This window comes from Triticum urartu, chromosome 5A, assembly GCF_056163025.1.
Source record: "Triticum urartu cultivar PI428250 chromosome 5A, HENAU_Tu73, whole genome shotgun sequence".
Classification (NCBI taxonomy): domain Eukaryota; kingdom Viridiplantae; phylum Streptophyta; class Magnoliopsida; order Poales; family Poaceae; genus Triticum; species Triticum urartu.
Genome location: NC_141877.1, coordinates 681,139,814 through 681,211,902, shown reverse-complemented (window position 1 = coordinate 681,211,902; position 72,089 = coordinate 681,139,814). Strand labels below are relative to the sequence as shown.

The following is a 72,089-nucleotide window of genomic DNA, read 5'->3' as shown; positions in this document are numbered from 1 at the left end:
ATTTTTAAAACATGTAATTGGAGGTCGGACATCCCACAATATAAATTCGGAACCATGCACGGGGGTGCACGTGAACTTCTTGCAACAAATCTGAGTTTTTTATATTCTTCGAACTTCTATGTTATTTCAAATTGAACTTCACATTTTTATTTTTTAGTAAAGAATTCTTTTTGATTTTTATATATACTTCAAATCTGACTTTTTATCCAATTTTTTGAACTTCGTGGTTGATACTTTAATAATAACAGATGTTTGCGTTTCTTAAAAAGGTAAAATCCTAGATTTTTTAATAAACATCAAACCACTTTGTTATTTTAGTTTGAACTTCTAATTTATTAATAAACAAGAAATTTCTATTTTTAAACTTTTTTAGTTGCTCCTTTTATTTTAATTTGAACTTCTTCATTTTACTCTTTAGGAACGACAAAAATCTGAGTTTTTAAATTTTTGATTCATCACATTTTTCTCATTTTTTAGTTTACACTAATTTTACTCATTTTGTTATATCCGAACTCTGTTCTTTTTAATAGTTGGACTTCTCATTTATTTACATGAGCTGTACGTGTATGTTCAGAGTAGCAACTGTTGCAGAGATTACGTGTGAAGCGGGAGCAGAGTTGCTTGCGAAGCGAAACTAGGCCGTGAACCAAGCCCAAGTCTTGGCCATCTCTAGACAACAAGACTACGCCAACTTTCCTCAACTAGTTTCTAGACTAGCAAAACAGCCACACTAGCACGTATATCAAATACTTGCAGTGACAATTCCTTCACATTGAAATATTGAACAGTGAATAGTACTAGTAACAAAGAAAACATAGCTTCATATGCTCGTATTTACTCTGAACTCTGTTCCTTCACATTTTTGCTATATCTGAACTCTGTTCTTTTTAATAGTTGGACTTCTCATGTGATCCCCATGTGAACTAAAGAAAAAATGATGCATAATCACACACGCACACATATCTTGGTGGATCACCAACAACAATTGTGTTTCTCACGCCAAGCATTTATCCTCTGTAGGCGGAAATTGTTGTACACTTTAACACATATCTCTAAAACTGATGCATACCAAGTTATGAAAAAAGAAATTTTGCAAACATAGTTGACTAAATCAACGAAACACATCAACTAACACATTACACACTTGCAAAAAATAGAGCTAGATATGCTCGTATGCAGTACAGCACACACGAACAGTGCCATGTCTTCCTAGAGAGGAAACAACATCAACCTGCTACAACTTCATGCAGGATACATCACTGCATACTCAACATGGAATAGGTGGCCAGCCTTGAAACACAAGTGCTGTGCTGGATGCCCATGAGACAAATCGATGAGAGATGGCTGCCCGCGCGGACTGCCCACGAGCAGGGTTGAAGTAGGCCGGCGAAGGTCGTCGGAGCAGGTTACCAGCAAGGAGAGGTCCACCGCAAGGTGGCAAGGAAGTTCGCCGGACGGTCAGCGGCGATGGGGATCTCCGTGAGTTGTGTGCTGCACCACTGGGCGATGGACGGTGGCGTCGCCGCGGGGAGGGTCGTGGCCGCTGCAGGTCACGACCGCAAGTGGAGGAAGGTCGCGGCGGCAGGTGGAGGAAGGTCGCGCGGAGGCAGGATCCCGGCGGTTGCGACGCGGGTTGGTGGCTGTCGCGCGGCCGCAAGATCTCGACCAGGGGAGGTTGGTTGGCGGCGGTTGCAGCGGCGCCGCCAGATGGGTGGTGCGCGCGGCCGAAAGTTGGGGCGGGGGCGGGGCGCTGCGACGGCCGGCTCAGTGGGTGGGGCGCTGCGACGGCGGGTTCTGGGGGCGGGGCGGCGCGGTGGCCGGGGGCGGTGGTGGGGCGGCGTGCTGTTTGCTCGTGGCGGCGGTGCCCCGGGATGAGGCTGGCGGCGGGTACGCGGGAGGTGGCCGGCGGAGGGTCCACGGGAGGAGCCTGGCGTCGGGTTTGGGGGAGGTGGCCGGCGCTGCAGTTGGAGGTGGGGGCGGGCGGTGATTCACGGGGAGGTGCGGGTGGGAACGAGAGCTGGAGGACGTGGGGTGGGAGGTGGGACAGGGTAGTTTTTTTTTGGGCCGCGCCTGTTCGCTGGTTTATCGGGAGTTCAGCAGCATCTTCGTCGGCCCTGTATAGCACGATCGTGATCAAAATAACTATTCTGATCCCATGATCAAAATAGTGCTACTCTCTCTTTATATATATAATTTTTTGAAGCATCAAAAATGGGTTTTTTGTGAAGCAAGTGCAAATAATACTTTGTAAAATGACACCTCACACAAAGTATACCATATTAAATGCCGATTCGAAGTATTCATATTTTTTCTCATTTTCCCATATTAGACACCTCACACAAATGTGTTCTTATAGTATGTAAGTAGGATCTATGCAATAGTCACGACTGGTGTTGAAAGCGCCATACCTTTGCTATGAATAGTTTTGCCGACGATTAAGACCCCGTTTCAAAAAAACAAATAAAATGAAGAAAAATTCAAAAAAAAAGAAATGCAATCCCACATGAAGTTAACTTATGTATTGTAGTTTTCAGAAAAAAAATGATAAACATGGATTTTGACATATTTTCTAAAAACAAATCATAAAATGGACTATCATATATGAACATTATGGCTTTTAAACCAAATGACCATGGTCATGGCCATATACATGGAATAGTTCATAATAATGCGCCCATACTTGGCACAAAGGTGCATCTTTCCATGCCAAACAATAGTGAAAAAAAGGAGTTTCTAAGGTTTTGTTACATGAAATGTATTTTGTTGCCAATGAAAAACACTCAACAAAGACCCCTTTGTCGGCTTGTTCTATGCCGAGCGGGAGCACTTGATAAATCCTTTGCCGTGTGGTTTTCGACGTTTGCCGAGTGTCCTGGGCACTCTGCAAACTGCTCAAATCCAGTAGTGATTATCAAAATGTCTACTGAAAAATTCAGATTTTGTAAGGTGTGCTTCTAAACTATTGTAATCCATTCATACTTTTTGATTTGAGGGCCATGGTGATTTGTTATGTCCTAGGAGTTAAGATTAGTAAACGGACTAGAATCCCTTGTACTTGAAAAGGATCCAGCTGATAATATTTAAACACACCATCATCAATGCTTATCGTTCTATGAAATGGAAAACTTTTGATTGGTGAAATCTGTATATGTTAAGTTATATGCATGGTTGATACATCCTTGTTCCCTTTGTTTTTCATTGAACTTTGAATATGATGGAACTTCCGCTGATATAATACTCCAAAATAATATTGTTTTTCCGTATTATTCAAATTAAATGTACCATCAATAATTGGTGACGCCAAGCCTGCAACATTCTGTTAACCACATACCCATGTTCCAAAAGACTAAATATTTTATATTCCTGCTTGCGTTGCTATAGGGACTAGATACATAATATTTACTATGATTTATTAGTTGAACTATTACTCATGGTTCTATACGATGTCTCTTTTAAAGGAAGGAATTACCGGAGTTATTATTTCCCAAAATGTAATACTGTCGATCAATGGTTAAGATACGATTATAGGTCTTCCCTATGCAGTGATAATCAGGCAGGGTTTTGCATGTGTTTCCCCATGGTTGATTCAAGTCAAGGATTTTTCTGAATGGTATCATAATGGAATGAAAAATTGACTTGCCAATTTGTAATTCTTGGAGTGAGTAAGAAAAAAAAATCTATGGCACATAAAAAATAGGTATTTTATTATTCAGGAACCAGAAGATAAACATGACTGATGTCTGAACATTTCGCTTGCTAATGTTTGCAATAGGTACAAAATAGTGAAGGGCATAGGGTCAGCTCTTCATTACCTCCACCACGAGTGCAATCCATGCATCCTGCATAGAGATATCAAGCCTGGCAACATACTCTTGAATGAGTATTTCAACGCTAAGCTTGGGGACTTCGGGCTATCCATGATCGCCAGCAAAAACAGAGCGACAGTGGTCACAACCGCCGTGGGGTCAGTGGGATACATGGATCCACATCTCATGAAAGACGGGGCTGTGGAGTTCAGCCGTAAGTCGGACGTATACAGCTTCGGGATCGTCCTACTAAAGATTACATGTACACAAAAATCAAGGGAGGAAGTCTGGCAGATGCGCGGTGGCAGTGAGCAGCAAGTTCATGTGGATGGTGTTGTGGATGAAAGGTTACGCTTCTTTGACCGTACCGAGATGGAGCGTGTGGTTGTCCTTGGCCTCAAGTGTTCTCACTCAGCAGAGGCACAACGACCTTCCATGGAGGATGCAATGAAATTCCTCGAGGACGGCCAAGAGTTTCCTGCCACAACACAAGGAGACGGCAGCTATGGTGTGCCTTGCATTGTAAATGAGGAGGCACCTATGATGACACATGGTGATGTCTCTTCTTATTACCCTTGAGCTACATAATTCAGTGCATCTGTCATGTGAGGCCAAACGCGTAGGGGCCATGTTGCACCCTAGTTCTTGTCCGAGTCTAGAACTTGCTGAGTTCATCTAGAGTTAGAGTGGGAGTTCGGTTCCTAAGTCGGAAAGGTTTTGTCCCGAAGAAGGTTACCCTGCGGACAGGATCCAATTCCAACAATAGTCCAAGTCTGTTTCCTCAATTGTAATTGGCTATATATATATATATATATATATATATATATATATATATATATATATATAGCCACCCCCACGTGATCAATAAAACAGGCAGAAAAGCTAACCTCTTGCTCCTATGCCGCACACGGTTCTCTCAACCTTGTTGCTAGGGCCGGTTGCTGCCGCCACAGGTCGCCGAGACTACTGTCCTCGGGCAACGGTATCTCACTAGTTACGCCCCACGTCCCAGCTTCCAAATTATAGGGCACATGACGGCGTCATGGGTCGCAACTTGATTATATATGCATCATCGAGCGTGCATGCAAGTTCCATCGTCATACCATATATATACTCCTGCTAGCTGGACGATGGATTGCACATTCGGTTCTTAAGTTTACCACTATAGTAATTAATTAAGGCATTCATCGATATGATGTTGGTAATAGTTTTAAGGGTTTTAATTGTTAGATAATGAGCAACCGATCTTTACCGAGGGCCAAAGGCCATTACATTTACATGTGTGGTAAAGTGCATGAAACCCCTTATACAATGGGGATATACCGAGAAGAGACTATACACATCTAACACCCCCCCCCCCCCCCCTCAAACTCATGGTGGATCAACAACACTGAGTTTGGAGAGAAAAAAAGCCATGCTGCGCTTGAGTCTGTGGCTTCGTGAAGAAGTCAGCCAACTGTAACTCAGAGGGCACATAGTGAAGAGCGAGAGTCTGATCTTGCACAGCAGCACACACAAAGTGGGCATCCACACCGATGTGCTTGGTGAGCTCATGCTTCACTCGGTCACGCGCAATACTGATAGCACTGGTACTGTCTGACAGTAAGGGAGTCGAGGTAGTAGCAGACACACCAAAATCCTCAAGTAACCATTGTAACAAGATCACCTCAGCCGTCAACATAGCCATGGCTCGCAACTCAGCCTCTGTACTCGAGCGAGAAACTGCAGTCTGTTTCTTTGTCTTCCAAGCAATAAGAGAGCCACCAAGAAAGACACAATAAGCAGACATCAAGCGTCGATTAGAGGGATCACTAGCCCAGGTAGCATCAGAGTAGGCCTGGAGCTGAAGAGAGCTGGAGCGGGGAAAGAAAAGGCGCCAAGAGATCGTCCCACAAAGATACAGTAGAACACGGAGGAGATGATTATAGTGGACAGAGGTGGGGGCTGAAACAAACTAACTCAGGATGCGGATAGGATAGGAGATGTTAGGACGCGTAACAGCAAGATATACAAGGCTGCCAACAAGGTGACGATAGCGAGTGAGATTAGAAAGAGGTTCACCATCAGAGGCACGAAGCTGAACGTTGAGCTCCATAGGAGTCACAACTGTGCGCTCATCACCGAGAGCAGCGCGAGCAAGAAGATCCTGAATATATTTTTCTTATGAGATGTAGAAGCCATCAGAGGTCAAGGAGATCTCAATCCCAAGAAAATAGCGAAGTGGACCAAGATCAGTCATGAGGAACTGGTCACGAAGGCGAGCCTTAACAAAAGCAATGTAGTCAGAGTCATCACAAGTGATGATCATGTCATCAACATAGAGAAGGAGAACAGTCCGACCACGAGGAGACGTTTGAACAAACAATGCGGGATCATGATCACTGGGCAAGAAACCAACGGCAGTCATGACAAAGGCGAAGCGCTCGAACCAGGCGCGAGGGGCCTGTTTAAGACCATAGAGGGAGCGGCGAAGTCTACAGACCATATCATCAGGAGCATAGTACCCCGGTGGTGGCTGCATATAAACCTCCTCACGCAACTCGTCATTGAGAAAGTCGTTCTGAATATCAAGTTGGGAGATAGACCAATGACGAACAGAAGCCACAGCAAGAAGAGTGCGGACAGTGGTCATGTGGGCCACAGGAGCGAATGTCTCATCATAATCGCGTCCCTGCTCCTGCTGAAAACCACGGGCCACAAGACGCGCTTTGTAGCGCTCAAGAGAACCATCAGAGCGAGTCTTAATCTTGTAGACCCACTTGCAGGTGATGGGACGAACACCGGAAGGGGGGGAAGCCAGATCCCATGTGCCAGAGCGCTCAAGGGCAGCAAGCTCTTCGGCCATCGCAAGCTGCCATTCAAGCTGAGTCATGGCAGTCCGATACGAAGTGGGCTCAGCAATAACAGAGAGACCGTACCAATCAGGAGTAGCGATCAGGCAGGGGGCGAGGCCGAGTACGGAGGTTATGAACCGGGGGAGGAGTGAGGGGAGGTGCACCAGAGGTGGAAGGCGTGTCAAGAGAAGCATCCTCAGAACGAGGGAGACGAGTATAGTGGAGAGGAAACGGTGAGAGAGGGCGACGGATGGGAGATGATGGTGGAGAGGTGGAGGAGGAGGATGGGGAAGATGGTGTCAGTGGTGAATGAGAAGGAATGAGAGGGGCAGGAGGAAGAGGTGGAATATGAGGCACATAGCAAGGTGTATCGGAGAGAAGGAGAAAAGAGATATCATCCACAAAGAAGCTCGAGGAAGAAGGATGTGGGTAGTAAGAGCGAGACTCGTCAAAGGTTACATCACGCGAGATGCGCAAGAGACGACCAACAGGATCCCAACAGCGATAGCCCTTGTACTCATCACTGTAGCCAAGGAAAACACACTCAACCGACTGAGCAGTCAGTTTGGTGCGTTCTCGCGGGGCAAGAAGGACATAGCACACACATCCAAACATACGAAGGGCTGAATAGTCAGGAGAACGACCAATGAGACACTCCATAGGAATACCATCCTGCAGGGCAGTCGATGGCTGAATGTTGATAAGGTAGGTGGATGCAGAAACATCCTCAACCCAAAAGTGTAGGGGAAGGGAAGCGGCAATCATCAGCAAACGAGCCGTCTCAAGCAAATGACGATGCTTTCGTTCCGCAACACCATTCTGAGCATGAGCACCAGGACAAGTGAACTGGGGCAGAGTACCCTGTTCTGCGAGAAAACCACGCAACAGCTGGGAGATAAACTCTCCAGCGGAGTCAGCACGAAAGGTGCGAATAGGCATGGAAAACTGGGTGTGAACCATGTCAGCAAAACGTTTATATATAGAGAGAACCTCGCTACGAGATTTCATGAAGTAGAGCCAAGTGTAGCGAGAGAAATCATCAATAAAAAAAACATAGTAGCGATGGCCACCTTTCGAATCAAAGGGAGCAGGACCCCAGACATCGGAATGAAATAAGTCAAATGGACGCCGAGATACCGACTCACTGATAGGATAAGGTAACTGGGTCTGTTTGCCAAGTCTGCAACCATTACAATGTAAAGAAACATCTCCAGATACAGACCATAAGAGGTCCTGACGAACTAAAGAAGACAAGCTAGAGCCACAGATGTGACCAAGGCGATGAAGCCACTGCTGGAAGGACGCAGACGAAGAGGCAGTCAAAGCATGAGAGCTGGCAGAAGTGGTGGCAGCGGAAGGAACAAAAAGCTAGTCAACCTCCCAAAGGCCCTCTGACTCACGGCGCCGGGGCCAACACCAACCAAAGCCTTGGTGCGACGATCCTGAATGGAGCAAGAGTCGGTATCAAGAATGACACGACAACCGGAATTAGTAAGTTGGGCAGCGGAAAAAAGATTCATGGTAAGGCGAGCAACATGTGAAACACTAGGAACAGAAAAAGGAGTGGAAAGAATACCGCGACTAGCAACAGGAAGAGGTGTGCCATCAGCGGTAAGAACATTAACCGGCAAATCAAGAGGTCGGAGAGAAGACAACACGAGAAAATAAGAAGACATATGAAAGGAGGCTCCAGAATCCAGAACCCACGAAGATGTACCTGACTATGTAGATGCCTGCGGTGGTGGAGAAGTGGATGCAGTCACAGCAGTAGCAGAACCAGTCGACGAGGAGCCGGAGGAAGAAAGTGGACGCTTGAGGCGTACAATGTCCTGGTCAGTGAGTGACGGAGTCGAGGAAGACCCTGGAGTCCCACTGGAAGAGGAGTGCCTCTGGTCTCGCTTCTTCTGGTGACAATCAGACTCTGGGTGACCTGACCGGGAGCACTAACCACATAAGGTGTCACGGCGCGACGTACCCTTCTCAACATAAGGAGGGCGACTCACCCCCCTGAAGGAGTAGGCAGGAGCGGTGGAGCGGTGAGACGAGCAGATGACACAGGATCTCATGCGGCCAACACTGATGGAATCACAAGTAACCCAGCAGAGCAAAAGCGGGTATCCTTAGCACGAAGTTCAGCAAGCACCTCTGAGATAGGAACATGACCACGAGCAAGCAGGTGGGCACGTCGAGGCTCGAACTCAGAGCGAAGACGAGATAAGAACTCATGAACCCGCCGAAACTCCAAATCGAGCCACGTAGTCTGACAGCAGCGGCAAGTCCCACAAACAACTGTCCGAAGAGAGTCAAGCTGACGCCAGATGGTAGAGCACTGTGAATAGAACTCATCAACAGAGGAATCACCTTGCTGGAGTGCATGCTCCTGACGCACCACAGATAGGTAGAGAGAATCACCAGAGGGCTGATAGCGCTGACAGAGATAAGACCACATCGCTGCAACTGTGCCAAGTCCCATGGACTCCGAAGCAAACTGAGGGAGGGCACTCGCAGTGAGAACAATAGTAGCACGAGCATCATCATTGCACCACTGAGTGTAAGCAGACAGACCATCGCGGTACACATAGAGAGCATCTGAATAAGCTGATACCCACTGGTCATAAGCCTCGATGGCAACATCATCGAGAGCCTTGGCTGCATCCTGGTCAGCCTGAGAAGCATCAGCAGCAAGGACCGGCGGCACCGGTGGGATTGGGGCCACTGGCGCAACAGGGCATGGCGGACAGGGGACCTCGCCAGAAAGAACACCCCACAGAAGAAGGCCACGCATATGAATGCACATGAAGCCCACAAACGCAACATAGTTGGTGCCATCGGAGATCACGGAGCACCGAGGGACCGCGATGTAGCCCGAAGAGGACATGAGGAAGTCTCTCTGCTGCCTCTGTTTTTTTTGAGTCAACGAAGGAAGATATGAGTTGGATCGAGCAGAGCTGGCGTGAGGCAGAAACGCGCTCGATGCGGGGTCGGATCGACCGCAGCTAGCTTGATGCGGCGGCCAGCCAGAGAAGGACACGGCCCGGCGCGAGAAGAAGAGGGCTGGAGAAGCACCCCGACCTCAGCGGGATCTGGCGGAGGAGCACCCGATCTAGGAGTGGAGCGGCGCGGCAGGACCCGGATTGGAGCGGCGCGGCAGGAGGGACTGGAGCGGCGCGGCAGGGCCCGCTCAAGCGGGGAGCGGCGTGGCAGGGAGGCGCTCAAGCGGGGAACGGGAGCGGCACAGCCTACGCGCGGGCGGGGATGCGCCAGTCATGGAGACGGGCCGTACGGGGAAGGAGCAGCCGCGTCGACCTGTAAAGCAGCAGGGGATGCTACCTCTTGAGCACTGCGTTGGTTTTCCCTTGAAGAGGAAAGGGTGATGCAGCAAAGTAGCGTAAGTATTTCCCTCTGTTTTTGAGAACCAAGTTATCAATCCAGTAGGAGGCTACGCGCGAGTCCCTCGCACCTACACAAACAAATAAATCCTCGCAACCAACGCGATAAGGGGTTGACAATCCCTACACGGTCACTTACGAGAGTGAGATCTAATAGATATGATAGGATAAGAGTTAAATGCACTGGAGGTCCTAAAAGTTTCGTCGTTGTGTCACTTTAGTCCTATTTCTTTGAAAATGCACCTTTAGGTCCCAATTCTTTCCTAAGTGGTTCACCCGTGGTCGTTTTCTTCACTAGCGCTCGCTGACCTGCCCTCGTGGCGCGTTGACCCATGCCACGTCGACACAGGGCCCATCCGCTAGCCAAGAAATTTTGCAATAAGCCCCTCCTGATCTATTCCCCTCTTAGTGGAATCCCGTCTCCTCTTTCGGGGCTACTCTGGCGATACCGGAGGCGATCGGCGCCGGCGACGATTTCCTGCACGCGGTGGCGATTTCCTCCATGCGGCGATGACCGGAGGTGATCTTGAGGGCAATCTGAGCGGGTGCCCGTCAAGATGCCCCCTCTGCGATGGCCAGTGGGCGATCCTCCTCCATCTTACGGTAAGAACCCTAATCTTGTCGTTCCTCTGCTCCTGTAGTGCTTCTAATCTGCAAGGACTATGCCATAGTCATAGATTTACTTCGATTTGCACTGTCACATTTAGGATTCCGAAACCGCATGCTCTGAGTTGAGGTTAGGGTTAGAGTTTCAGTTCTAAATTCCAAAAGACCACTTCTTTTGTAATTTTTTCGCTGCAAGACATCAATTGAAATTTGACAAATTGTTTCCATTGTAATGATAGGACCAAATGAAGAAGTGTTTTCTATTGAAATCAATTATGGTGGGCTGTTTTGTGGATTTGGGTCAAACAAGTCTTATATTGATGGAAAAATTGAGTATTCTTATGGATGTGGCACTTGTAGAACACCCGTCCAGGGTTGGCAGTAGATTTCGAACGGAGCACAATGGTGTCACGGACATGGCAGCAAGGACAAGCCACGAGCGGCAACATACCAGACAAAGTTGGAGCTTGCACTGGCTGCGGCGGCGGTGCTCACGACGGCGCTACCATGCTCCTCTTCTTCAACTGCTTCCCCACCGAGGAGCTTGAAGTGCTGGCCATGGCTAGGGTTAGGGCACGGGAGAGACAGAGAGGTATTTGGGGAAGAAATAGAGCAAGGGACCGGGGAATGTGAAGAAGAGTGTTTCTAAGGGGTTTTCTGTAAAAAAAGTGCAGCCTCCGCAGCCCCTGTGTCGACGCGGCATGGGTCAACGCGCCACGAGGGCAGGTCAGCGAGCGCTAGTGAAGAAAAAGACCTCAAGTGAATCACTTATGAAAGAATTGTTACCTAAAGGTGCATTTTCAAAGAAATAGGACTAAAGTGACACAACGGCGAAACTTTTAGGACCTCCAGTGCATTTAACTCATAGGATAATATTTTTTGGTATTTTTATGATAAAGATGCAAAGTAAAATAGGAGCAACGGATATAACTAAGTGTTGGAAGATTAATATGATGGAAAATAGACCCGGGGGCCATAGGTTTCACTAGTGGCTTCTCTCAAGAGCATAAGTATTTTACGGTGGGTGAACAAATTACTGTTGAGCAATTGCCATAATTGAGCATAGTTATGAGAATATCTAGGTATGATCATGTACATAGGCATCACGTCCGAGACAAGTAGACCAACTCCTGCCTGCATCTACTACTATTACTCCACACATCGACCGCTATCCAGCATGCATCTAGAGTATTAAGTTCATAAAAACAGAGTAACGCTTTAAGCAAGATGACATGATGTAGAGGGATAAATTCATGCAATATGATAAAAAACCCCATCTTGTTATCCTCGATGGCAACAATACAATACGTGCCTTGCTGCCCCTACTGTCACTGGGAAAGTACACCGCAAGATTGAACCCAAAGCTAAGCATTTCTCCCATTGCAAGAAAGATCAATCTAGTAGGCCAAACCAAACTGATAATTCAAAGAGACTTGCAAAGATAACCAATCGTACATAAAAGAATTCAGAAGATTCAAATATTGTTCATAGATAAACTTGATCATAAACCCACAATTCATCGGTCTCAACAAACACACCACAAAATAAGATTACATCGAATAGATCTCCACAAGAGAGGGGGAGGACATTGTATTGAGATCCAAAAAGAGAGAGGAAGCCATCTAGCTAATAACTATGGACCCGAAGGTCTGAGGTAAACTACTCACACTTCATCGGAGAGGCTATGGTGTTGATGTAGAAGCCCTCCGTGATCGATGCCCCCTCCGGTGGAGCTCCGGAACAGGCCCCAAGATGGGATCTCGTGGGTACAGAAGGTTGCGGTGGTGGAATTAGGCTTTTGGCTCCGTATCTGATCGTTTGGGGATACGTAGGTATATATAGGAGGAAGGAGTACGTCGGTGGAGCAACGTGGGGCCCACGGGTGGAGGGCGCACCCAGGGGGGTAGGCGCGCCCCCTACCTCGTGGCTTCCTGGTACCTTTCTTGACGTAGGGTCCAAGTCCTCTGGATCATGTTCGTTCCGAAAATCACGTTCCCGAAGGTTTTATTCCGTTTGGACTCCGTTTGATATTCTTTTTCTGCGAAACTCTGAAATAGGCAAAAAATAGCAATTCTGGCTGGGCCTCCGGTTAATAGGTTAGTCCAAAAAATAATATAAAAGTGAATAATAAAGCCCAATAATGTCCAAAACAGAAGATAATATAGCATAGAGCAATCAAAAATTATAGATACGTTGGAGACGTATCAAGCATCCCCAAGCTTAATTCCTGCTCGTCCTCGAGTAGGTAAATGATAAAAACAGAATTTTGATGTGGAATACTACTTGGCATAATTTCAATGTAATTCTTCTTAATTGTGGTATGAATATTCAGATCCGAAAGATTCAAGATAAAAGTTCAATATTGACATAAAAATAATAATACTTCAAGTATACTGACTAAGCAATTATGTCCTCTCAAAATAACATGGCCAAAGAAAGTTCATCCCTACAAAATCATATAGTTTAGTCATGCTCCATTTTTGTCACACAAGAATGCTCTCATTATGCACAACCCCGACGACAAGCCAAGCAATTGTTTCATACTTTAGTAATCTCAAACTTTTTCAACCTTCACGCAATACATGAGCGTGAGCCATGTATATAGCACTATGGGTGGAATAGAATATAATGATGGGGGTTATGTGGAGAAGACAAAAAAAGGAGAAAGTCTCACATCAACGAGGCTAATCAATGAGCTATGGAGATGCCCATCGATTGATGTTAATGCAGGGAGTAGGGATTGCCATGTAACAGATGCACTAGAGCTATAAATATATAAAAGCTCAACAATATATATATATATATAATATAATATTATTCATACTATATATGTACCAACACTTGGAAGCATTGGAAATTCTCTGTTGTTGAGCAATGGGATATTGATTCCTATACAGTAAGTTCCAACATATAGAAGTGTTGTAAAAGTCTGCCTCATCCGTTGTAGTCTTGCATCGGTTCTTTTTACCAACGGCAGCATAAGCGTTGCATTATGTGCTAGCAACGCCGGATAAGGCTATGCATGTCAAACCATTGGTAAAGTCACTAGCAACGCATATATGAACATTTAGATACGGAAAGATGCGTTGCTACAGGGGCAGTCCTGTTGTAGTGCGACGACAGTTTCTCCTCCCCCGGCAGCCTATCTCGCCCCATCCGCCTGCCTCCATCCCCCGTGGCCGGCGGGTGCTACCGTACACTGCCTCGCCGCCCTGCTCTCCCGCTCAACCCCCCTCTACCACCGTTGCTGCCCCACCGCCTCGGCCGTCCTTCTAAGCCCCACACCACTGGTGAAAACTCCGACGATTCCCTTAACCCCATTCGTAAGATAGATAATGGGGTCATGACTCCCCCTAAAATAGATAGTGGGGCTATGGCTTTCTCCGGCGAGCTCAGAATGAACTAGAGAAAGTGACCGACGCGAAGAAAATTTTTAGGCACCTGAGATATAGCAAAATCAAACCTTTTTAAAATTTGTGGAGTTAAACATTCTTGCACCTAGCCCTTCTCCTAATCTTAACTCACTATATGTTCTACCTATCTCATCCATCTTTCTGCATAGGCATTTCCACACCATTTCAAGTTCTCAACAATATTCTCATTGGCACCACTACCACTAGTGTAACCACCAAAGAAGCTCAATCTTGCCAAGATCTCTCCGGGAACAATTTACCAATCTTGTCTCATCCTTTCATTCATACTCGGTTATTGGCACTACACTGGTCGGTGAGTTGTTCACCTGCTCAACACAATCGGACCATCGATTGCACTGATCTTGGATGCTACTTCAGCGATGAGCAGAGATACCCTTGCGTGTGATTGGATGGAATCAGAACATTGTGTTAATAGTATTGCTTAATCCACCTCCAAAATATTTCCTTGGTTTGATCGGCTCCTCTAGCCCTGGCGTCAAGAGAGATATGTTCATTCAAGCATTGCACAAAGTTATGTCCTCCTCAACCTTGTAGTTCACCGACCTTGTTAGCTCCCTCTTCATGGTATGTGTGTGGTTACCCTCTACTTTGGCACTATGTTTCTCTCCTTGGCTTTCATCTGCCACAGAAATGACAACGTCGTTGAGGTCAATGGCGTTCCTTTCATCCAGTGCCATGAATTTTTCCAGGCCACCCAACTCGTTTTGCATAGTACGTTGTCAAAAACCATTACCAAATTTCAATATCACATGATCCAAGATTTTGAGAAAAAATAATAATACAAAACACTTACCTATCTGGCATTGTGTCCAACACCTCGCGAGCATATGATCATTCTCATCACATGAACTACCATAGATGGTTTTGCAAAATTACCGAGCTCGGCTACACGCGGCGCCGCGCGGCCGACCTGGCCCGGCTGGCCGTGAAGCTGCGGGACGACCATCGTGCGTGCATGCTCGGGCGGAAGGTCGAGGCGCTACAGGCGCAGGTGTACGGGCCGGAGCTCCGCAACCGCGAGTGCTTCGAGGCCATGGCCGCCTGGGAGGCCGAGCGCAAGGCCGGCGTCGCCGAGATCGAGCGGCTCCGCGCCGAGAACCGGCGCCTCGCCGCGGAGGCCGCCCAGGCTGCGGCATCGTCGAGGAGGAAGCGTGGGGGCGGCAAGGGCGGCGGGAGCGGGTGGTGGTGGCTGGCCAGTGTGCGGCTGGCGGCGGAGTGGACGCCGTGCGCGCCGTCGTCGGTGACGGTGAGGAAGGTCGGTGAGCAGATGAAGGGCGGCAAGTACAACGGCGGCTGCTTCTGCCTGTAGGCAGGCAGCGGCGGCATCGTGAAACCGGCGGCGACGGCGAGGGTCTCTGCTTTTTGGTGCTTCTTTTTGGTTTGCCCCCTTGGATTATGGTGGTATTTACTCGGGGGATGATCGACGAAGAGATGGTTTGGGCTGGGGTTATTATGAGGCAATGCAGGGTGTAAGATGATAATTAAGTAGCTGTTCCTGGACTGGTTTACTCCACCACTGTCAACTGGCACTAATGGAGCTGCGATGCTTCTGTCGGTGGAGATGGAGATTGGCAAAGTAGTACGTAGTAAGGAGTAGTATTAAGCAGTAATGTCCAATGAGACGCAAAGTTGTTACTCTACCACATGAGTTGGTGTCTGTTTACCTCCAGCTTTTCAATCGGTTTTGAGTAGCGACGCCTACAAACTGTTCGAATTCCTGCTATCCACAGCACTAAATTGCTAGGTAAAACTAAGCCATACGAATTATGGAATAGCATGAAAAATTGAACGCACGGAGTTGCCCGATCGAGCTCCATTTCATAGAGATGCACACCTTGCATAAAAGCAGGTTAACATCTCTTGGCATCACAAACCATTGGTCTCAAAAGGTGCTCCCTCCGCTCGTGAATGAATAAATGTACATCTAGCTCTTGTCTTAAGTCAAAGTTTTAAAAACGTTGACCAACTTTATAGGAAAACCAGTAGCATTTATGGCTCTAAATTCGCATCGCTAGATTCGTTTTGAAATGTACTTTCATAATATATCAATTTGATGTCATGTATGCTACTACTCTTTTCTATAAAGTTTGTCAAAATTATAAAACTTTGACTTAGTACAAAAGGCAGATGTACACTTATTCACAGGGAAGGAGTAGTCTTAAAGCCAACATTTCAGCACTAAAAGCATTTCTAGCCTTTCCATAAACTTTGACTTAGTACAAAAGGCAGATGTACCTTCTATAATTAATATTTTTGGGACCATCTATTTAACAGGTGCCTACAAAATGTTTTCAAGAGTCACTTTCTTTCCCGACCATCGGATCAATATCCAACGGCTTCAATCATGCTGCGGACTGTTTAGCTTCTTCCTCCCGACGACAGTTTCTCCTTCCCCGGCAGCCTATCTCGCCCCATCCGCCTGCCTCCATCCCCCGTGGCCGGCGGGCGCTACCGTACACTGCCTCGCCGCCCCGCTCTCCCCCTCAACCCCCCTCTACCACCGTTGTTGCCCCACCGCCTCGGCCGTCCTTCTAAGCCCCACACCACCGGTGAAAACTCCGACGATTCCCTTCACCCCATCCCTAAGATAGATAATGGGGCCGTGACTCCCCCTAAAATAGATAGTGGGGCTATGGCTTTCTCCGGCGAGCTCAGAATGAACTAGAGAAAGTGACCGACGCGAAGAAAATTTTCAGGCACCTGAGATATAGCAAAATCAAACCTTTTTAAAATTTGTGGAGTTAAACATTCTTGCACCTAGCCCTTCTCCTAATATTAACTCACTATAGTCAAAGCAATTTGAAGAGTTTAGATAACTACCATATAGTTTTTCTAGACGAATTTATTGCATCGTTTTTTGAAACGATGTACAGGAAGGAAGACATAGAATACGCTGTCCACTTCAACATCAGGACGTGAAGAGGTCACAACCGAGGCATGAAACCAGCCTCATTGCATTGGGCAGGGACGCGTGAAGCGTGCATGCATGCGCACCTTTTCCGGCAGCCATACTCTATAGACGGCAGGTACATATATATACCCCGTCTTGCCCGCTCCATTGCTCATCAAGCAAGCAGCTCCATCAGCCACTCTCCACTCCACTCCACCAAGCAAGAAGAGGAAAATGGCTGCCCAGAACAACAAGGAGGTGGATGCCCTGGTGGAGAAGATCACCGGGCTCCACTCCGCCATCGCCAAGCTGCCGTCGCTCAGCCCATGCCCGGACGTCGACGCGCTCTTCACCGAGCTGGTCACGGCTTGCGTTCCCCCGAGCCCCGTGGACGTGACCAAGCTCGCCCGGAGGCGCAGAAGATGCGGGAGGGCCTCATCCGCCTTTGCTCCGAGGCCGAGGGGAAGCTTGAGGCGCACTACTCCGACATGCTCGCCGCCTTTGACAACCCGCTGGATCACCTCGGCATGTTCCCCTACTACAGCAACTACATCAACCTCAGCAAGCTGGAGTACGAGCTCCTGGCGCGCTACGTGCCCGGAGGCATTGCCCCGGCCCGTGTCGCGTTCATTGGCTCCGGCCCGCTGCCGTTCAGCTCCTTCGTCCTGGCCGCGCGCCACCTGCCCAACACCATGTTCGGCAACTACGACCTGTGCGGCGCGGCCAACGACCGAGCCAGCAAGCTGTTCCGCGCGGACAAGGACATGGGCGCCCGCATGTCGTTCCACACGGCCGACGTAGCGGACCTCGCTGGCGAGCTCGCTACATACGACGTGGTCTTCCTGGCCGCGCTCGTCGGCATGGCCGCCGAGGACAAGGCCAAGGTGATAGCACACCTCGGTACACACATGGCAGACGGGGCGGCCCTCGTCGTGCGCAGCGCACACGGGGCACGCGGGTTCCTGTACCCGATCGTCGACCCCCAGGACATCACCCTAGGCGGGTTTGAGGTGCTGGCCGTGTGCCACCCAGACGACGACGTGGTGAACTCCGTCGTCATCGCACAGAAGTCCAAGGACGTGCATGTGAGTGGACTTCACAGCGGGCGTGCTGTGGGTGGACAGTCTGCTCGCGGCACGGTGCCGGTGGTCAGCCCGCCGCGCAGGTTCGGTGAGATGGTGGCGGATATGACACAGAAGAGAGAGGAGTTTGCCAACGCCGAGGTGGCCTTTTGACCGATCGTCGCCAGGGGACAATAATGAACGTGCATGTGGTAATTAATTTTCCTACCTCGATGCTTGATCGCCTGCAATCGCACGCCTGGCGGTAATTATCCTACTACTACTGATGCATTTGAATTAAGCCATGTGATGTTTGTACCCAATAAAGTATATGATACTTTTGCTATATGTTCAGTTGCCTAAATTTTTATTTAGGTTCAGTTGAATTTTTTTTCTATGTCATGGAACAACCCAGTTACAAAGGCTTCAATTAAAGAAGCCCAGCCTCCTCCTCAACAAAGAGATTAGGGTTTCTCTGCCTCCCACTGGAACCGCCGCCGGTCTGCCTCATCTCCGGTGGCCTAAGGGCCATAGGGCGTGATGGATCCTGGCACTTGCCGGTGGGAGGGCTTCATTTTTTAGATGTTTCTTCGAGTTTTTTTAGGGGTTGTGTTCTGCTCAGCGGTGAAATAAGGTTCTCGCCGCCTAGCCCCAGTCCTGGCGGTGCGCCTAACATTGTTGGTGTGTGTGTGTGGAGATGTGTCTCTGGTGGATTTGGTCATCGTTCTTTTACATTCGTTAGTCCTTAGATTGTATCCTTTCGGTCTACGCTACTCTTTATCGGCAGTGGTTGCTGTTCTAATCTGCTAGTCCTATGAGACCTTAGCACGACGACTTTTCGACTGTTTACTATAATAAGTTTTGCCCAGCTCCAGCAAAGAAGGAATGATGAAGGTGGCGCGCCTTCAACTTGTTACAGTGCTTGTAGTCGTAGTTAGGTCGTCTACGGATTTGAATGTAACTTTTATTATTTTTATATATTTGTTGTACTGCTATGATTAAAAATTAATAGATTGAAAATTTTCTCAAAAAGAAATAATTAAAGCAGCCCACCACGTGTAAAGAGGCTAGTTTGGTTAATACTGGACCGGAGAAGACCACACAATCCATGTATGGCTTATATATACAAGAATCAAAGTGACTAAGCTAGCCCACACCATGTGCGTTTTCACATTGTAGCACATGCTTCATCTCTAATTGACATGTGTAAGCACATAAGTTTTGGATTTTCTCCTTTTCAACTTTTTTACTGCCTCCGTTGAGAAATTACGTGGAGATGTCTTACAACTACGATAGTCAGTTTCACTTTCCAGAAATATCTCACCCCCGGTCCCACGCTCACCGCTTATCACACCTCCTTTTTTTCTTTCACTTCTTGCTACCCCTTCCTCCCCCCTATCCCGTTCTGATTTTCATCAAAATAATTCCCAGCCCCGTCGCACCTTTCCTGTCCACTTCATCCCCACCGTGTCGCCTCTCCGCCTTTACCTTCCGTCCATGGCTCCAATGGGGACCGCTTATCTCACCTCCTTTTTTTTCACTTCTTGCCACACCTTCCTCTCCCCTACCCCGTTTCGATTTTTATCAAAATAATTCCCAGCCCTATCGCACCTCTCCTGTCCACTTCATCCCCACCGTACCACCTCTCCTATTCTACCTTCCGTCCTTGGCTCCGACGGGGTAGGCCACCTTTGTCTCCGGTGCGGCCCTCGAAAGCACCTCCTTCCCCTACACTAGCTATCTTGATCTCCAGCGTGGTGTCGACCGTAGAGGTAGGCCATGCGCTGTCAAGCAAACCGAACATAGTGATGCATGTTCCCTCGCAAGTGACCCCCGTCCACCAGCCCGCACCATTGAGGTCATCGACGCTCCACCTGACGTGTGTTGGAAATATGAGCAAATTACTACGAGATTTAATCCGAATAAACAGAAGATAAATCATGACCACAACAGTAGAGATTAAACTAATCATGCGAACTAGCATAGCAAATGAACATATCACATCTAGGGCACATACTAGAAGCATGAATTCTACCACGATCTCGAACAGGAAGGATAGAATCACATACGGTGCAGCGGGTGCAGCACTGCCGGCGTTGACGTTGTCGCCCATGTCGTCGAGGACGAGGTTGCCGAGGTCGGGGAAGAAGTCGTCGTTCGCGAAGTCGTCGCTGCCAGAAGTCGCGCGAGTGCGCTCCCCAAAAATCTGATCGCCCCTCTCCCGTACAGGATCACGAGAGGCGGGGTTCCGGAGGCCTGTTGTCCCTTCTCGCGGTGCACGCCGGAAGGATGGATGGAGAAGACTTGCTTGGCGGCGCAATGATTTGGAACGATGGTGAGAAACCATACGAAGCGGCGGCGGCTAGGGTAGACGTCTGCCTGACTATATAGTGCGGGCCGGGTAGGTCGTGGGAGTAAACCCCACGTCAGTAATTAACGCGTCCGTTAATTATTAATTAATGACTCATTAATTTTCCCATGCAGCAAAAATATAGACAACGTGCATAGCTCTGTCCTCGGCTCGGCTCAATCCCGCAACCCGCGGCGCGGCGCGGCGCGTCGTGACGAGGCGAGGCGAGGCGTGGCGTGGCGTGGCGAGCGAGGAGGAGGAGCGCGCGTGTAGGTCTCCTCTTCTCATGCTCATACAAGTGGTAGAAGAGCTCACCTTATAAAGAGGTGCAACTCTCTCTCAACTTCCGGGGTGGGACTAAACTTTAGCCTCACTCACTCCACTCACATGTGTGCATGAATGGGCCAAGAGAATTTCAGAATTTTAGTTGGGCTTTGGGCCAAAGTCCTACTAGCAAAATTCCAACAATCCCCCACAAAGTCTCATTGGCACATCTCATCTTTAGTTCCAAAACATTGTTTTATATATTGGTGCTTAGTGGAGACTGTGAAGTTGAACTTCCACTTAGAAATTTATGCTACACTAGATCATAACTTGAATAGTGGACTATGCCTTGAACTATAAGTTTTCTGTGAAACTAGTTTCACACAAATTCTTGACCGATACTGGGCTGCCGCAAGGCTTCCCCGCGGGTGGAGCGTATACGTCATACTCCAGGGCCTTTCATGAATTTATTAGAGAACACCCAATTCTCACAGACTGCGACGTTAACAGTCAAATTCATATAGGTGTGTTCCTCAGAAGATGTTCTGCAGGACAATATCTCTGCTTACCCGAATAAGCCACTTGGAACACATTAAGATAAGTATCAACCTGCCATGCAGATCAGGAGAGTATTGCATCTTCACGGAGTGGGATAATTAATATAGGGATACTCTCCTCCCAGCTGACCAACAGCTTGTCTCCCACTTCTACTTCACGGGATCTCCGATCACATAGAGTGCGTTACCACTATGGACAACTCATGCGGTGGGTCTCAAACCCATCTCCATCGATGCATTATCTATTACATTACGTGATAGACCCTTTGTGAAGGGACCTGTCAAGTTTTTCGATGTTTGGATATAATCCAACGTAATAACTCTGGAGTTCCTCAATTTTCTGACAGATTTTAGTCTCCTCTTCACATGCCTTGAGGACTTCATATTGTCCTTAGAACTGTTTATTTTGACGATCACAGTTTGATTATCACAGTTCATCAGGATAGGGGGTATTGGTTTTTCAACCATAGGTAAGTCCATCAAGAGTTCACGAAGCCACTCTGCTTCAACAATGGCAGTGTCTAATGCTGTGAGTTCTGCTTCCATAGTTGACCTCGTTAAGATGGTCTGCTTGCAAGACTTCCAAGAAACAACGCCACCACCAAGTGTAAAAACATAACCACTTATGGCCTTAATCTCATCAGCATCAGATATCCAGTTTGAGTCACTATAACCCTCCAGTACCCTTGGATACCCAGTGTAGTGAATCCCATAGCTCGCGGTGCCTTTCAAATAGCGCATAACTCTCTCAAGCGCATGCCAATGATCATCTCCCGGTTTTGACACAAACCGACTCAGCTTGCTCATAGCAAAAGAGATGTTAGGCCTCGTGGCACTCGCCAAATACATAAGCGAGCCAATAATCTGAGAATACCTCAGTTGATCTCTAGCAATCCGTCGATTCTTTCGAAGCAACACACTAGCATCATATGGAGTTGGAGAAGGCATGCAGTCGCTATACCCAAAACGACTCAAGACCTTTTCCACATAATGAGACTGAAGCAGTGTGATCCCACCATTCTCATCTCTCAATAGCTTGATGTTTAAGATAACATCAGCTACTCCTAGATCCTTCATCTCAAAACAGCGAGATAAGAAATCCTTAACCTCCTTGATTAAATCAAGTTTGGTTCCAAAGATCAATATGTCGTCGACATACAGACAAAGAATAACTCCTTCGCCCCCACCATAGCGATAGTACATGCACTTGTCACCATCGTTTACTACAAAGCCGGCAGCAGTTAATGTTCTTTTGAACTTCTCATGCCACTCCTTAGGAGCTTGTTTAAGGCCATATAAAGACTTTAATAACTTGCACACCTTTCCTTCCCGACCAGGTACTACAAAACCATCTGGCTGATCCATGTAAATTTCCTCCTTCAACTCTCCATTGAGGAAAACCGTCTTAACGTCCATTTGATGAACGAGAAGACCATGTGAGGCAGCCAGTGATAGTAGCACCCGAATTGTGGTCAGTCTAGCCACGGGTGAGTAAGTATCAAAGAAGTCTTCACCTTCTTTCTGGGTATAACCCTTGGCCACAAGTCGTGCCTTGTACTTTTCAATCGTACCATCAGGTCTAAGCTTCTTCTTGAACACCCACTTACATCCTACAGGTTTGCACCCATAAGGACGGTCAGTGATCTCCCAGGTACCGTTAGCTAAGATGGAATCCATCTCGCTACGTACAGCTTCCTTCCAGTAGTCAGCATCAGGAGATGCATAGGCTTCTGAAATAGTCCTGGGTGTGTCATCCACGAGGTACACAATGAAATCATCACCAAAAGACTTTGCAGTCCTCTGTCTCTTACTCCTCACAGGAGTTCCATTGTTACCCTCAACAGGATTCTCAACGTGTTCCATCGCAATGGTGGGTTCAGGAATTACAGTGAATTCCTCACTAGATGGAGTAGGTATTTCCTGATTTGATGAACTCGACATATCCTTCATAGGAAATATGTCCTCAAAGAAAGTTGCATCATTTGATTCCATAATCGTACCAACATGCATGTCGGATACCTCAGATTTTATTATCAAAAATCTATAGCCGATGCTATGAAAAGCATAGCCCAGAAGAACACAATCCACAGTTTTTGGTCCAAGCTTGCGCTTCTTGGGAATTGGTATATTGACTTTTGCCAAACAACCCCAAGTACGTAGGTAAGAGAGTTTCAACCTTTTCCTTTCCCATTCCTCAAATGGAGTCATGGTCTTATGCTTTGTGGGAACTCGGTTTAGGACATGACACGCAGTCATTAGCGCCTCCCCCACCATTCCTTGGATAGACCCGAAGTGTCTAACATGGTGTTAACTATATCAATTAGAGTTCGGTTCTTTCTTTCGGCTACCCCATTTGACTGGGGTGAGTAGGGAGGCGTCCTCTCATGGATTATACCATGTTCCGAACAAAACAGATAAATTCATTGGAAAAATACTCTCCACCACGATCGGACCTAAGCCGTTTAATTTTTTGATCAAGTTGGTTCTCTGCCTCAGCTTTATAGTTTTAAAAGAAAGTCAAAGCCTCATCTTTTGATTTCAGAAGATACACATAACAATATCTAGTGGAGTCATCAATCAACATCATGAAGTATCTCTTTCCACCTTTTGTCAACACGCCATTCATCTCACAAAGATCAGAATGTATAAGCTCTAGTGGCGCCAAGTCTCTTGCCTCTGCAGTCTTATGGGACTTGCGAGGTTGCTTAGCTTGCACACATACTTGGCACTTGGAGCCTTTGACAGTAGAGATTTTCGGAATTAAATTCATATTGGCTAAACGCGTCATGCAACCAAAGTTAATATGACAGAGTCGTGAATGCCAAATATCAGACTCATTATTGTGGCAAACACTATTAATAACTTTAGTGCAAATATCTGACAAAGATAGGCGGAACAAGCCTCCGCACTCATAGCCTTTTCCAACAAATTGTCCACACTTAGAAATTACAACTTTATTGGATTCGAAAACCAACTTAAAACCATCTCGACATAAACGGGAACTGCTAACGAGATTTTTATTGATGGACGGCACATGATGAACGTTCTTTAGACGCACAGTCTTCCCCGAAGTAAACTTCAGATCGACCGTACCAACACCTCGAACGATGGCATGTGACCCGTTCCCCATCAGCACGGGTGAAGTCCCTGTTGCCTGGTAAGAAGAAAACATGGAGGCGTCAGCACAAACATGTACATTGGCACCGGTGTCAATTAACCAATCAGGGGATTGAAATTCTAAAAGGATGGTAGGAAAAATACCGTACCCTGATTCCTTCATATCAGTATCACCGATGACAACATTAGCGGACTTGCCGCTCTTCTCATGTTCGCGCTCCTCAAAGCGGTTAGGACACTTCGGAGCCCAGTGATTAGGATAACCGCAGACATGGCAAAGTCCCTTCCCCTTCTTATGAAAATTCTTCTTGAAGTTGGTAGAATGTGATGGCTTGTTCTTTGTATCAAACTTGCCTTTGCCCTGAGTTTTGTTCTTATTGTTTTTGAACTTGTTGGGCTGGGAGTTCTTCTTTTGTACCATGTGGGCACTAGAACCTCCCTCAGCAACTCGAGCACGTGTGTCCTCTCCTCTCGCCTTCTCTTCAACATCAAGAATATCAATGAGATCCGCAACGGAAAACTCATGTCTCTTGTGCTTCAGGGAAGTAGCAAAATTGTTCCACGAAGGTGGAAGCTTGGCAATGATGCCTCCGGCAACAAATTTGTCCGGCAACACACACTTGAAGTACTCAAGTTCTTTTGCGAGCGACTGTATCTCATGAGCCTGCTGTACAACAGGGCGCTCATCAGTCATCTTGTAGTCATAGAATTGCTCCATGACATACAACTCGCTGCCGGTGTCCGAGGCACCAAACTTGGCCTCGAGCGCAGCCCACATGTCCTTGCCGTTGTCAAACGACATATACGAATCCACAATGGAGTCATCAAGAAAACTCAGAAGAGCGCCTTTAAAGAGGGTATCGATCTTCTCAAAAGCTTCCAGCTGTGCTGGATTAAGATCGCCCTCAGGCTTGCCCTTGGTGGCATCATAGCAGCCCATGGTCTAAAACCAGTAGACTACTCTCGTGCGCCACCTCTTATATTGCGCCCCCTTAAAGGCAGACGGCTTCAGATGCGCAGCAAAACCACTCGGAGTAAATTGCCTATAATCAGGTTTTTGGATTGTTGGAAATATGAGCAAATTACTACGACATTTAATCCGAATAAACAGAAGATAAATCATGACCACAACAGCAGAGATTAAACTAATCATGCGAACTAGCATAGCAGATGAACATATCACATCTAGGGCACATACTAGAAGCATGAATTCTACCACGATCTCAAACAGGAAGGATAGAATCACATACGGTGCAGCGGGTGCAGCACCGCCGGCGTTGACGTTGTCGCCCATGTCGTCGAGGACGAGGTTGCCGAGGTCGGGGAAGAAGTCGTCGTTCGCGAAGTCGTCGCTGCCAGCAGTCCCGCGAGTGCGCTCCCCAAAAATCTGATCGCCCCTCTCCCGTACAGGATCACGAGAGGCGGGGTTCCGGAGGCCTGCTGTCCCTTCTCGCGGTGCACGCCGGAAGGAGGGATGGAGAAGACTTGCTTGGCGGCGCAATAATCTGGAACGGTGGTGAGAAACCATACGAAGCGACGGCGGCTAGGGTAGACGTCTGCCTGACTATATAGTGCGGGCCGGGTAGGTCGTGGGAGTAAACCCCACGTCCGAGTCGTCACGATCCAAAAGAATCGGAAACGGTTCAGTAATTAACGCGTCCGTTAATTATTAATTAATGACTCATTAATTTTCCCATGCAGCAAAAATATAGACAACGTGCATAGCTCTGTCCTCGGCTCGGCTCAATCCCGCAACCCGCGGCGCGTCGTGCCTCGAGCGAGGAGGAGGAGGAGCGCGCGTGTAGGTCTCCTCTTCTCATGCTCATACAAGTGGTAGAAGAGCTCACCTTATAAAGAGGTGCAACTCTCTCTCAACTTCCGGGGTGGGACTAAACTTTAGCCTCACTCACTCCATTCACATGTGTGCATGAATGGGCCAAGAGAATTTCAGAATTTTAGTTGGGCTTTGGGCCAAAGGCCTACTAGCAAAATTCCAACAACGTGCTGCCCCACGATAACGAGGAAGGCCGAGAGCACGTGCATTGTCTGGTAGGTTGACCTCCGCACCGCATGACGGGAGGACGTCGAGCTCAAGGACGAAGCGGGATGGTTGGATATGCTCCTCGCCTTGCTGGTGGTTCTCTTCCCATGGTCCAAGGCGGCGCACCTATTTCTGTTCAGCAGCCGGCGGTGGACAAGCTCGCATCAATTTCACAAGATTCAGCATCAGTAAGAGGAGCAATCGGAGTGCTAATAAAATCATTATTGTTGGTATTGGCAAAGTCACACAATTTAGTATTATCTTGATCCATCATGACAAGTAAGCAATCCAACACACAAGCAAACAAGTGAAGAAAAAGCGAACGGAAAAAAAGGGCGAAAGGAAAAGAGGGCGAATAAAACGGCAAGGGTGAAGTGGGGGGGAGAAAAATGAGAGGCAAATGGCAAATAATGTAATGCGAAGGGTAAAAGTTGTGATGGGTACTTGCTATGTCTTCACTTGGCGTAGATCTCCCCGGCAATGGCGCCAGAAATCCTTCTTGCTACCTCTTGAGCATGCATTGGTTTTCCCTTGAAAAGAAAAGGGTGATGCAGCAAAGCAGCGTAAGTATTTTCCTCAGTTTTTGAGAACCAATGTATCAATCTAGTAGGAGACCACGCGCGAGTCACCTCGTACCTACACAAACAAATAAGAACCTCGCAACCAACACGGTAAAGGGGTTGTCAATCCCTTCACGGCCATTTGCAAGAGTGAGATCTGATAAAGATAATAATAATACGATAAATATTTTTTGATATTTTCATGATATAGTTTGAAAGTAAAGATTGCAAAATAAAATAGATTGGAAACTTGTATGATGGAGAATGGTTTCACTAGTGGCTTCTCTCAAGATAGCATAATTATTACGGTAGGTGAATAAATTACAGTCGAGCAATTGATAGAAAAGCGAATAATTATGAGAATATCTAGGTATGATCATGTATATAGGCATCACGCCCGTGACAAGTAGACCGACTTTTGCCTGCATCTACTACTATTACTCCACACATCAACCGCTATCCAACATGCATCTAGAGTATTAAGTTCATAAGAACGAAGTAACGCTTTAAGCAAGATGACATGATGTAGAGGGATAAATTCATGCAATATGATATAAACCCCACCTTTTTATCCTCGATGACAACAATACAATACATCAGATTTGGACACAACAGTAAGTTGAAATCATCATTTTATGACATAACAGTAAACTCTTACTGGAGCAACAAATGGGCTCTTGGTTAACAACCACGTGCTTTACTATGCCAGAAAGTGAAGTGTGATTTCTGCCATTTTCACCTTCTTGTGTGTATCCTAAATTCCGAATGACATGAGAATCATTATGTCTATAGCTCTCAACATAACCAGATGCCTTTGTTTCTGTACAAACCAAAGAGTTATTTGTCTATTTTTTTAAAAAATACTATCAGTACAGCGAGATAGGTGGGGGAGGATACAAAATTTGATAAAAGCAATCTTTTATGCTTTTATATGTTGTGCATGAGGCCGCAGACACCAATTCCACCGGTCTCTCATCTTAAATAACAAGGTTTTACAACAAACCTAATACACCTTGTAAGAAAAATTCTATACAACCAATATTTTCAAGTCTTACATTTAGTACACCATTTCTTTTTGTAGTTTACATTGTGTGCCAATGCTAAGAGTGACAAATTAACTCATATAGTAGTAGTTCATAACATTATATTGTAAATCAAGGCGCTCAAATCGGCGAGCTAACCCAACTATTTATAATATAAAATCTCTCCTGAACGAAAAAAAGGCAATCACATGGTACTCACTCACACATCACATCTTTGTGAAGGAAAAGATGAAAGTTGGAAGTTGGAAGCTGCATGGGCATCACATCCTTGCGCTGCTACATGGGCGCCAGGCACGGCCGGTCGAAAACAAAAGGAGGCCCATGAATCATGTCCACTCTTCTCTTGACAATCACGCTGGTGACATGCATTGCACTAGCTAGCCAGCACCGTTGGGCAACGCGATCAGTGCGCTGGGGTGTCCGTTGCCCCCATATATACTACAACTTGATTGTTCATTGTTCACTCTTCTAGTTTTGAAGAGAGGAGATGGACGGATCCACCGTCAACCGACTCGCCAGCATGGCGGCCTTCGTACTCTTCCTCCTTATACTTGTCCTTGCCGCTGGCAACAGCGAGCACGGACACGTAGGAGCAGTTGCTGCGCGCAGCCCCGTCGTCGCGCGGCTAATCGGCCGCGGCGCGGACGACAAGACCTCCGTTGCCGTGCACAGACACGACCTCTCCTTCGCCGGCTTCACCGATGGCAGCGGCCATTGGCACGCCTTTCCTGGCCTTGAGCACCTCTTGCCCACGTCCACGACCCTCCCCTTCGGCAGCAGTTACAGCGACCTCATCGGCGGCCTCGCGAACTTGCCGGGCGTGCCGCTGGGGCGGGAAGCCATTCGCGTGCTCGCCGCCTACCGCCTCGGGGGCGGCGTGGAGCCAGTCAAGCGGGCGCTGACGGTGATGAAGGTTGTGAGTAGCGAGGCCCAGCGATTGGGGCCATCAAAGAGACCCTCAACGATGGATGGTGTTAAAGTTGTGTCGAATATTATTGTAGCCATATCGATGAACCTCGTTAACAAATCTCGGTGTCGTGTTTGTGTGATTGTTTGGTTCTCGGTAAATCGACGAAGCGCCTCGGATTATTCTAACAAGTGGTATCATGAGCAAGGTTACGAGGATGCTGCGCATTGTTGATCTAGAGGATGCCGCAGAATTCGTGGACGTATTGACTGTAGTCACCAAGGCGCTGGAGATCGGGTCGTGGATGTTGTCACGATGATTATCGGAGTTGTCAAGGCGACGGGAAACAGCAGAGTCGAAGTCGAAGTCGAAGAGCGGTACGATCGAGGATCAATTGGAATCAAGCAGATCGCATGAAGTGGCGGCAGCCGAAGTGACATATACGTAGATCGATTCGATCGATCCGAAGCAGCGGCGGCGCGTCGCACTGGGCAGGCAGACAGCAGGTCGGTCGGATCGACGGAAGGACGCTGGTTGCGGAGGACCAAGCGTGTGTGCTCCAAAGCGTGGAGGCCTGTTGCGGCCCAGGAGGGTGGGCCAGGAGGGTGACAAGGCCCAGCCGGGCTGGTGTGCTGCTGGATGCTGATCAGGCTGAGTACAAGGCAGAGCTGGTGCCACGGGTGCTCGGGTGCAAGGCAAAGGCCTGGTGCGACTCAGGCACGGGCGTGTGTGCAGGTAGGGATGAAAACACAGCGGAAATGGACGGAACTGAGTGCTATTATATTTGTTTTCATATTTTTTCGTAGAAGCAGAAACAAATACAAAAACCTCGGAAATGAATACGAAAACAGATACTACTAGAAACGGACATGGAGCGAATACAAAGCGGATACGGAAACAAAAAGAGGCATTGATCAGAACTTAAAAACCCCTTGATCATAGAGAAATACACACAAAAACAAACAAATTTAATGAGTTGTTAACATGGCTACAAAATAATATCATTATGTTAGCAACTTAGCGTAGTATTGTAGTAGTACCGGACAATTGTGTATAGGGTCAAGCTGAGTACATGTGTGGTAGTAGAAGTTGGGCCTCATATCCATTCTACTAATTGTGTCATTGTGTTCTCTTTGGTGGTTGGGCTACAAAGCAGCTATAGGTCTAGTAAAAGCAGAAATTCCATATTCATGGAAACGGAAAGTTCCGTTTCCATCCATGTTCCATTGGAAAACAACATTCCGTTTTTGTTTCTGTTTCCGCATAAAAAATTCCATTTCCACTTTCATTTTACAAATTTCCACTTCCATTTTCATATTTCCTCTCCGTTTCCATTTTTTCTTCGGAAAAACGGTAAGTTTCCACTCCATTTTCATTCCTATGTGTAGGCAATGCTGCGGCAGGATTGGATCGGTGCTACGTTGACTGCTGAGCCGGAGATTTGTTATTAAAAAAAGGAAAGGAACAAAGTCCTGACGAGCATGCATGATGTCTAAGGAGCATTGGCGTGGAATCAAGAAAGGTTTTTTTGTTCCTATTATGTTAAGGGGATACAGAATGCTGCATGAAAAGGTACAAGTTCTGGATTAAAGGTCTACGCGTACACATGAGTTACTAGCAAATGGCAACAAGAAAAATTATGCAGAAAGTATCCGTGGGGTCAAGTTTGCATGGAGATTTTTTCTGGTGGGTCATGTTTGCGGGAAGTGCTCGGAGTGTGTACGACAAAGGATGAAAGACGTGCATATAAGGTTCGGGAGGAAACTGAAGCGCGTCGTGACAGGATCATGCAAACACAGGGCATCGAGTAATGCATTGAGATGTGCGGGGCTGGTCATGACGCATGGTGGAGCATGGTTGCAGTCAGATAATTTCAGCTGGGTCGGACTGGATAGTCTGATGGATCGACATGGGTGTTGGTCAAAGCAGAAGATGGCGGTGATTTCAGCGACGACGACATAGGAGTGTGATGCTAATGGTGGCCGACTTCTGGGGCGTGGAAACATGTGGTGCAGGTCTGAGGGCTTGTGCGGCTTCGACGGACTATGGCGCGGGGTTGATTCAAGATGGTGCACATATAAGAGAGCTTGAAGTCGACAAGGCGTGGGGTAGCAAGGCACAACTACATGAAGTTATGCTCAAATTTCAGTTTTTTTTAATTTTTGTTAAATCTAGTCAAACTATGGTCAAACTACTTATTCAAGAAGTATTAGTGTTACTAAATAATTATTCAAGAATATTAGTGTTACTAAATAATTATTTCAGTTTTTTAAATTTTGGTCAAATCTAGTCAAACTGTGGTCAAACAATGGTCAAACTACTTATTCAAGAAATATTAGTGTTACTAAATAATTATTGTTTTTTAGAACGATAGTTTCAAACTCAAACAGTGAAATGTGTGACTTCATGCTCAAGCTAAACTCCTGAGAATTAATAGGATTGACATCTTACTATTGTCAGGAAAACAACAAGTGCAGACTTGGAAACGAGGGAGAATAGAACCCGGAAGTTAAGTGTGCTCAGGATGGGGTAGTGAGAGGATGGGTGACCGTCCGGAAAGTTAGATGATTTGGAATGATGAGGGGTGATTAGAGATTAGAGGTTAAATTGAGAAGTGATGAGGGGTGATTAGAGATTAGAGGTTAAAATAATTCAAAAATTTGAAACAAAGAGAAAAAATCAAAAAAAAATCATAAAATTTCCTTTAGTACCGGTTGGTGTTACCAACTGGGACTAAAAGTGGACCTCCATACAGCGGCCATGTGGAGGGCCTTTAGTCCCGGTTCGTATAAGAACCGGGACTAAAGGTGGGGGCCTTTAGTAACGACCCTTTAGTCCCGGTTCCAGAACCGGGACTAAAGACCCTTATGAACCGGGACAAATGGTCCTTTTTCTACTAGTGACGGCGTAAGAATTCGGAGAGTCGAAACCTATTTCAGCGGGATAGCGAGAGACACGTGGATCAGGCTGGGGCCCAATGGTCTGATGGAGACGTGATACCCGGCATCGGTCGATGATGATCGATGGTTCTCTGCAGTGGGGGTTGAGGCAGTGTGGGCTAGCTATCCAGGAGACTCGACCAGGACAGCAGAGGCTCGACACGGTGATAGCGGCGAGGCGTGCGGTAAGCACGGACACAGCGACAGACCAAGGCACTGGTGGTCAGACAAAGTGTGCAAGGGGTGCTGAAGCAGTGTTGACGAGTACCAAATTCAAGTTGGTGACTGGGTCTATCGGTGTCGGTTGATAGACAGAAGTTAACCATGAAGAATCTAAGAGAGTGGAGGAAAATCTGAAATTGTCAAAAGCTGAGAGAGCACATGGCCGTATATTCTGTTGTGTTAAGTGCACATGGCAAAGTGCGGACAACTAGTACAGAAAGAGGCGAAGTGCTATAGCTGTGAGGCATGTCAGAGACTATCTGGGAGAAGGGTGAGACAACTGTGAATTTGACTCAGGATGACACATGGTGACGGTGAAATTTCTTCAAGTTTCAGACAGACGGTCAAGAAAGAGCGGTGATATTGATTTCAGATAACTCTTATACGTGGCGCCCAATATGTGAGTTGTTCAATTTCACGCAGACAGTGGTCGGTGTGTGATGGTGTTGAACGGATTCTTTGAAAGTTGGGAGCACAAACTAGAGTAACGAGGAGCTTCATTTTTGCTGGAGTGTTGACTATGAAAAAGACGAGAAAGGAGTACAGTTGCAGTGGAGTCACATGGAGTCTGGAAGTAGCAGCGGTGCTCATGGCGTATCACGCATGGATGAATCCAAGGTGGTAAATAATATTCGCCAAGGTGGAGTTTATTAAAGTTGTGTCAAATATGATTGTACAAGGTGTTAGAATTAATGGGCTAGGCCCATAGCAATTTCTGAAATCTCAAAGCCCATGTGTAAAATGGCAAGTGGTGGTGCTAAGTTTAGTCCCACCTTGGAAGTTGAAGAAGAGTTGGACCTCTTTATATAGTGGGTTCTCTCTACCACTCTAAGTGATGTGTGAGAAGAGAAAGGGAAAACCACACGCGCGCGCTCGCTCGCCTCGCCTCGCCTGGCGTGGCGGGGCGGGGCCGGGCCGGGCCGGGCCGGGCCGTGGCGAGGCGAGGCGCCTCGCGAGGCGAGGCGCGTACATGCGACATGCGCGTGAATGGTCAGCCGAAATCCGGTCCGTCTCCTTGCAGGAGCGCAGCTTCCTTTTGCCGTTTTATTTTTATGTCTTGGCAGACAAGTTTTTTGATTTCTTGTCCGGTAAGTATACGAATTAAAAACCGAGTCGGTTTGGGATTGTGGTCGCGACACAATACCGCCTCTGGTCCTAATATATATATAGCTACCGGCTGCGGCCAGAGATACACCGAAAAACACCTAGGGTTTTGCCTCATCTCACAACTTGCGCCGCCATCGTAGTCTACTCCATCCCAAACGCCGGCGTGCATCGGCGCGTGGGAGAGCAGGTCTCCGGAACCGTTCGTCTTTGCGATCCTGCACAGGGAGAGGACGAATTAGGTTTTTGGGAAGCGTTGTGCGCGACTGCTCAAATTCGTCATCACGGGTCGTCTTCCGTCCAAGTCGGGCGGTGCTACTCATCGTCGTATTCATCGCCGTCAGCAGCAGATCGTCGCCAACATCGTCATCAACACTGTCGCACCCATAATAGCTAACGATCAGTACGTCCAACGTCCTCTGTTCATGTCTGTTTCTACAGCTACTGTTACGTGTTTGCTGCTGTTATGCATGTCTTGCTGTTCTTCTAGTTTGCTAGATTTTTGCATGCTAGTATCTCTTCTAGTCATGAATTATTTACTGGAATTAATCATGAACTTGCCTAATTTTCCAACACAAGGTAGGTTATAGTTGGACTTGGTTTTAGACTATGTGTAGACAGGGTAGGAGTTGTGTCCTAGTAGGACACTTGTATCCTAGACCTCTCATATATATCGGGGTAGACACACGATATAACATATGCCAACATAATAGCACGCGCACGCGGGAGAGCCTGCGGCGTGTGCCGGCGCTCAGACGGCCGGGGTGTGGTATTATGACGATGTCATGAGGAGGAATGTCTGTAGTCAGGCCCTGAAGATATAGCCATGTCGATGAACATTGTTCACAAATCTTGATGTCATGCTTATATGATTGCGTGGTCCTTAATAGATCAATGAAGCACCTCGGATTGACAGATGGGACACCGGTGCCCGCGTCGCCCCTGAGCACCTGCCCTACATCGAGCACTGGGACACCATGTCCTACGAGATCATCCGCTCCAACCACACAGGCAAGTGGGACGGGCCCTTCACCAAGATGCTAGAGACCCAGGCCAACATCCGCACTCCACAGCAAGGAGGAGGCGCTCGCCATTGTCGGGATGATCCGGAATGCCGACTTCGAGGAAGTGCTCGAGGCTCATGCCACCCCGATGTAAAGTGAACGTTCATGCAATTGGTCCATCGCGGCTTCCGGAGTCAATGTTTCGTTCATGTTCGTGTTAGCTGGTGTGATAATATATCTATGGTTTCAGCTTGCTTGCTTCAAGTAAAGGTACTCCCGCTCCCATAGTCAATCAGCCTCGCCTACGTGCTCCGTCCAACGTACAAAGGTACTCCCGCCCCCGTACTAGTATGACGCCCAATCCATCGTACTTCTTTTTTTTGCGGGTGAACTGAAATTCATCATTGTCAACACTTACACGTACAACGTGTAAAGGAATTCGCGTTTAAACACCACGCATACATTATTGGGTACAAAGAACACATGGCTTGAAATATATAAGTAGTAGTAGGACAATTACCACGTGCATGCGATTGCAAGCGATCAAGCATCGAGGTAGGAAAATTACCACATACACGTTCATTATTCTCCCCATGCGACGATCGATCAAAAGGCCACTTCCGCTTTGGCAAACTCCTCTCTCTTCTGGTTCACGTCCGCCACCATCTCGCCAAACCTGCATGGCGGGCTGACTACCGGCACCGTGCTGCGTGCAGACTGTCCACGACCAGCCCGGCCGCTCCGAAGTCCACTGGCATGCACGTCCTTGAACTTTTGTGCGATGATGACCGAGTTCACCACGTCGTCGTCGGGGTGGCACACGACCAGCACCTAGAACCCGCCTCGGCCGATGTCCTCGGGGTCGACAATCGGGTACAGGAACCCACGGGCTCCATGGGCGCTGCGCACAACGAAAACCGCCACGTCCGCCATGTGTTCACCGAGGTGTGCGATGACCTTGGCCTTGTCCTCAGCGGCCGTGCCGACAAGAGCGGTCAGGAACACGACGTCGTATGTGGCGAGCTCATCGGCGGGGTCTGCGACATCGGCCGTGTGGAAGGACATGCGGGCGCCCACAGCTTGCTGGCACGATCGTTGGCCGCGCCGCACAGGTCGTAGTTGTCGAACATGGTGTCGGGCAGGTGGCGCGCGGCGAGGACAAAGGAGCTGAATGGAAGTGGGCCGGGGCCGATGAAGGCAATGCGGGCGGGGGCGATGCCGCCGGGCACGTAGCGCACCAGGAGCTCGTATTCTAGCTTGCTGAGGTTGATGTAGTTGCTGTACTAGGGGAACATATCGAGGTGGAGGCGGCGAGCATGTCGGAGTAGTGCGCCTCCAACTTCCCATCGGCCTCGGAGCAGAGGCGGATGAGGCCCTCCCGCATCTCCTGCGCCTCCGGGCCTAGCCTGGTCACGTCCACAGGACTCGGGGGAACGCACGCGATGACCAGCTCGGTGAAGAGCGCATCGACGTCTGGGGATGGGCTGAGGGACGGCGGGAACATATCTGGTGCATCAAGGGAATTGGTGCGACCGGTGCACTAGCACAACGATGTTTTTTTTTTTTGAACAATCAACCGGGGGCGATCGCCCACCTGAACATTTTTGTATTAATAATAGCAACGAAGCATTCCATGCATCACATAAACACCCCACGGAATGCTAATGGGAGGAAGGGGGAGGGAGGGAGGGAGGGAGGGGGGTGCGTCAGCTACAAACATCCATGCACCATTGACGCAAAGGCGCACAGTCTATGTGGGCGGGGGCCCGAACTATCCATAAGTGAAGATGCTCTTGGATCGAATGCCGCAAGTCAATATCCGAGGAATGGCAAAACAACTACAAGACAACTACATTTCTAGTTAAGGGAAACAACGAAATAAATAACAAGAATAAATATTTACTCTGTTGCATATTGTTGACACTAAAGGTCTGATGTATTATTTGCGCAACCCTTCTGTGAGAAATGTGCAACTGATCCATTGAAAAGGATTGTATAGCTTAATCGTAAAACATCAATCTATATGTTTATGCCACACAGGGAAAACTATTGATTCTCATCACTTGCACATACTATTTCTGAAAGGAAAAAAAAATCCTCAACACTGCTCACACATAAATACGTGCCTTTAAGTCCCACAATCACATTATTGTGTACAAACGACACATGACTTGAAATCCAGTACTTGTAGGATAATGACCACATACAATTGCAACCGGTCAAGCAGCCAGTTGTATTAGTTCTCCCAGCGATGAACAATCAATAGGCCACTTCAACGTTGGCAAACTCCTCAGTCTGCTGGGTCATGTCACCTACCATCTCACCGAACCTGCACGGAGGGCTGACCACTGACATCGTGCCACGCTTGTACTGTCCATCCTACCACACTTGCTGCAAAGTCCGTTGGCTTGCACGTCCTTGGATTTCTATGTGATAATGATAGAGTTCACGACATCGTCGTTGGCATGGCACACGGCCAGGGCCGGCCCTGGGGGTATGGCGGCGAGGCGACGGCCCAGGGCCCAGGCGAGGAGGGGGGCCCATGACAGAGTATATATCTATATTATAGCCCAGCAAAAAATAGGTAAAAATAATACAAAAGAATTAGAGAAAAGAAATAAGATGGGCTAGACCCATCAGATAGCCAGCAAGCCATCGCTGAACGATTAACGAACGCGAAGTCGCGAAGCGACAACGTGACTCACGCCAGTTGGCAGACAGACGACTGCTCGTTTTCCTTTTCCTTCGTAAGTTAGGTTCGTCACGCGCCGTGACGCCCATCGGCCTCCTCGCTTCGTCGCTCAGCGCCTTGCCGTGTCATCCTCGCCTCGCCTGCCGCTGGCCCGCTGCCTGCTGGAGCTGCATGCGCGGCGCGCCGCACGACAGTCAATCCAGCGGCCCGGCCATCCGGCATCCGGCAAGGCGGCACCGCGGCAATACGTATACAAGTATACATCCGACTGGCGACTACAAGTTTTGAAGTCTGCAACGCGGCCGTCCCCAATCCCTAAAGTACGTTTGAATGTTTTCATCCATGTTCCTCGGTTCCAGTCCATCCCCCAAACCCTAATTTGACAATTTCAGTACTTTATTTATTCTTTATTTAGTATTTAATTACGTATTCAACTATACATCCATGATCCATCCTCCAATTTTAGTATGCATGAAGTTTTAAATTTTCTAATTCAATCAATCATTTTTTTGTCATTCTATGTACATGTCTAGGGTTCCAATCATCCAATGTATAAATTCCTAATTCTTTGTATCCTCTTTTGATCTTTTTTTCATGATTTTAGGACATTAGCCTGCCATGTTACCTAAGAAGAAGCAATTGTCGGGTGCTGAAACAAGAAGGAAAAAGAAAGAAAGTGATCCAAAAATTCTACCATTGAAGGATTCTTTGAATAAGTTCTTTACATCTTCAAGCAATGTTGATGTCATTGAAGAACAGGGGCAAGAAACTACTCCCGAAGAAACCTTTTTTGAAGCACTGAAGTATTATTGTTGTCGATGGAGTCAGTCTAATTTGGTTCTTATTTGAGGTAATTAATCATGTCATGTTAGTTTCATTTTGTGATTTTTTAGTATTATTGTTGTTGATGGAATCAGTTCGAATTTGGTTATTATTGTTCTTGATGAAGTCATTTGAATTATTATAATCAAATTTTAAACTAAAGATGTGTGACTAAAAGTTACTCTTAATAAGTCATATATATAACGCACACGCATACATATATATGATCTTAGGACTTAGAACATAGGGGCCCATGTTGTCGAGTTCGCCTAGGGCCTCCCAAAACATAGGGCCGGCCCTGCACACGGCCAGTACCTCAAACTCGCCTCGGCTGATGTCCACGGTGTCCAAAATCGGGTATAGGAACCACGCGCGCTCCATGAGCATCGTGCACGACAAGGGTTACCCTGTCTGCCATGTGCGCCCCGAGGAGCACGACCACCTTCACCATGTCCTCGACGTCCATGTCGACGAGTGTGTCCAGGAGTACAACATCTTAAGCGGCGAGCTCGCCGGCAAGGTTGCTATGTCGGCCATGTGGAAGGACATGCGCACGCCCACATCCGAGTCCATGCAGAACAGCTTATCGGCACGGTCGTCGGGCACGTCAAAAAGGTCGTCTATTTCAAACATGGTGTAAGGCAGGTAGCGTGTCACGAGGAAAAAGGAGCTAAACCTAAACGGACCATAGCCGATGAAGGCTAAGCGGGGAGGGGCGATGCCACAAGGAACGTGGAGCACCAAAAGCTCATACTCGAGCTTCTTGAGGTTGATGTAGTTGTTGGTACCAGGGTAACAAGCCATGGTGGCCCAGCGGGTTCTCGAAGGCGGCGAGCATGTCAGGGAAATACTCCTCCAGCTTTTCCTTGACCTCATCGCAGAGGCGGGTGAGGCCCTCTCGCTTCCCCTACGTCTTCGATCTAAGCTTGGTGACATCCGTGGGGCTTGGGGGAATGCATGCGGTGACCAACTCTATAAACAGTGCGTCCACGTCCGGGGATGGGTTGAGCCATGACAGCTTGGCGATGGCATCATGGAACCCGGTGATCTTCTGGACCAGGACATCCATCTCCAATTCTCTAGGCATTCATTTTGCCCCTTTCATGGTGGCGTGGAGTGGGGTGGAGTAGGTGATCACGCTGTTTGCTTGATAAGCAACGGAGTGCCAACATGGGGTATGTGTTGCTTCCATCTAGAGGACCACAAAAGGTCCTGGTGTGATTTTTATTGAGCATGATCTTTTTTTTGTGATGACCATGTACTCAAGAATTTTATAGGCAATGTGATCTTGATTGAGTGTTATCGAAGGCATGCGTGATCTTAATCAGTTTCAGCTATGAAAGAAAGAAGAACCAATGAAGAAGTGCAACATGCACGTAAAAAATTCATCTCGGTAACATGATATACTAGTCTTCTCTAGAACAAATTATGTGCAGTTATAGTTTCCAACATATAAATTAATGTCCTAAGACGAGTTCTTTACTTTAAGAAATCGCGAGCTTTGTTAGGCTCAAGTAGCAAGTTTGCAATCAAAATGATGGGTGATATGCCTGAAAAGTCATTCATCGCAACTTGCAAGCCAAGATATGGACTGGAGATCAAGGTAATCGAGATAAGGTGAATCTTCCGCACTGCTTTGTAACACTCTCTCACAAGTACCTAATGCACATGATGTCTTTCCAGAAACTGTACCAAACTGTGACCATGGCGCTGCTAAAGATCTAAAAAAACATATTTAAGTTATTTTTGTATAATATCTCAACAAACATTTTTCCAGCTTATCATCTTCTTCTAATAATGATCTTTTTTAGAAAAATGTGAATTTCATGTTATGGTTAGCACAAATAATTTGCACAAAAATACTACTTCATACAAATCTTATGTGTTTATATTGGTGTTCCCTAACATCTGAGCAAAAAACACGTGTGATTTCAGAAACTTGCATTTGGTGAGATTTATCTTTCGACCTAATAGCATCAGTGATTACATGAAAAAGGATGACATGTTCAAGAATCTAAATTATTGTGCTGATATTTTTTTAAAAGGTTATTCTATCTTAGAACTTCATTTACTTCTTCATCAAACACTGTTTTTTTAGTTACTCGTTATGCGGGTGAGCATAGTGAAGAATATATATGTTCAAGAATTGTATGGCTGATGAGTGTTAAACATTCATCTTGTTAATTTATTGAGTGTGCTATTTTTTGAAGTGATGACCATGCAGTCAAGATTTTTATGGGCAAACAAACATGTAACTTTAAGAAAGGTTGATTTTAATAACACATGTGAACTATTTTGCAAGTTAAAGTGCATTCATGGCCCCGTAACTTGCACCCCCTCATGGTTCCATCGCCAAAAGGCGCACATACAGGATCACCAGCATGAGAAATTTTCTAACCAAAAAGTAGCACCAGCAACACTCATGAGGTAGTTAGCACTCTAGAAGCAAGCACGACACTTATATGCACTAATTCTGTAGTAGTCAACACACTAGTACGTGACACCCATCTTTCACGTAGTGCCACACTCTAGAAGCAATCACAACGCTTGCATGCACTAATTATGTAGTTGCACACTAACACGTGGCACCAAGCTTTCATGTTTGTCATCCACCATTTCTTAGTAGTCTGCTGGTCTGACGTGTGTAGGCCTAGGGGAGATGCCACATGTGGATGAGCTAGCATTCTGAGAAAATTACATAAATGATCTAGTCGGTTTGGTCATATTTGAATAATTGGTTTGTTTGGTACTAACTGAACTAATTTGGTTTCTAACCGACCAACCTAGAGCTTCAAAGGTAAGCAATTTGTTGACCTTACAGTTAACCACTAACAATACTAAATGTTCATTCCATTTCGGTTTGGTAAGGTTCGAATTCAGTAATCAAATACCCAGGCTATGTTTAACCGATGGAAGACGACCATTCGAGGTTGTTCAACCGATTTGGTTGGTAGCTTACTAGTATGATTTTTATGCATGAGGTTCATTTTTTATGTCTTTTAAATTGCCCTCCGGGCAGCCATTTGTGAGATTTATTTACATAAATTTATTATATTCCTATGTTGAACTTTCGAATAATGAATAATTGGTTGTGTGCATCACTTGACACAGAGGCCGAGTGTCTTTCCCACTTTCCCATATAAAGATGCATTTGTTAGTTTATTTGAGTTATGTAACGTGATTCCTCATGTATCTCTATTAGAGTTTCAGCATTGGTGTAAGTATTCCCCTAAAAAAAAAGCATTGGTGTAAGTATGTTTACTCCACGTTGACAGGGGCGGCGTGAGCCTTGAGCACTTGCTGCAAGTCGGCATTCCGCAACAGTCCGACCACGGCGAGCGCTTCCTCCAAGCTGCGGATGTTGGCCTGGGTCTCCAGCATCTTGGTGAATGGACCGTCCCACTTGCCTGTGCGGTTGGAGCGGATGATCTCGTAGGACATGGTGTCCCAGTGCTCGATGTAGGGCAGGTGCTCGGGGGCAACGCGGGCACCGGTCACCCATCCTTCAAGGACTGTCTTGCGGATGGGCTCCAGCCGCTGGACCTCGCTTATCATGACCTGCATCGCCGCCAGCGCCCGCTTGACAGGCTCGACGTCGGCGCCCGGGTGGTAGGCGGAGAGCAACCGGGAGGCCTCCATCATCGCCTCCCGTCCAAGCGGCACGCCGGGCAGGTTGTCGAGGCCGCCGATGAGCTCGCTGTAGCTGTTGCCGAACGGGAGGGTCGTGGACGCAGGGAAGAGGTGCTCGCAGCCTGGGAAGGCCTGCCAATGGCCTCTCCCGTTGGTGAAGCCGGCGAAGGAGAGGTCGTGTCTCTGCACGGCCACGGAGGTCTTGTCGTCGGGGCCGTGACCCCGCAGCGTCACGATGACGAGGCTGGGGGCAGCAACTGCTCCTGACCCGTCTCCGTGCATGATGTGGCTGACGGACAGAACAAGTATGAGGAGGAAGAGGAGGAACACGGCCATGTCGGCGAGTCGATTGATGGTGGATCCGTCCATCTATTCTCTTGAGCAGTGAACAATTAGTCAGCACTGACAATGAAGTGGTAGTATATATGGCGGGCAACTGACACCAGCGTCGCTGATCGCATGACACAACTGTGCTTGCTGCTAGTGCAATGCATGGAACCAGCGTGAATGTCAGAAGAAGAGCGTGATTTGACAGGCCGTGCTTGGCACCCATGTTGTGCCTGCCTTCAGCACAAGGATGTGAGTACTATGCATGTGATGCCATTGCAGCTTCCAGCTTTTCATTCCAACTCTAGCTTTTTGCTTCACGAGGAAATGAACACTATGTGTTGCCGTTTTTTTTTTTTTTGGATGATGGCTTTTATATTATCGTATTAAAAGTAGCTGAGAAAACCACACAGTTGCATGCAAAGATTTATGAATATATCGTTTTCATCATGTTGGCAAGTTATTTGATTACACAATTTAAATTATAAAAAAAATTGTAGATAAACTGTAAGTCTTGATAAATATATTGTTTTGAACCTGCCTTGATAAATATGATTGTATTTTATTACAAGAAATTCTAAGCGGTTTATTATATGTTGTTGCCGTTGTTATGTGAAAATGAGAGAATGGAATTGAGACCTACTGCCTTATGTAGAACAATATTTTTAACCAAGTTCTTAGTTTCCTTTTTAATATTTTCCTTAAAATTAAATCTTACAATGTGTTACCTATCTAAACTTTGTGTTCTTGTCAACTCATCATTTGCGTAATGTCATGTATCTAGAACCTTCAACCCATGGTCATCTTAGTCTAGCTGCCTCAGCTGGTTGCCCATTTGAGACAATATTTATTTGTGTTCCCATTTCTCGGAATTTGGTATACTACCCACTTAATTTCGTTATAGCTTTGTATTCCCTCCGCCCCGGAATATAGTGCGTATTAAAAAAAAACTCAATCTTTGAATGATGACCGAGTTTAATTTCAAAAATCAACATAATAAAATATCAAATAAGCACCATTAGATTCATCTTGAAATATATTTGCATAAGATATATACTTGGTATTTCGAATATAGATGGTTTTTCTATGAACTCGGTCAAAGTTTCTTAAACATGACTTTTTGAAAACCAATGCGCACTATATTTATGGGACCAAGGGAGTACTATCTTATCATGATCATGTTGTTTTAAGTGAAATTGTATTTAATTCACCATAAATGAGTTGTACTCTTGCATATTTCACACATTTTTGTGACATCTAAGAGAATGTACTTATCAGTTACTATACATAGGAATTAGTGTGAAAACATTATCTCCCACTGAATCTTCATCATAGCTTGTAATTTCTTGTCGTGTTAATGTTGTTTTCCAACAACTTGTAGTTTGTTCACCAGAACTGGCATATTCTTGCATACTTCACACGATTTGTTGTAGTGGCAACATTGTTTTCTTCATTAACTCTTATGACACACTAGCTGTCACATATATATCTGGCATCGACCTCGTGATTCTTCGTACATGACCACATGTATACCTTGTAGGGGGCCATTGTACATCATTATACTCTCTGATTCACTTGTTTGAATCGTCTCATTGCCATGCGTTCTAGCGATTCTATCATGTTGATATATTTAGGCCTGTTTCAATGGCACTGGACATTATGACTAGATATTACTTATTGCCAAACCAAAATCTAATTGCTAATTTAATATTCTTTTTTATAAGTCAATTTTATATTCAATTTCATATATGTCAATTTTATGCCAAAATTTCACTATCGATGAACTTCATAGGGGATTTGTATGCAAACCAAATTATAGTACTCCAAATTATATATGTGTACTATGGATGTGTTTTCTTTATCCACCGAATAAAAGCTACATCTACTTCATAATTTTTTAAACATGACTCGCCTTGTGAAATAAGAAGAATATATATATGGGAGCGCATGACAAAACCGAAGAGAGCAGGTGGTATTGGATTTAGAGATATGCACCTCTTCAATCAGGCTCTACTTGCAAAACAAGGGTGGAGGTTGATTCAAAACCCAGAGAGCCTGTGTGCGAGGGTGTTAAAGTCAAAGTATTACCCTAATGGAAACCTCATGGACACCGTTTTTTGCGACAGATGCGTCACCGGTGTGGAGAGGCATTGAGTTCGGACTTCAGCTACTGAAAAGAGGGATAATATGGAGGGTGGGCGATGGAAAAACATTCAAATTCGGCGAGACCAATGGCTACCAAGAAGGGAAGGGCTCATGACAGTGGCGTTCATCCGGAGATCAGGGCTTCGATGGGTGAACCAACTCATGATTCCTGAGAGGAAGGAGTGGAATGGAAGTCTAATCAGACAGATATTCTACCCGTTCGATGCCGATGTGATCTACAAGATCCCTATCCCGAGCTCTGATGCTGAGGATCGACTAGCGTGGCACTACGAAAATAATGGAGTCTTTTCAATAAAGAGTGCCTAGAAGCTTGCAGCAAGTCTTGCCCAACCAAGCTATAACCCGCCCAATTCAGCAAGAGAAGCCAATGACCGCAGCATTTGGGACCTAATATGAAAAGCTAATGTTGCCAGAAAGATTCGGATATTCGGCTGGAGAGTGGCAACTAAAACACTAGCCACTAAGGAAAATAAGTTTAAACGAACCCTCAAAACGGATGCAACCTGCAGTATTTGTGGTCAAGACTAAGAGAATGAGTACCATGCTGTCGCCAAGTGCACGAAGAGCAGAGGACTCAGGTCGGCAATGCGTGAAGTTTGGTACGTGAAGCGATGCAATAATGCCCTGGCTCACGAGCTAGCTGCTCTGAACAGAAGAGATGGAGATCAAGTGCTCATTGGCGATGTACCAACTTGCCTATGAACTTTGATGCTGTCCGAGTATAATAGGCCTTCTGAGTAGCTCTGCTACTCTAGATCTAAAAAACACTCCACAGCCGTGGAGAACATGGGTCATGCGTTTACAAAGCTAAATTTGTGCATATATGTATATAGCTTTGAGTTTGAGCTTGTGCCAACTATATATTGTTTGATTTGATTGAACAACAAATTAATTAGCATTGGTTAGAAAAAACAGTGTTTCATTTGATTGAATACAAATTAATTAGAATTGATTGACAAAGACATAGCATCGATTATAACATTCGCATTTTGCGCACATAGCAATTCGATCTGTTGTCAATGTCATCCAGCATTTGCGTCTGATCATTGCATCCAAGTACATTAATTGGTTGGACTGCTTGCAGGCTCGACCACTTGTGCTCTTCACTGTCATGGACGCACGAACCATATGGACATCTGTTTGATGAGTTTTTGTCACTTATTTATCTAGCCCACATTTCATATGGAAAATATAAATAATAATGTGAAGCACTAGTGTGTGCATTTAAGAGTACAAAGGAATGTGCTGGTACATGCATAATCTTTATGGTTTAATTAAGTGGGCTTGAGAGGCTACAGCCCATGTCCTAGTCTATGCATGCCATGCCATGACTGAAGTAGATAGTATTGCTAAATAGCACGTTTATCAATGGAAAGAGTCAACACGTAGCCAGCCACGTACATGGAAGCAGCGCGCATGTAACGTACGTGTGGCCGAACCGCCTGGTCGGTGTTAGCCTATGAGTTTTTATAACAATGCATAGTTATCTAGTAGATAGATTGGTACGGGCTGCTCAGCATGCACGCAGGATAAGCGAGCCGCTGAGCAAGAATCGGACTCTGGCCAACAGCTTACGGCGGCACACTACTGATTTCTCTCGCTAATCCTGCTGCCCTAGTGCTCCCTATAAAACGCTCATCTCCTCCCATGTACAGGGGGGGGGGGGGGGGGGGGGGGGGGACGCACACACGGGCTGCTCGCGGCCAGGCTGCTCGCATGCATGGAGCCCTGAACATGTACATCTCGCATAGTCCCTGATGATAAAGCCCCACTACTTCCGCCCTGCTACTCCACCAAAATCCCATAGTATACCTCGCCTGGCCGGAGGCCGCATCGACACGGCAACGTTCTCTTATGGTAAGAAATGGTGAGATCTGATGTCCCTTTTTCTCACAGTTGGTTGCCTCATATTAGAAGATCGGTTTACACCGAATCCTTTTGTTGCCCCGGATTATTTTAGATTGGTTTACCAATCCAGTTGCGGCATGTGGTAAATGTTTGATAGGCAGATCAACTAGTGCATGACTTGGATTCGGATCGCTCCCATAGCAGATCGTTTCCGTATAAAAAAATATATTTGGTGGCAAGTTGCTGGTGCCGGATTTTGGATTCAAATCACTCTCATAGTCGATCGTTTTCGTACAGAAATATTTGAGAAGAAAATCAAATAGTGCCCGGCTTGGATTCGGATCGCTCTCATCTAGCATATCGTATCCGTAGAGAAATATTTATGGAGGAGTTTAGTTGGTGCCTGACTTGGATTCAGATCATTGCCATGGTCGCCAAGCAGAAATATTTGAGAGGCAGATCACTCATATAGTTGATCTCTTCCATGCATAATATGTGAGGAGTGAACTAGAATGTTCAACTTGGATTCGGATCACTCTAGGAGCAGATCGTTCCTATGCATAATTTTAGAGTTGATTGCGCTACAATTGGAACAGTCATTTAGCCTGATCGTGGAGAGTTTGGGCTTGAAAGTATTTAGTGTCGTGACAGATCCAGCCCTTTATATTTATATAAAAGACTCAGCTCAAGTGGACTCGCAAAGGCGCACCATTTTATTGTATGATGAGAAGGCAGTACGACATATTGCAATATAATTTGTCACGGGCTAATTAGCTTAGCCCGTGCTGGACATTAAATATCCAGATCCAAATATCTTTCGTGATTTTCTGAACAACATGGTTACTCAATATGATGACATGCCTAGCATGTAAATCTTGATATTTCATTGACGGCCCTCACGGCTAGGTGTCCATAACGAAGTCTCATGACATGATTTCTTTTCCGCGACCGACGAGGCCGGAACAACTCATTAGTCTAGGCCGACGAGGCTAGACATTTTCTTCTCGACCGACGAGGTTAGGAGACCGCTACCTTCCGTGACCGACGAGGCCGGAAGTTGCTCATACGTCCTTGCTGACGAGGCAGGATATCCCTTTGTTCGCGACCGATGAGGCCGAACGTTCACCTTGAGACTTTGCTATGAACCCGGTGCCGACGAGGCCGGATATCTTAGTCTAAAGACCGACAAGTCTTTACCATGTCACAGCATGGCCACATCGGCCACATATATTTTGGAGAATATTTCAGGTTGAAGACGACGACCATCAAGAGCAGCTTAATCGGAGGTTTTCTACAAGATGCATCTTGTGGATGTAATTAACCGGATCGTCTTCCGAGGCTCTGGGAACCTGAAGCTACACAGTCGCTAAACTTAGTCAGATTGCATAGAGAAATATGATATACTTGTGTGGGAACCATTTGATGTAATTCTCAAAAGAATTAATCAAATACAGAGTTCCCTGATCTTGTGTGTCTCTTTTATTTGTATACTATTGTATGCTGGCACGCCCGCACTTTATTTATCGCCGTTACGGATTAGGAAATACCCTTTTCCGGGGGACGTTTCTTTTTCGCGAAACAACATCGTAATGATGCAGCACCACCTTTACTTTCTTTGCCTCTTGAGAGCACAACTTACGTGGATAATGTGATTCACCATCTATCTTTTTCAGATAAGCATTCCGGCCAAAAATAGCATTGGTTTAAGCAGACTGCCTCCCTCTGGGTTTATTAGACCCCCTTGTATTTAACGTTAAATTTTGACTATAAAGTTAACTCATAAAATATTTAAAAAATGCTACAAAAATTATATGGTGTGAATCCTCTTTCATATAAATCATATGCTATTAGTAATGGATGGTTAAAATTTAAACCAAAATATGAGGGAGCCTAATTCGGACGGAGGAAGTACTATCAGTAGTTCATAAAGTAGGTGAGGCTATTTTTATTTATTTTTGCATTGAAGGATGTTAAACTTAATTGACACAGAAGTTTAACATTTGGTGAATAAAATTGACTAATTAAATTACTTGAGAGGTTGAGATTTCGTGCTGAAAGAACATATATTATCCAACTAGATCCGATGATTAACCAACTTGACGAACATGAAAAGAAACATGGACTCGATCGAGAATTAATATGGAGCACAACCTATCTAAAGCATTATCCAGGCAGCATGTATGCAAGCTTACTTAAAGTTCACGTGAGCCTTGGGCACTTGCTCGAAGTCCAGATCCATCAGCATGTTCATCACCACTACCGCCTCCTGCTTGTTGCGAATGATGGACTGGGTCTCTAGCATCTTGGTGAAGGGCCCGTACCACTTGCCTGTGCGGTTGGAATGGAGGATCTCATAGGACATGGTATCCCAGTGCTCGATGTAGGGCCGGTGCTCGGGGGCGACGCGGGACTCGCTGGCCCATCCTCTTCTGACGGTATCTTTAATTACATACCAGCACAATGACATAACGAGTCTCTAGAGATATCTATTACTCCACCACATATGCTAAAACTCGAAATGTATGCTCCTCCCGATCTTGATGGGGCTGAATTTTAACGGCCAAATTTACCAGATTATGTGCTATGTGTGCTCATGCTACAAGATCAAACATCGACTAATATCAGCATGTCTCGGATGTTAGCTTAATCCAAAGAAATTTGAGTTATGTTAGGAGTATGCTAGTTAACTAGGCTAGTGTAGCCGTGGGTGCTAGCGTGTTTGGTTAGGATTAGTATAAGTGTGATCAAGGTTGCCGGATAATTAGTAGTACTAGTAATATAGAAAAGTATAGACAAATCGGTTTAGAGTTTCCTTATGTTAGCGTGAGTTCTATTTGGACTAGGTAGCTTGTCTGTATAGGAGTTGGGTTCACGATGGTCATGGTTGTGTATATATACACAGCCAGGTGCGTGAGTTTATTATAAGTGTGAGCACAGAGAAAACCAGAATATAAAAATAAAGAGGAAAACAAAGGGCACGATACGGGCCCTTGGCTATTAGTTTTGTGTGCGCGTGTTTATCGTGTTATTTGATGTGATCGATCTTGTGACGAAGTCCAACATCGGAGAAGAAGCGGACAAAAAAATGGAATATGTATACCGGTAGAAAAGCACTAACTAATCCATATCAATGTCTGCATTAATCAGCGAGAGGTTCTCTCACTGAAATAAGCCAACACATATGTACCAAAGAGCCTCACACAAGCATTGGGAAGGGGTACACTAGCCGGCAGCTGGGCGGGTTGAGCCCCGAATCGGCCAACATCTTGGCCCGTTAGATATTTATTAAATGAAAAACATAGACCATCCGATCATTGCACCAATTAAAATCCCATGCGCAATACTTCATTCGTACATTGCAACATTTCTTCTTGTGGTAAGGCAAAACGCTGCAGTAAACATCTCATTAATTCCAACACACCCATGCTCCATTTACATGCAAGGAACAAATGCCTTTTGCTGGCAGAAGAATATTTAGAGCTTAGAGAGATGATTAGAAATGAAGAGAAACCACTCACCCATTTTTATTGATTGCATCATGAGTCAAACATATAAAATAAACAAGATCCCTAATATTAAAAATGAAAGAAACGGAGTGCAAAAAAATAAGCAAAGTTCGCCCTCCAGCACTCCAGGCCTACATCATGAAGAATAATGGGAAGACAAGTAGGATCTGAAAGCCACCAAAGGATCGCGTAGTATGGGCCGCATTTCCAATATTTTCTGATCCTGCAAATTCACCAAACAACAGAGCTTCGATATAAATCTAAATAGCTATTATGAGAATATATTGGCGAAGAAAATAATGCATCTTTCTAACCTGGTTTTCGGGGGTCGCAGCTGGTGGTAGGCATCTGGCACTGGCGGAACATCTCCAGGCCGTCGACGGTGTCGTTGACCCCCCACTTCTTTGCGAACTTCTGGGCCTCACCGACGGCGTTGCAGATGCACTCCGGGTCGCTCTTGAAGAGCTTCTTGACCGCGACGCAGCACGGCGCCAGCTTGGAGGGGTCCCCGTAGACTGCCCCGCACACGGTTATACTGTTCAGGCACGGCGGCGTGGCCGGGATGTCGGCCGGCGACGGGAGTGGCGGGAGGACTATCTGGTCCGGGATCGGCGGCGTCGTCTCCACTTCACTAGTCGCCATGGCCGCGGCGGCGAAGAGGAGCACCAGGACTAATCGGCGGACGTGGTGCCCCATGATCGATCTTGATTAGCTGCGTCGACTATGGTGAGGTACCGAGGTGTGATGAGGAAAGGGGTCTCCGGCTTGGATGTCTTATAGGCATGTGTTCACCAACGTAATGAGCTGGAGCGTACGTGCTGCCCATGTTCCATGGGCGTACTAGTCTGTCACTGTGTTTATTCTCATTCGATTACGTTGTTTATTTTATTTTTCAATCCACGAGATGTTGACTCTCATGTCATGCAGTCATGCTGATCATAACAGATCCTTTCTCTCCATGAAACACGGAGATTAGGAGAAGACAGGCATGCAGTAAGAGTTTTTGCATAGCTGGCAGTTAGAATGATATGATGCAGGGTGGGTCTGGAGTTTTTGTTTAGCATACAACTCAGAATGATATGATGGTGCATGTTTGTGCCGCCCACGACGTGGCCGCGTAAGACGCAGCACATGCATGATCTCAACGGGACTAACGGACGTGCGTGCCACATGGTCACGGATCCGGCTTGCCTACTCCCTTCTCATGCTCTCATCCATGTTCGCACTTCATTCTACGACTGTTTTTTTCTTTTTTTTCTTTCTAATCTAATTATCTTCCTCCTGATTTTAAGGGATGGGGTCGGGCCTTATTTTGTTTTAATCAAATCATGTCACGTATGCGGGAGCACGGATGGAAGCACGCTGGGGGAGCAGGCAAGTCTCGTCCACATGATCACATCGAATAACGCGCTAGAATGATGGTCAACACATTTGTTTTCTGATAAGCCTGTTCATAAGCGAGATATAAGTGCTGACCGCGTCCATGATCAATAATTCTGGTCTGTCACTGATACTAATTAATCACGTCCGGTTAGATGTTTTCTTAGTGAAGATCTGCATACATTGCCATGACAGAGGCCATAGGGTTACATGAAAACATATATTGCCCTTTGCTTCTCGGTGCGCCTAGAGTTTTACATCCACCACTCGGCTTATATCCCTCTAAGCCATGCATGTGGCGACGCAATGGCGCAAATTTAATAGCAGTGCTCGGTGTACCACCATGTACGCCGTGACATGATTCGAAAAACACTCCACGTATTTAAGAACTCCACGTGTAGGGTAAATGCCGAGTGTCGTCGTGGCCCGCACGGTGAAAAGCCTAGCCAAGCTCTAGGTTTACAGAACCGTGATGGTGGTCCTTACAGCCAAGTACTGCCTAAGAGCATCTTCAATGGTTGTAAGATAGTTGTTGGTAGACTTTGACACATAAGATATTTGATAATGTGTCATATAATAAATGAGGAAAGAGAGTAAGGATGTATGTACATGAACCAACACCCCTTGCAGAAGCTGCAATGTAGAATGAAAGAGCATGCTATTTATTATCTCATATTCTATTCGGCAAATTAGATACAATCTATTGGAGTACTTCTATATTAAAGTGTTGGTTGATGACATGGCATATTTTATTAAGAAGCTAACAAACAAATTGTTGAAGATGCCGTAATGGAACTCCCGACACATACAATAGATTTAAAAAAAAACCCAAAAAAGTTTTATCGACTATAAGCTGAGTCTCTGACAAAATGCACGCGGCTTACCGCCCAACCAGCCGAACTATTATTTTGTTTCCGTACTACTGCTAGCTAGCTATATGCATCGATGCAATGCTTCGTATGATGCAACTAATGCTTTTCATATATACTACATCTGTAGTAGCCAGCTTTCCTGTAAAAAATAATCAATTTTTTTATGCCTGGAGTTGAGTTGTTTGGTTTCGTATTTGCTAGATAGAACTGTTGAGAGCTGTGAGTACCAAATAGTAGACCTTCTCCAAGTTTGGTTTGTTGAAATATATTGCCCACCTCCCTCCATCAGTTCGAATTTTTGGATGAGTTGGCTGGTGCATGAATTCAATATGGTATCCGAACCAAGAGGTCTTCAGTTCAAGGCCCTGCCAACGCAGTAGCCTAGACGTGAGGGGGAGTGTTGAAATATACTGCCCACCTCCCTCCATCAGTTCGGACTTTTGGATGAGTTGGCTGATGCATGAATTCAATATGATCTAGTTGAATAATGACTTGTTAATATTTTTTGACTATTTTCTACTCTTTGTATAGCGCATCAAAACAACAACCGCTGTTGATGAAGAGAAATCTTGATCAAAAGGATCCAATGTGAAAACACATAAACACAGACGAACGAAGACTGGATCCAAGTGGATCCACTGAAGATAACCGCCGCGCCGTTGATGAAGAGAAATGTACAACAGAAGAATCCAATCTGAAGATACATGAACACATATGAACGAAGACTGGATTCAAGCGGATCCAGTGAAGACAAACGCCGATCGAATTCTGGAGCAAAATTAACACAGTATAATTAAAGTCGCTCATAGATGCGGGATTTGAATCAGATGGATGATAGCGACGAGATGCAGGAGTGCTGGGTGCACGAACATAGGCAGATTCACAGGATACGACGTGGAGAAGCTACGGCAAAGACAGCGCTAATTTCTTAGTGTCGTTCGAGTCACATGTTGTACACGAGGGATAAGAGGAGTATCACTAATCTATCAATGTGCTAGTTCCATCGGGCCAGGTATGCGGGAAGGATCACAGTAAGTAAAAATTGGCACAAGAGAAACAAGGTATTTTTGCATGATTGGCATAAATTTCCCTGGAAATTAAATTATAATTTCTGTAATTAAAAATGGCATGTAATCAAGTAGACAGAGAAAAGAAGGCTTATTATCAATAATGCCCTATGTAATAAGAGGCATGTGATTAAATCCTCCAGACCGTGTAATCAATGATAATAAATTGAGTACCCGTTGTACAAGAACCCAAAAAAGCACACACTAGATCTCACTATAAATAGTAGCAATGACATTATAGTACAACAACATCCATCCATTCTCATCTTTACCAGTCTGCTACAATGGCCAGCCGCTGGCTCTTCTCCCTCTCGCTCTGCCTCCTCCTCATAGTGGCCTCGTCCATCGATGTGGAGCCCCCTGTAGATTTCTCCCTACCTCCAAAAGCCAACTGCTACAGGTCTGTGACAGAGACGCCGAAAAAGTGCGCGGGGCAGGTCCTCCAGGCTCTCCTCTACGGCGAGGTGCACATCACCAAGGACTGCTGCGAGGTGCTCCGTAGGGTTGGCGATGAAACCTGCATCATCAACTACATGTGTGCCTCCATCGGCTAGCTAGTTCTCAAGATTTTATCCAACTTCACTGAAAGATATCACATGATTTATGTACAACCCAGCTTTTTAAATAAATATTATAACGGAGTGTGCTGGTTTTGGATTATATAGAGAGTAACTCATCATTGTGGCCTTAGCATACTCATCTCTACTCCTAATGGAGCAGTTGGTAGTCTCCGCCGGTCAATTTTCGTCCCATCAGAGAAGGGTTTTTTCGTCCATTTTTTTCGCCATTTTTTTCATCACGTCCCCACCCCACCTCACCCCACCCCACGCACGCACCCCAAGAAAACCATCCCGCAGGAGGAGTTCCTCTCGATCCCCTCCCGTCGCCGCCGCCGTCCTCTCGATCCCCTCGAGTAAGCGGCGCCGCCGTTGGCTCCCGATCTCCTCAATTAAATGCCGCCGCCGTCGTCTCTCGATGCCCTCGAGATCGCTGCACCGCCATCGCCTCTCCATCCCCTCGAGATCCCAGATCCCACACTGCCACCACCAGCGCCTCCTCCGCTGGCGATGCGGCGAACGAGAGACAAGGGGAACGATGGTATCCACCGCGGTGGAGGAGGGCGACGACCCGCGCTGGAGGAGGAACAGCATGGGTGCGTATTTTTCTCGTCTGTAGCAGTAGCCTCACTAAGGTGACATACCACGCAAATTGAGCGTATCCTTTCCTCTCTTGGTCTCCCCATTCCTTGCCTCCCATTACAACAGCGAGCATGAATGTGAGCAGGGGCTGATTTTCATCTTGATTAGTTGCTTTTTCTAGATTATACAAGATGGTCGCGATTTGTTTTGTCAAATTACTTGGATCGTCTTAGGGAATGGACAGCCATCGTATTTTTCATCTCATATTATTTCTTAATCCTTGTCCCACTAGGCATCCACTGCATGTTTGGTAATGGCATGATGTTGAGGCGGCTAGGAGAAGCTCAGTAGCCAGATCAAGGGCTATCAACATGGATCTTGGAGCCAAGTACAAGCATAAGCTTATTCAAAATTTGCAGTTCAAGCATAAGCTTATTCAAAATTTGCAGTTCTTGACTACATGGGACATATATTTTGTAATCTTTTTCATTTCTTCTAAGAGGATCAAATATGTATTTTGTTCTTCCCAATGTTCTGAAGGACGATGTTGGCATTGATATAGTATAACATACATTTACAATTATGAGTGCTCTCGATACTTGATTCAAGACTTCTTGAGGAAAGATTAGTTCGTGAACTTTGCATCTTTAGCTCTTCAATTAAAACCATCAGTGATTAACGAGATCAACATTTATCAAGAAGAGTCTGGAAATGCCGAGTGGACGAGAAGCAATGCAAGGGGGTTGGTGGGTTCAACTATGGGTTGCAGGGTCATCAAATTAGGCACGCTATACGTCCGTGGGCGTGCCCCGGACAATGAAAGGTGGGGTGTAGTGGAGGTGGTTGGATCAATGGATGAAGAAAGAGGGAAAACATTTGGAGGAAGAACAGCGGCAAGCGAGTTTGACTAAAACATAAATTTCTTTTTAGTTCGCTTAGGCACTCCTTTCGAATTTCCATGCATTGGGACCATACTAATACATTTTATTTGTATTATCAGTATATTCGAGATAACATTATTTTACAAAATTGGAGAGATTTGTCTGGCTCCTTTTTTATGCTCACGTGGAATGGTAACGAATTAGTAAACCCAATTTGTACGACGAGTATTCTCTGTTATACATTTTAAGACCTTCGACGGGAATTATTCATGCCAACTGCATATATTGCTTGTGCATGACATGTATGAGTTGAGGAAGACGTTTTTATTATACTTGCTCAAATATCGTGCCAATGAATAAAGTCAACATTTCTGATATTGTGCAAGAATTTCTTAAGAGCATCAAATAGATCTTAATTTGTAACCGTTTTTTAATTGGATCATCATTCTATATTGTACTCATTGTCAAATTGCTACGTTGCAAGGGAAGTGTTTTAAATTCTTATACAATTGTGGTCGTACTATCTTTTCTCTACATGTGAAATTGTACATAATAAAAGTTTACATAACTCCCTAAAATATTTGAAAAGCCCGTGACAACGCACGGGCATTCTACTAGTTGAATTGAACTTCTTAATTGCTAAGCTAAAAATTTCAGAAAAGAGATGAAACTGGGCCTGGTTTTTGGGCTTAACACGAACGTAGTTTTGATGTTGGGCCTCTCGCAATTATAATGACTGTGGTCCGACGAAGTTTGCAATTGCATGTAGGTTTCCTGCAAGTAGTACGAAAACAGTTTGGACCAAACTCTGCGGCACCGGCGCCGCCTTTATAGTTCAAGCGAACCCTGAGTCCCTGACCAATCTATCGAACAACGCGTACATGCGATCGATCGATCCATGGAGATACCGGACGAGGTGCTCGCCGACGTTCTCCGCCGCGTGCTCCAACCGCAGCACCTCGCCGCGTGCAGACGACGCGTATGCGCCAACTGGCGCCGTGTCATCGACGGCCACAAGCTGCTTCTCCCGCACCTCCTGCCGGCGGCTCCGCGCGGCATATTCATCAACTACACAGCCAGAGACGGGTGGAGCGACGTCGGCTACTTCTCCCGGGGGATCCTCGACGGTACCATCGACACACGTCTCGGCTTCGCGCCGCTGTGGAACGCGGTCATCGACCATTGCAACGGCCTGCTGCTGTGCACGTCTGAAGAAACATGCTTCGTCTACAACCCGGTGACTTGGCGATCGGCGCAGCTGCCAGCTCCCCCCGGCGCCCAAGGGGCCAACTGGGGAATCGGCTCCGCTGCCTACCTCGTGTTTGATCCTGCCGTGTCTCTCCACTTCCAGGTGTTCCTACTCCCTGACCAGCTGCCCGAGATGCCCGAGCCCCCTGTACCTGTCAAGTCGTCACCACCGCCGTTCAATGTGGGAAGGCTCTTCATGGCCGGAGCTGCAGATGGCGATTTGTGGCCCGAGGTCGACACCGACGACGACGACGGAGAGGATTGGTTTATGGATTCACAAGAGGATGAAACACGTCCGCATTATCATTCGAGCGAGCATTCTGAGGTGAGGGACGCAATGGGCCTGATGGAATGGCCACCGCTGGTATAGGTGGTGCAGGTCTTCTCATCTGTCACCGGACAGTGGTCGGAGAGGACTTTTGTACGGAAAACTGACCCAGCAGGGACGGTGGCAGACATGTGGCCGGATTACTCGTCAATCATTTTGGGTTGGTCACCTGCCACGGATTGGTCACCTCGTGCGCAAAGTAATTGGAGACCTCGCCGAAGATACACCGTTTATTGGCAGCAATTTCTTTACATCCAATGCCGTGCTGGTTCCATCATGAGGTACTACTTGGTCCAATCATGTTTGTTACAATCTGGTGATTAATATGGCTTTAGAAGGATATTTTTTCTCTCTCTCAAATAAATTATGTTACTATACATTTCAGATTCTCAGTTATGACGGAGGAGTATCAAGTGATCCAATCCCCAAGAATTGTTAGCCCGTACAACTGGTGGGAAAAACCGATAACGTATCTAGGCAAGTCAAAGAAAGGGGTGTACTACACCGCAACCGACTACCTCAAACTCCGAGTATGGCTATTGACAGAAGAAACAGAGGCATCTCGTGGGGCACTGCCGGTGTGGGCGATGATTCACAATGCTGACCTCGAGCCTCCGTTGAGCCAACTCTCGCATGAAAATTGTGAAGAGAAGGACAAGTCGTGGATCTTGGATCATGAAAAGGCTGTACAAACAGAACAAGGATACCGAGAGTGGGACTCGGACAATGATGATAGATTTGTTTCTAATGATGAACAACATGACGATGATGATGAAAATGATGACTATGCCGATGGAGACTATATGACCATGAGTTCATTGGACTTGCTAGGATACCATCCTCACAAGGAGATTATCCTCTTGGGCAGTCGAGAAGTTGGCAATGGTTGTGCGTTCGCTTACTATCTGGACACGATGAAGTGTGAGTATTTGGGAGATCTTTATCCAGTACGAGGTGAATGGATTACTTTTTGGCCCAAAGTACGAGAGTCTTATGTGTACACACCATGTAGTATCGACCTTCTTCCTGAGCAGAACGGTACATCCACTGATTTGAGTTACTGGTTACAATAAGCTTAGGTAGGTAGGTAGGTTTGAATGCAAAAATAGTGTTGTATAGAGTTGTTGAACACAATGCATCAACACAGTGCTTAATTGGTTCATCTATTGTGAAGATGTGATGTAAATGCAATTCAACTACCATGGATACGTAAAAGTTGGTTGGTCTGTGTCGGCGTTGTTGCTCCAACTAATGCACTCCCCTTGGTTCGCTGTGTCATATTTGTTGCTCCGGACAAGCCCGCGAAGATTTTAATTGCAAACTCGACACAGTCGCATCGAATGTAGCCACAAAGTTCAATACCGAGCACATTAATTTAGAGATTTGGCGGATAGAACAATTATGTTCTAAAGGTAGCAAGGGGTGATAGTGGGTGGTTGCTGGAGGCTGCTGGTAGCGGAGTGTACATCTTGTATACCGAGTGCCAACGTTGTCGAGACTTGACGGTGAGGAAGCTTCGCGAGAAGATGCTGGAACAGCTTGACCTTCCGCTCTTCCGCCTTTAGGCGCGTAGAACCATATGGCAATCCTTTCCTTTTTAATGTGGTAGTTCTTTTATATTTGCCCCTAGCTTATGGTGAGACTACTGAGGTGTCTAGCACAACTGAGGATTGAGGAAGAGCTGATTTAGGGGTAATCATGGGAGAAAAGCAAAGCATAATATTTGTTTTGAAAATGGTTTACTTCACTCTTAGTAACATAATAGATGACCCGTCGCGTCGATGGCGCAAAAAGCCATTTAGAAGTGATTATGAAGTGCTTGTGATGGGAGCCAAGTTCGGCCAATTTTGTATAGAAAAAAGAATGAACCGTTCTATTCCGTCGTTTTCTATATGTAGGGAATAAACGGGAGACACTAGTGTGAAAGCAACACTTAATGTGCAAAAATAGAAAAACCAATGGCATCCGTCGGATCTTAAATGGATATTTCGGATTCAGCTTGAGGGACATGGTGGAGGGATCAATTTATACAAAACTGTTAGTCAGGGGGGTTTTCAGAAAATAAACAGGAAGCTCTACCAACTCACGTGCTTTGAATCTGAGACATCCAATCAAGGTCCAACGAATGTCATTGAATTTGTCTATTTTTGCACACTAGGTGCTGCTTTTACACTAGTCTCTCCCGGAATAAACTACCTACAAATATTGCCAGTGATGGGAGCCTGCGCTTCTGCAACACAAGCATTTTATTGAAAATGTGTTCAGTTATATTTATGAAAAAAATCCAATTTCAAAAGTTCAAAAGGTATTTAAATTTTTTTCAACACATATTAAAAAATGTGCATGTTACTAAAAATATGTTGAAATATTTATAAAAATTCATGTATTCTTACGTATATTTGAAAAGTTCAACATGTATTTAAAAATTGTTCATGTCATTAAAACAATTCTCATGTATATAAAAACAAAATTGTTCGTAATTGAAATATTATCTTGTATTTATGAACATTTATCACGTGATAAAACATGTAAAAATATTTTGAATAGTACTCATCATGTATTTCAAAATGTTCAATGTTCAACGTGCATTAAAAATGTATAACATTAATGAACAAAATCAGACGTGTATCTGAGAAATTTTCTAAGTTTATTAAAAATTGTGCATTGATTATTAGGAAAATAATCATGTATAAAACATTATGTTTATAAACAAACTTCACATAATTACCATTAATGTTTTTAAATTTATTTTAGGTAAATAGAATAAGAATATGAAAAGCAAAAAACATTAAAACATGAAAGAAAAAGGAAAGTGAAATGAAAAAGCAAAAGGAGAGCAGAAAATTGAAATGAATAAGAAATAAGAAATCCAGAAACATAAGATAGGAAATAAATTAAAAAGTGATGGAAAGTGAAAAAGGAAAAAACAGAAAAAGAAAAATTGGTATAAATAAAAAAATTAAGCGAGAAAAAATATAAAGAAAAACTGTCCGCCCAAGAAAAACTGGATATATTTTGGATGGTCTTAAAGGCATTAGTCCCTCTTTATGCCAATTTTTTTTATATGGGGCCCGATGCTAAACCTATTGTCGATCATCAATGTTGCTTAAATGCTAAGATGAAGTCTGTGGTAAGAACAAAAATATTAAAGCTCCTGGAGGGAGGTATAATTTATCATATAGCTGATAGTAGATGAGTAAGTCCTATTCATTGTGCCCGAAAGAAAGGCAGTATTATTGTTGTTTCTAATGACAAAAATGAACTTATCCCATAAGGAGTTGTTACAGGTTATAGGATGATATTGATTTTAGGAAATTAAATAAGACTACTAGAAAAGATCATTTCCTTTTGCCTTTTATTGATCAAATGTTAGAAAGATTAAGCATACACACTTTTGTGGGCGTCCAGACTACTACCACGTACACGTCTGACACCCCAGACCCACCAAAACATTTTCCCTTTCCTGCATACTCTCTCGCGTGAAGTGGTTGCCACACTTTCATGCCGTTCAGCGCCGCTTTCGAATGCCACCGCCACATTTATGCTAGCCTAGAGTGAACGCGACCTCTCACTGAAGCCGACATTGAAGTGGCGCACCGGCAGAGAGTGCCGCCTAGTCCATGTCCTGGTCTCCACGACTGTCCAATGTTGAAGAGACGTGACCGGACGGGACGGGCAGCTATCTACCACATTCAAACCGGCCCCCGTTCGTCTGCCTGCCGACACTAAACAGACATGGCGGCCGAAGAACCCATTCTGGCGCCTCCAATGCCACAACTCGCCACCTAGCCTAGCCGACACACGCCATTTAGATGTTGCCTCCTCGCCAAGCACCAACCACACTGCATCTGCACCGCACCACGTCCACCATAACCCCGAGCTATAGAGTGATGTGGGGAGCCTCTCGACGGAACAGAAGTAGGAGTTGGTTGATAGTGCGGCTAACTGGCAGGCTCATCGCACATGATGGATAGCAGTTGGCTTGCTTCTAGCTCGCCGGAGGTCAACAATGACGACAAGTTGATGGAAGAGGTGGTTGACGGTGAGCGGACGCTCCCGGTTCATGCTGGCTGCACCATGGAGCACGAACAGGAGCACTTCAACGCCATCATGGCGGAAGAGCAGTCGTTGCAACCGGTGTCGACTTCCCGGTGGGCGCAAGAGGACCATTGCTACAACCTCCGGCTCACGGAGGGCAAATCGCCGGCGAGCAGGCGTACGGCGGTACCGTCGTGGAGGATCCGGGCTTCCTGTATGAGCAAGGGGCGTTGTGCCAGTTCAAGCGCAGCAACCGGGACATCCGTCGTGAGCAATGTCAACTTTGTGTCCGACAGGCAGAAATAGACATCATGTTTGCAGAGGTCGATGCGGAGGCTAGCGAAGAGGAGGTACAGGCGATCGCAGGCGTCGACAGCTCTGCATCAGTCGCGCCACCTGCATTGTTCGCGCCCGGCCACAATGACTACGAGGCCGTCCTGTCCACGTTCGCTGGTGTCCACATGGTAGACTCCAGTGAGGAATAGTAGGATATGGATATGGATGCTGACGTGGCCATGTCTGGTGACCCATGTGGGCCGTGTTCCATGTCATAGTCTTCCCTTCCCACATCTTCAATTCCTGGGGCTCACTACAGTTGAGCTTGGCGAACACGGGGTAGACATAGTCTTCCCTTCCCACATCTTCAATTCCTGGGGCTCACGACCGTTGAGCTTGGCGGACACGGGGTAGACAGGATGTGAAACACGGACTCCTCCATGGCTGGCGAAGATTTAGATTCTAGGTTAATAAAATGTCGTCCGCTTTTGTTTAGTTGAAATATGTCAAAATTACAATAAATTTGGTCCAGTTTAAACGAAAATCATCTGTTTTCCTTGAATGCAATTTGAATTGTATGCAAACATGCATGATTGAATAGCCGGCTCCCATATAATCTGTATGCAGATGATGCTATGATTTTCGCTAACCCTGACAAAGAGTAGGTCAAGGCGCTCATGAGGATCCTAAAACTCTTTGGGGAGGCCATGGGGCTAACGATCAACCAGGAGAAATCTACGGTTTCCGCGATCTGATGCACTGATCTGAACCTGGCAGAAATCCTCCAGAGTTTCGGTGGCAAGCAGGTGGGCTTCCGCCTCACATATCTAGGGCTGCCAATAACCTTGGGGCGGTTAAGGATGGTGCAGTTTCAATTTGTCCTGGATAGAATCAGAACCCGCCTCGCGGGATGGAAGGGCAAGCTCCTGACGCTGGCCGGCCGGCGCGTTCTGGTCAAGTGCGTCCTGTCGGCCATGCCCACCTTCGCAACCACTGTTCTACGAGCTCCAAAGAAGTTCTTCGCTGAAGTAGACAAGATCCGTCATAAATTTCTGTGGGCGCATGAGAAGGAGATCACCGGCGGCACTTGCAAGGTGAATTGGCAACGCGTGTGCTCTCCGACTGATTCCGGGGGCCTAGGTCTCCACAACCTCGAAAAGTTCAGCAGAGCGCTCCGCCTACGCTGGCTCTGGCTTGCCTGGACAAGCCCGGAGCGACCATGGGTGGGCACGGACCCCCCTTGCGACGATGCTGATCGACGGCTCTTCGAGGATTGCACCAAGGTCTCGGTGCACGACGGGAAGCGGGCAATCTTCTGGCGCTCAAACTGGCTGCCTGGGGGGCCGCTCTACAGGCGTTTTCCCGCGCTATATCAGCATGCAAGGAGAAAGAATCGGACGGTGGCCGAGGCCCTGACTGGTGACCGGTGGATTGCTGATCTTCAGCACGGCAACCGCGCTGACCTGGTGGTAGATTTCGTTGGCCTGTGGCGCGTCCTTGGATCTGCCGACATCGCGCCGGTGCAAGGGGTCTCGGACGTCATCAGATGGAAGGCATCCAACTCCGGCGCGTACACCACGTCCTCAGCTTACCTGGCTCAATGCGACACCTCAAGAAGGCCGGGCTTCACCAAACTCTTCTGGAAGACGTGGGCGCCGGCGAAAACGAAGATGTTTTCCTGGCTGCTCCACCAGGATCGGCTATGGTGCAACGATAGGTTGCAACGACGAGGATGGCCCAACAACTACTTCTGCGGCCTGTGTGCAAGGCATCTGGAGTCCTTCCAGCATTTGTTCTGGGAATGTCCCGTCTCCAGAGCGGTTTGACTGGCTGCGGCTGCATGGCACGGCTGCGACGCGCTCCATCCGGGCACCTGGAGATCAAACATCAACACCACTACCTTGGTGAGAGAGATCATCGCAAAAACTCCGAGTAAGGCGCGGAGGGGGATTAAGTCCATGATTGTGCTGATCACTTGGGAGATCTGGCAGGAGCGAAATGAGGCAACATTCAGAGGCAAGTGCCCTTCGGCTCATTTCATCCTCGCTGCAGTCCGGCGTGCTCTGGATTAATGGAGAGTGGCGGGAGCGAAGCATCTCATGAGCCCCTTTGGGGACAGTCGGGAAATTATAGCCTAAGGATTTTTTCTTAGGCCCTCTGCTGGCTCCCTTAGCACAGCAAGGCCGTTTTATTTTTCTCTTTCATGGGCTCTACTCTAGCCACCCACCTGATCGCTTGATCATCATGTTTTCCCGCCTTCTTCCTTCTAAATCAATGAAACGCCAGCAGTGCTGGATCTTTCAAAAAAAAAAAAATCTGTAGACGTGTCCAGACGCAGCCGTTGTAGGGATGTGTGTTTGAGAAACTACAAGTCCTTTTCGGAAATAAAAGAAGAAGAAACTACAAGTGCCCATCGACCGACATTGGTTGGTTTTTACAGAAATCTTACAAACCGAGAAGGTCTCTCCTTGGACAAGAACGTATGTTACCAGCACGCCCTCGATCACCCTATATTATAAGAAGAGAGAAGAAGAAATCAGGACGCCCCCGCCAGGCAAGCTCCAGACCCTAGCTTGCACGCGCGCGTCTCCTGCTCCTACAACCCCCAAGGCAAGCACCCTCTGGCCTCTGCCTCCCTCTGTCTCTCCTTATTGGGCGCCGTACCTAGCTAGTGTGCCCCGCGATACGGTTCTCTAACAACTTGCTCCAATTGTGGCGGCGACTGCAGGTGCTGTTACCGTTCCCAGACGAGACAGAGCCGATGGGCGACGACGTGGTCCGCCGCCCCTCCGTCCATCCTGCAGACGCCGTCTCCGGGGGCATGACGCGCAAGGCTGGCGCGCTTCTCTCCCCAACGCTGATTCTAACACAATTTCGTTCCCTGTGAGTCACCCCATATTCTTTTACGTGCTCCTTCCTCTCCCCATATTTTATCTACGTATGATACTGTTAATATGCATCATACGTAGATAAAATACAGTCTGGGGTAAAAACTATCATGTGAATAATATAATGTAGTTTCTTCCTATGCTTGTTAAGGCATCATAGCATAAACACAGTCCACACCAGAGCAACAGTTACGCCCATATAACCTGTCGAATTGTTTTTCGTTTTGAAACTGTCGCCGCAGAAAAGGATCCCTACCTGAATATATGTTCATTGCATTTTCCAAGAAAGCCTCAGAGACGTAGGTTTAATAACTTGTTTATAACCTATCGAACGCTCGTGTCGAACTGTGGACTCGCCTGACGTTTATCTATGTTATTAGTTCTGCACTTCTAGTATCTGTTGGAGTTTCTGATATTCTTGCAGTCGCCTTTTTGTCTAAAATCAGTTGTGCTCGTTTGAGCTGCAGATCTTTGTTAAAACCCACACTGGCAGGGGCTTTGTTCTTGATGTCAAGAGTTCAGATACGATTCATAACGTCAAGACCAAGATTCATGACAAGGAGGGTATCCCTCCACAGCAGCAGCGTCTCATATTTGGTAGCAGCAAGGAGCTGGAGGATGGACGGACCTTGGCAGACTACTGCATCCGAAAGGAATGCTTCCTTCATCTTGTCTCTCGTATGGAGATTGTCAAACGAGAGGCTAGAAGCGCATGCCGGAGCAGGGGCGCGCTGCGTGTTTATATAGGCCAGACATGCAGCTAAGATTACAAGAGGAGGTTAGGGATAGGTTAGGTGTGGATTGATCTCCAAGCTAAGCTAACTACCAAGATCTAATCACAACAACCTATCCTATCCTAACTACAACACGCACGCCACATATCTAGCCGGCACAGTTTATAACACACCGTGGCAAGGCATACAATCATGTACAATGATGTTTAACACTCCTCCTCAATCACAACTATCTAAGTTGAGATTGCGTCGAAAGACCTCCAGCTGCCGCAACAATAATGGTTTAGTGAAGCCACCTGCTACTTGATCACCAGTAGGAACAAACTGAATATTCAAAAGCTTGTTAGCAACTCTTTCACGAACAAAGTGATAATCAATCTCAATGTGCTTTGTTCTAGCATGAAAGACAGGTTTGACAGAGAGATAAGTTGCTCCAAGATTGTCACACCAAAGTGAGGCGGCAGGCAAATGGCGAATATCCAATTCTGTCAGCATATTTTGAACCCAAATAATCTCAGCAGTGGCATTTGCTAAGGCGTTGTACTCAGCTTCTGTGCTTGACCTGGACACCGTGGCTTGCTTACGTGCACTCCAAGAAATCAGATTGCCACCAAAGAACACTGCAAAACCTCCAGTGGACCGCCGATCATTAGGACAACCTGCCCAGTCTGCATCTGAAAAAGCACTAACAAGTGTAGAGTCTGACTTGGCAAACTTGAGACCATGACTCTTGGTTGCTTGAAGGTAACGAAGAATTCTTTTGACTGCTGTCCAATGAGTACTAGTGGGTGCATGGAGAAACTGGCAGACTTTGTTGACTGAAAAACATATATCTGGCCTGGTTAAAGTCAAATATTGCAAAGCTCCTACCACACTTCTATAGCTGGCGGAGTCCTCGGCTCCAAGTGCCTCTCATCATAAAGAGACAACTTCTCTGAAGTGGACAACGGAGTTGGGGAAGGTTTGCAAACTTTCATGCCTAGTCGTTCAAGGATATCTTGTACATATTTTTCTTGGGACAGAATGATTCCACGAGCCACATGCTTCACCTCGATGCCAAGAAAAAATAATGAAGATTACCCAAATCCTTGAGAGCAAAATCCATGCGCGGATCCTGAAGAAGAGCATCAACTGGCCTAACGGAGGAGCTGATGACAATAATATCATCAATATAAATAAGCTTAAAAATAGTCACTCCATGCCGATGATAAAAAACAGTGAGGTATCTCCCTTGGAAGCAGCAACACCAAGAGACTGTAACTTGGAGTACATGCGATAATACCAGGCTCTGGGTGCTTGTTTCAAACCATAAATTGCGTTGTCAAGCTTGCAGACATATTGTGGTAAAGCTGAATTTTCATACCCAGGAGGTTGCCTCATAAACACCTCTTCTTCCAGAACACCGTGCAAAAACGCGTTCTTTACATCTAGTTGTCGCATGCACCAGTTTCTAGATATTGCAACTGAAAGAATCAACCTAATAGTAGCAGCTTTTACCACAGCACTAAAGGTATCCTCGTAATCAATCCCGTACCTTTGCTTAAAGCCCTTTGCCACGTGTAACACCCCGGATATAACTTTCCCAATTTGTACTCCAACTCTTGCCGTTTCCGGCGTTAAGTTATATTTATTTCCTCGGGTTCGGGTTTTGTCTCCGTATGTTGTTGTCGTTGTCATGCATCGCATATCATGTCTTCATGTGCATTGCATCTGCATACGTGTTCGTCTCATGCATTCGAGCATTTCCCCGTTGTCCGTTTTGCATTCCGGCGCTTCGTTCTCCTCCGGTGGCCATTTCTAGCTTTCTCTCATGTGTGGGGATTAAACATTTCTGGATTGGACCGAGACTTGCCAAGCGGCCTTGGTTTACTACCGGTAGACCACATGTCAAGTTTCGTATCATTTGGACTTCGTTTGATACTCCAACGGTTAACCGAGGGACCGAAAAGGCCTCGTGTGTGTTGCAGCCCAACACCCCTCCAATTTGGCCCAAAACCCACCTAACTTTGCTCCATCATCTAGAGCGTTCGATCACGATTGCGTGGCCGAAAACCGCACCTCATTTGGACTCTCCTAGCTCCCTCTATGCCTATATATAGACCCCCTCGAATTTCGGATCTCCTTCTCCCCCCGAACCCTAAAAAATCTCCCCCCCCCCCCCCGCCGCCGGACAACGTCCGCGCCGAGTCGGACGCGTCCGACCTGCGCGCCGCCGCCGCCAGCCACTCGCCGCCCGCCACGTCACCACCGCCACCCGCGCGCTGCCGCGGCCCGGAGGGCCCGTCCCCGGCCCCCGAGGCCCACTTCGCCGCGCCCCGCCGCCCGAGCCGCCCCGCGCCTCGCGCCTCCTCCGTCCCCGCGCCCGGTGGCCGTGAAGGAAATATGCCCTAGAGGCAATAATAAAGTTATTATTTATTTCCTTATATCATGATAAATGTTTATTATTCATGCTAGAATTGTATTAACCGGAAACATAATACATGTGTGAATACATAGACAAACAGAGTGTCACTAGTATGCCTCTACTTGACTAGCTCGTTAATCAAAGATGGTTATGTTTCCTAACCATGGACAAAGAGTTGTTATTTGATTAACGGGATCACATCATTAGTTGAATGATCTGATTGACATGACCCATTCCATTAGCTTAGCACCCGATCGTTTAGTATGTTGCTATTTCTTTCTTCATGACTTATACATGTTCCTATGACTATGAGATTATGCAACTCCCGTTTGCCGGAGGAACACTTTGTGTGCTACCAAACGTCACAACGTAACTGGATGATTATAAAGGAGCTCTACAGGTGTCTCCAAAGGTACATGTTGGGTTGGCGTATTTCGAGATTAGGATTTGTCACTCCGAATGTCGGAGAGGTATCTCTGGGCCCTCTCGGTAATGCACATCACTTAAGCCTTGCAAGCATTGCAACTAATGAGTTAGTTGCGGGATGATGCATTACGGAACGAGTAAAGAGACTTGCCGGTAACGAGATTGAACTAGGTATTGGATACCGACGATCGAATCTCGGGCAAGTAACATACCGATGACAAAGGGAACACCGTATGTTGTTATGCGGTCTGACCGATAAAGATCTTCGTAGAATATGTAGGAGCCAATATGAGCATCCAGGTTCCGCTATTGGTTATTGACCGGAGACGTGTCTCGGTCATGTCTACATTGTTCTCGAACCCGTAGGGTCCGCACGCTTAAGGTTTCGATGACAGTTATATTATGAGTTTATGAGTTTTGATGTACCGAAGGAGTTCGGAGTCCCGGATGAGATCGGGGACATGACGAGGAGTCTCGAAATGGTCGAGACGTAAAAATCGATATATTGGACGACTATATTCGGACATCGTAAAGGTTCCAAATGATTCGGGTATTTTTCGGAGTACCGGGTAGTTACGGGAGAAGCAATGGGCCTTGATGGGCTTTAGTGGGAAGAGGAGAAAGGGCCAAGGGGCTGCTGCGCCCCCCTCCCCTCTGGTCCGAATTGGACTAGGGAAAAGGGGGCCGGCCACCTTTCCTTCTCCTCCACTTCCTTCTCCCTTCCTCCCCTCTTGGTGGACTCCTACTAGGACTTGGAGTCCTAGTAGGACTCCACATCCTGGCCGCACCAATTGCCTTGGCCGGCTTCCTCCTCCTCCATCCTTTATATACTGAGGCAAGGGGCACCCCATAGACACAAGTTGATCTTCGTGATCGTTCCTTAGCCGTGTGCGGTGCCCCCCTCCACCATATTCCACCTCGGTCATATTGTAGCGGTGCTTAGGCGAAGCCCTGTGATGGTAGAACATCAAGATCGTCACCACGCCGTCGTGCTGAAAGAACTCCTCCCCGACACTTTGCTGGATCGGAGCCCGGGGATCTTCATCGAGCTGAACGTGTGCTAGAACTCGGAGGTGCCGTAGTTTCGGTGCTTGATCGGTCGGGCCGTGAAGACGTACGACTACATCAACCAAACGCTTCCGTTGTCGATCTACAAGGGTACGTAGATCACACTCTCCCCTCTCGTTGCTATGCATCACCATGATCTTGCGTGTGCGTAGGAATTTTTTTGAAATTACTACGTTCCCCAACAGTGGCATCCGAGCCTAGGTTTTATATGTTGATGTTATATGCACGAGTAGAACACAAGTGAGTTGTGGGTGATATAAGTCATACTGCTTACCAACATGTCATACTTTGGTTCGGCGGTGTTGTTGGATGAAGCGGCCCGGACCAACATTACGCGTACGCTTACGCGAGACCGGTTCTCCCGACGTGCTTTGCACTTAGGTGGCTTGCGGGTGACAGTTTCTCCAACTTTAGTTGAACCGAGTGTGGCTACGCCCGGTCCTTGCGAAGGTTAAAATAGCACCAACTTGACAAACTATCGTTGTGGTTTTGATGCGTAGGTAAGAACGGTTCTTGCTAAGCCCGTAGAAGCCACGTAAAACTTGCAACAACAAAGTAGAGGACGTCTAACTTGTTTTTCGAGGGCATGTTGTGATGTGATATGGTCAAGACGTGATGAGATATAAGTTGTTGTATGAGATGATCATGTTTTGTTGGAGTTATCAGTAACTGGCAAAATCCTTATGGTTGTCTCTCTATTGCATAAGATGCAAGCGTCCAATAATTGCTTTACTTTATCGCTATGCGATAGCAATAGTTGCAAGAGCAATTGTTGGCGAGACGACCACGTGACGACACATTGATATAGATCAAGATGATGGAGATCATGGTGTCATGCCAGTGACGATATAGATCATGACAGTACTTTGGAGATGGAGATCAAAGAAGCAAGATGATGAGGGCCATATCATGTCATATTTTGATTGCATATGATGTTTATCTTTTATACATCTTATTTTTGCTTAGTTTGACGGTAGCATTTTAAGATGATCTCTCACTAATTATCAAGAAGTGTTCTCCCTGAGTATGCACCGTTGCGAAAGTTCTTCGTGCTGAGACACCACGTGATGATCGGGTGTGATAGGCTCTACGTTCAAATAGAACGGGTGCAAAACAGTTGCACACGCGGAATACTCAGGTTATACTTGACGAGCCAAGCATATACAGATATGGCCTCGGAACACGGAGACCGAAAGGTCGAGCGTGAATCATATAGTAGATATGATCAACATAGTGATGTTCACCAATGAAACTGCTCCATCTCACGTGATGATCAGACATGGTTTAGTTGATTTGGATCACGTGATCACTTAGAGGATTAGAGGGATGTCTATCTAAGTGGGAGTTCTTAAGTAATATGATTAATTGAACTTAAATTTATCATGAACTTAGTCCTGGTAGTATTTTGCAAATCATGTTGTAGATCAATAGCTCGCATTGTTGCTTCCCTGTGTTTATTTTGATATGTTCCTAGAGAAAATTGTGTTGAAAGATGTTAGTAGCAATGATGCGGATTGGATCCGTGATCTGAGGTTTATCCTCATTGCTGCACAGAAGAATTATGTCCTTGATGCACCGCTAGGTGACAGACCTATTGTAGGAGCAGATGCAGACGTTATGAACGTTTGACTAGCTCAATATGATGACTACTTAATAGTTTAGTGCACCATGCTTAACAGCTTAGAATCAGGACTTCAAAAGATGTTTTGAACGTCATGGACCATATGAGATGTTCCAGGAGTTGAAGTTAATATTTCAAGCAAATACCCGAGTTGAGAGATATGAAGTCTCCAACAAGTTCTATAGCCAAAAGATGGAGGAGAATCACTCAACTAGTGAGCATATGCTCAGATTGTCTGGGTACTACAATCGCTTGAATCAAGTGGGAGTTAATCTTCCAGATAAGATAGTAATTGACAGAATTCTCTAGTCACCATCACCAAGTTAGTAGAACTTCGTGATGAACTATAGTATGCAAGGGATGACGAAAACGACTCCCGAGCTTTTCATGATGATGAAATCGATGAAGGTAGAAATCAAGAAAGAGCATCAAGTGTTGATGGTAGACAAGACCACTAGTTTCAATAAAAGGGCAAAGGGAAGAAGGGGAACTTCAAGAAGAACGGCAAGAAAGTTGCTGCTCAAGTGAAGAAGCCCAAGTCTGGACCTAAGCCTGATACTAAGTGCTTCTACTGCAAAGGAACTGGTCACTGGAAGTGGTACTACCCCAAGTATTTGGCGGATAAGAAGGATGGCAAAGTGAACAAAGGTATATTTGATATACAAATTATTGATGTGTATTTGACTAGTGTTTATAGCAACCCCTCAGTATTTGATACTAGTTCAGTTGCTAAGATTAGTAACTCGAAACGGGAGTTGCAGAATGAACAGAGACTAGTTAAGGGTGAAGTGACGATGTGTGTTGGAAGTGGTTCCAAGATTGATATGATCATCATCGCACACTCCCTATACTTTCAGGATTAGTGTTGAACCTGAATAAGTGTTATTTGGTGTTTGCGTTGAGCATGAATATGATTCGATCATGTTTATTGTAATACGATTATTCATTTAAGTAAGAGAATAAATTGTTGTTCTGTTTACATGAATAAAACCTTATATGGTTACACACCCAATGAAAATAGTTCGTTGGATCTCGATCGTAGTGATACACATATTCATAATATTGAAACCAAAAGATGCGAAGTTAATAATGATAGTGCAACTTATTTGTAGCACTGCCATTTAGGTCATATTGGTGTAAAGCGCATGAAAAAACTCCATGCTGATGGGATTTTGGAATCACTTGATTATGAATCACTTGGTGCTTGCGAACCATGCCTTATGGGCAAGATGACTAAAGACTCCGTTCTCCGGAACAATGGAGCGAGCAACTGACTTATTGGAAATAATACATACTGATGTATGCGATCCGATGAGTGCTGAAGCTCGCGGCGGGTATCGTTATTTTCTGACCTTCATAGATGATTTGAGCAGATATGAGTATATCTACTTGATGAAACATAAGTCTGAAACATTTGAAAAGTTCAAATAATTTCAGGGTGAAGTGGAAAATCATCGTGACCAGAAAAATAAGGTTTCTACGATCTGATCGCGGAGACAAATATTTGAGTTACGAGTTTGGTCTTCAATTAAAACTATGTGGAATTGTTTCACAAATTCATGCCACCTAGAACACCACAGCATAATAGTGTGTTCGAACGTCATAACCATACTTTATTGGATACAGTGCAATCTATGATGTTTCTTACCGATTTACCACTATAGTTTTGGGGTTATGCATTAGAGACAGCTGCATTCACGTTAAATAGGGCACCATCTAAATCCGTTGAGATGACACCGTATGAACTATGGTTTGGCAAGAAACCTAAGCTGTTGTTTCTTAAAGTTTGAGGTTGCAATGCTTATGTGAAAAAGTTTCAACCTGATAAGCTCAAACCCAAATCGAAGAAATGTGTCTTCATAGGATATCCAAAGGAAACTATTGGATACACCTTCTATCACAGATCCGAAGGCAAGACTTTTGTTGCTAAATTCGGAAACTTTCTAGAGAAGGAGTTTCTCTCGAAAGAAGTGAGTGGGAGGAAAGTAGAAAACTTGATAAGGTAATTGTACCTTCTCCCTTATTGGAAATTAGTTCATCACAGAAATCTGTTCTTGTGACTACTACACCAATTAGTGAGGAAGCTAATGATGATGATCATGTAACTTCAGATCAAGTTACTACCGAATCTCGTAGGTAAACCAGAGTGAGATTCGCACCAGAGTGGTACGGTAATCCTGTTCTGGAAGTCATGTTACTAGACCATGAGGAACTTGCGAACTATGAGGAAGCGATGATGAGCCCAGATTCCGCGAAATGGTTTGAGGCCATGAAATCTGAGATATGATCCATGTATGAGAACAAAGTATGGACTTTGATGGATTTGCCCGATGATCGGCAAGCCATAAAAAAATAAATGGATCTTCAAGAGGAAGACGGACGCTGATAGTAGTGTTATTATCTACAAAGCTAGAATTGTCGCAAAAGGTTTTCGACAAGTTCAAGGTGTTGACTACGATGAGAGTTTCTCACTCGTATCTATGCTTAAGTCTGTCCGAATCATGTTAGCAATTGCCGCATTTTATGAAATCTGGCAAATGGATAAACAAAACTGCATTCCTTAATGGATTTATTAAAGAAGAGTTGTATATGATGCAACT

At 46.1% G+C, this 72,089-nt stretch overlaps 4 protein-coding genes and 4 pseudogenes across 4 annotated transcripts in view; 4 read left to right on the top strand and 4 right to left on the bottom strand.

Moving 5' to 3' along the window:
• Positions 1-4,580, top strand: part of LOC125511656 (putative L-type lectin-domain containing receptor kinase I.4) — a 14,531-nt gene extending 9,951 nt beyond the window's left edge. The window contains exon 4 of the mRNA XM_048677081.2: positions 3,773-4,580. Coding sequence (XP_048533038.2) covers positions 3,773-4,385 — 613 coding nt within the window. The 3' untranslated portion in view covers positions 4,386-4,580. The remainder of the gene's footprint in view (positions 1-3,772) is intronic.
• A 761-nt stretch (positions 4,581-5,341) lies between these two features.
• Positions 5,342-6,877, top strand: LOC147974110 (uncharacterized; annotated as a pseudogene).
• Positions 6,878-17,139: 10,262 nt separating this feature from the next.
• On the top strand, positions 17,140-18,368 carry LOC125511658 (putative nicotianamine synthase 2 pseudogene; annotated as a pseudogene).
• A 10,066-nt stretch (positions 18,369-28,434) lies between these two features.
• On the top strand, positions 28,435-29,178 carry LOC125506540 (uncharacterized). The gene is made up of 2 exons (XM_087524912.1): positions 28,435-28,970; positions 29,068-29,178. The coding sequence occupies exons 1-2, from the start codon at positions 28,440-28,442 to the stop codon at positions 29,176-29,178; spliced, it is 642 nt and encodes a 213-aa protein (XP_087381038.1). The 5' UTR covers positions 28,435-28,439.
• A 1,372-nt stretch (positions 29,179-30,550) lies between these two features.
• On the bottom strand, positions 30,551-35,632 carry LOC125507649 (putative nicotianamine synthase 2 pseudogene; annotated as a pseudogene).
• A 755-nt stretch (positions 35,633-36,387) lies between these two features.
• Positions 36,388-38,711, bottom strand: LOC147974109 (putative nicotianamine synthase 2; annotated as a pseudogene).
• A 1,827-nt stretch (positions 38,712-40,538) lies between these two features.
• On the bottom strand, positions 40,539-41,651 carry LOC125506539 (60 kDa jasmonate-induced protein-like). Its single transcript, XM_048671333.2, has one exon. It carries the CDS (start codon positions 41,639-41,641, stop codon positions 40,901-40,903), a length of 741 nt encoding a protein of 246 aa, XP_048527290.2. The 5' UTR covers positions 41,642-41,651; the 3' UTR covers positions 40,539-40,900.
• A 7,462-nt stretch (positions 41,652-49,113) lies between these two features.
• LOC125506538 (uncharacterized) lies at positions 49,114-49,868 on the bottom strand. The gene is made up of 2 exons (XM_048671332.2): positions 49,434-49,868; positions 49,114-49,342 (listed from the first exon to the last, which is right to left on the bottom strand). Exons 1-2 carry the CDS (start codon positions 49,813-49,815, stop codon positions 49,251-49,253), a joined length of 474 nt encoding a protein of 157 aa, XP_048527289.1. The 5' UTR covers positions 49,816-49,868; the 3' UTR covers positions 49,114-49,250.
• Between the last annotated feature and the right edge of the window lie 22,221 nt (positions 49,869-72,089).

Excerpts from the sequence above, each read along its gene's own strand:
- LOC125506539 (XM_048671333.2), bottom strand. The coding sequence starts at position 41,641 with ATGGACGGATCCACCATCAATCGACTCGCCGACATGGCCGTGTTCCTC.
- LOC125506538 (XM_048671332.2), bottom strand. The coding sequence starts at position 49,815 with ATGGGGCACCACGTCCGCCGATTAGTCCTGGTGCTCCTCTTCGCCGCC. Across the intron at positions 49,343-49,433 it reads CTGCGACCCCCGAAAACCAG|GATCAGAAAATATTGGAAAT; the intron begins GTTAGAAAGATG and ends GTGAATTTGCAG.
- LOC125506540 (XM_087524912.1), top strand. The coding sequence starts at position 28,440 with ATGGACGGATCCACCGTCAACCGACTCGCCAGCATGGCGGCCTTCGTA. Across the intron at positions 28,971-29,067 it reads TAGCCATATCGATGAACCTC|GTTACGAGGATGCTGCGCAT; the intron begins GTTAACAAATCT and ends ATCATGAGCAAG.